We start from the raw sequence: 71,911 nt of genomic DNA, 5'->3' as shown, positions 1-71,911 counted from the left end.
TAATGTCTGTATTCTTTGTCATTTGTAGCCACTGAAGTATCTACCCAGTGTCTCAGTGTCTCCTGGGCACGGACACAACTCTGCATAGATTCGTGGTATTCTGGATTTCCAAAAATATATGTTGCAGTTTTTCAAAACCCTCTGTGGACATCTCATTCTCCAGATTTTCCTTTAAATTTTTTTTTCAACCTCTTGTTTTCCCTATTATTGCTGCCATAGCCACTGCAATGGTAAACAGTTAAAACTGGTTTTCAACAAATACATAGGATTGTTGATGCTAAGTGAGTTCTGAGTCAAGTGAAAGGTAAGTCCTGAGAATGGGGCCTTTCCAGGGAGCTGCCAGCAAGGTCAAGTAGCGATAATTCTCTGGGCATTGGACTTTTGGGGGCTTTCCCCACCTGTTCTTCCCCATCCAGAGGCTGCTAGGATGATGCTTTTCAAAGCACTATGATTATAAGACAGTTTGCTTTCAAGGCTACTGCAGAGCTAGGGAGAGAGCGGTGGAAATAAGGCAAGTTCAAACAACACAAAGCTTACTGTTTTTACAGAGATTTAGTTGTTTTTCTTTTTCTTTTAAGATTTATTATTTGGGGGGCGCCTGGGTGGCTCAGTCGTTAAGCGTCTGCCTTCGGCTCAGGTCATGGTCCCAGGGTCCTGGGATCGAGCCCCGCATCAGGCTGCCTGCTCTGCGGGAAGCCTGCTTCTCCTTCTCCCACTCCCCCTGCTTGTGTTCCCTCTCTCACTGTGTCTCTCTCCGTCAAATAAATAAATAAAATCTTTAAAAAAAAAAGATTTATTATTTGGAGCACCTGGGTAGATCAGATGGTTGAGTGTCTGCCTTCGGATTAGTTCATGATCTCAGGGTCCTGGGATCGAGCCCCAAGTCAGGCTCCCTGCTCAGTGGGGAGTCTGCTTCTCCCTCTCTTTCTGCCCCTCCACCCTTTATCTAAAATTTAGATAAAATTTTAGATTTTATCTAAAATCTATTATTTATTTGAGAGAGAGCGAGCACAAGCGGGGGGGGGGTGGCAGAGGGAGAGAGAGAGAATCTCAAGCAGACTCCCACTGAGCCCAAGCCAGAAGCCTGACTTGGGGTTCAAGATCATGACCTGAGCTGAAATCAAGAATCTGAGGCTTAACCGACTGAGCCATCCAGGCGCCCCTCAGCTTTTTCCTTGAATCAATGCTCCTTTATTTCCACAGTTAATTTTTTTTTTAAGATTTTATTCATTTTGGGGCACCTGGGTGGCTCAGTTGGTTAAGCATCTGTCTTCAGCTCAGGTCATGATCCCAGGGTCCTGGGATTGAACCCCCGCATCTAGCTCCCTGCTCAGTGGGAGCCTACTTTTCCCTCTCCTTCTGCTGCTCCCCCTGCTTGGGCTTTCTCTTGAGCTCTCTCCCACTAACTGTTGAATGGATAAATAAAATCTTAAAAAAAAAAAAGCAACTGCAAACACAAGAAAACCTAGAAGTGACCACACATGCCCAGGGAAAGGCTCTGAAAAGACTTGAGAAGACTTTTAGTTTTACCTCAGGCTGATCCTCCCACAGACAGCCTACAACAATCAACAAACAATAACAATAAACAAAAACCAAATAACAAAAAACAGGAAACCCTGGGGACAGGGAAGAATCTGATATCCAGAGTTACCCCATTATTAGATTCAAATGCCCAGTATTCAACAACAACAACAAAAAATCACATGGCATACAAAAAACAGTAAATATGGCCCATTCAATGAAAAAACAAAGCAATAACAAATGTCACTCATAAAGATCTAAATAATGGCACATATACTAGAAAAAGACTTTAAAATAACTGTTTTTAGGGCGCCTGGGTGGCTCAGTTGGTTAAGCGACTGCCTTCGGCTCAGGTCATGATCCTGGAGTCCCGGGATCGAGTCCTACATCGGGCTCCCTGCTCGGCAGGGAGTCTGCTTCTCCCTCTGACCCTCCTCCCTCTCATGCTCTCTATCTCTCATTCTCTCTGTCTCAAATAAATAAATAATAAAAAAAATCTTTAAAATAACTGTTTTTAAAGACGCTCAAAGAACTAAAGAAGGATGTGGAGAAAGTTAAGAAAGCATTGTGTGAACAAAATGAAAATATCAGTAGAGAAATAGAAAATCTAAAAAGAAACCAAAAACAACTGATTTGCATTTGCTTACTACTTAGTGATGTTTAGGATCATTTAATGTGCTTATTGTCCATTTGCATATCTTTTTTAGAGAAATGTCTATTCAAGCTCTTTGCCCATATTAAAATCTGATTTTTTGTTGTTGTTGAATTGTGGGAACTAGTATTTCAAATCAGGGGGAAAAGATGGATTATTCAATAATGGAGGGCAACTGGGTAACATTCTACAAAAAATTTAAAAATTGTCACAACTTTCCATGTTTGTTTCTTAAAGGGAAATAAAATATTTGGATAAAAATGCAGACCTTTGATGCACCATAACCAGTCCCTCCACCCATCAAGGCAGTCACTAGCATAAATTTATTGTTTCTCTTTTTATTAAAAAATAAGTTTATATACTAAGTTGGTATAAACAATTTATAATTGTTTTGTGTGTTTTATATATTCTAAAATTTTATTTTTTCACTTAACATTATATTCTCAAGATTCATAGAGTCTAGCATAGTTTATTCCTTTTCATTGCTATATAGTATTTCATTATTCCCGAGTTCCATATTTCATTATGTATTCTCCATTTGAAGGTATTTGGTTGTTTCAAACTGCTTAATACTACAAATGGCTCTCTAATGAATATCCTTATATCTGTCTCCATGCGCACATGGTGAAAGTTTTCTAGAATTTATGCTAACAAAGGAAATTGCTTCATTAATAGGTATATGTATTTTCATTTTTAGTAGAAAATACCAAATTGGTCTCCAGAAGGTTGTATCAATTTACATTCTCATTAGGAGTGTATGAGATCTGGGTGCCTGGGTGGCTCAGTCGGTTAAGTGGCTGCCTTCAGCTCAGGTCATGATCCCTGGGTCCTGGGATCAACCCGGCATCGGGCTCCTTGCTCAGCAGGGAGCCTGCTTCTCCCTCTGCCTGCTGCTCCCCCTGCTTGTGCTCTCTCTCTCGCTCGCTCTCTCTCTGTCAAATGAATAAATAAAATCTTAAAAAAGAAGTGTAAAAAAGGGAATGTATGAGAGTTCCGTATGTTCATATTCTCATCAGCATTTTATATTGTCAGACATAAGATCATTAGCAGGACTGAGGAATAAAAAGTGGTATTTCATTGTTGTTTTAATTTGCATTTCACTGATTATTATAGAGCTTTTCTTCCCATTTGTGTTTTTGGCCATTTGTTATTCCTCTTCTGCTATGTGCTAATCTTTTCCCTGACCCATTTTTCTATTGAGTTTTTGTCCTTTGGTTTTAATTAACTGTAAGAATTCTTCATTCTGTACAAAAGGATTTTTTGTCTATTACAGATTGTTTCAGTTAGAAATTCAATTTTGCTTCAAGCAATAAAACCCTACAGAAAGACAAATGTTTATATTTTTCTTGGATCAGGAGATTTTGCACAGACCATACCGGGCTGGTGCAGGTGTTCATGAAGTTACCAAGGACCAAGGCTCCTCTTCTGTTTCAGTTTTCACCAACTTGGTACATGGCTTTCATCATTGTAGGACAAGATAGTTGCTATACTTCCATCTATTTCAACATTTCAAGAATAAGAAGGTTGAAAGTAAAAGGCAAAGGCTAAAAAGGGCAAAGGGGTGCTCCAGCTAAATCTTTACCCGTTAAAAACCTTCATGGAATCTTGCCATTTGCAACTATGTGGATGGAACTAGAGGGTATTATGCTAAGCAAAATAAGTCAATCAGAGAAAGACATGTATCATATGATCTCATTGATATGAGGAATTCTTAATCTCAGGAAACAAACAGGGTTGCTGGAGTGGTGGGGGGTGGGAGGGATGGGGCGGCTGGGTGATGGACACTGGGGATACACAAATGTATGTGCTATGGTGAGCGCTGTGAATTGTATAAGACTGATGAATCACAGACCTGCACCTCTGAAACAAATAATACAGTATATGTTAAAAGAAAAGAAGATAGTAGGAAGGGAAAAATGAAGGGGTGGAAATCAGAGGGGGAGACGAACCATAAGAGACTATGGACTCTGAGAAACAAACTGAGGGTTCTAGAAAGGAGGGGGTGGGGGGATGGGTTAGCCTGGTGATGGGTATTAAAGAGGGCATGTATTGAATGGAGCACTGGGTGTTATATGCAAACAATGAATCGTGGAACACTACATCAAAATAAATAAACAAACAAACCTTCACGGAAACACTATCGAACAGTGTCTATTATATACATAAACAAGAACAGTGACACATGGCTACCTTTAGCTGTAGGAGAGCCTAGGACGTTGAATTTGGGGCTTTTTATAATTTCCACAGAGACAAGGGAGAAGGGAGATGGATTTGGAGACTATATCACTCAACACGTGTTGACTCTCTCCAAATCTATAACATACTTTAATTTTAAATATGTATCTTCTTTCACACCAAAGTTTTTGATCTGGATGTAGTCAAATGTATTGTGATGTATTGAATGTTTATGTTTACCCTAAATTCATATCCTGAAACTCTTTTCCCCAATGTTATACTATTTGGAGGTGGGAACTTTGGGGAGGTAGTTAGGCTTAGATTAGATGATGAAGCTGGGACTCTTAATAAGATTAGTGCACCGAAAAGAAGAAGAGAAAGAGATCTCTCTTTCTCTCAAGGAGCATATATCACATCTAGCAAAACACATGTGAGAATACAGTAAAAAGAGAGCCACCTACAAGCCGGGTAGGGGGCCCTCACCAAGAACCACACTCTGCTGGTCTGTTGATCTTGGACTTCCCAGACTTCAGAATTATGAGAAATAAGTAATTGTCCACCCAGTTTATAGCATTTAGTTATTGCAGCCTAAGCTAAGAGATGTATCCATATTTTCTTTTTGCAATTCTATTTTTGGGCCTTAAGTAATCCTTTCCTTAACACTTAATCATAAACGAGATCATTGTGCTACACACCTCCAGGGGGCACTAATTAATATAGATTACAACGTGAATTGCGCCCCCTGGAGATGGGTAATGCAGCAGCTCTATTTTTCTTCTAATGACTTTAAAGATGTACTTTACACATTAGATCCTTCATCTCTGTGGAATTTATTATGTGTCTATCCGAGGTAAGGATCTTATTATCTTTGCTTTCTATATAGAGTTTGTTCCATTGCCATTTATGAAATAGTTCATACTTTCTCCAGTAATCTTTAATGCCTGTCTGAGTTCTCTCTTCTGTCCCATTAAACTAAATGGCTTTTCTTCAGTCAGTATCACACACTTATTAATTACTAATGATTCTTAAGTATGCTACTTGGCAGGACCAGTCTTTTATGGTAGAGACTGCTAGTTGTTCACCAAGTTTTCTTCTTCTCTAGAAATTTAGCTAGACTAGAATTTTTCAGTCTTGCTTGAGATTAAGGGGGACCAATGAAATGCTGGTGGAAAGCAGTCTTTGCCACTTCCAGACAGGGTTCCTAAAAATCTCCCTTGAGATTCTCCATGCCTTCCCTCAAATCTCTTCTTCTGGCTGGGTGCAGCAGACCCAGTGGACTCTGAGGTCCTATGGGATAATGGAGCCACAAGGCAGAGGATCCTGCGTTCCTGGAAGACTCAATGGAGCAGAATCGGTCCTCCCCCTTGCTCTTCTGCCACTGACTATTACTGGACTGTGATATGAGTGAGAGAGAAACTTTATTGTGTTAAGCCTCTGAAATACTGCAGCTGTTGATTGTAGCAGTTAGCTCACCCTAACATTCCATCACATTCTTTTGGGAATCATCTTGCCTGTTCTGGGCTTTCTTTAGGGTTTTTTTAGAGTCAGTTTATAAAGTTTATAAAGTTCTTCAGAGTCCTACAGGGATTATAATTGGAATTGTATTTATGGATAATTTGGGAAGAATTTTCATCTTTATAATTTTGGATATGACTATCAGATGTCTGCCGGGAATGGCCAGCAATCCTTGTACCGAAGAATGAAAGATGACTCCAAACTTTGCCATGAAAGAGGAGAAGGCAAGGGGGTCAACACTCAGAGACCAAGACCCTTTGCTCATCTTGGCTCCCGCTTTTATTGGTCCTTCAGGATATCCTTATCACTGTTTCTCAAGCACATGAGAAGTGACAAGGGGTCTTACTGAAACTGAGAGGATTTATGGGAAAGATATGCTAATCTGCGTGTGCTACTAAACACAGCCTAAGGGACAATGCATACATCTCTTAGTTCACAGGTCGGCTGTTTGGGAAGGTAGCGGCATTCAGGCCCACGCCCTTCTCAGAAACCCTCCCTCGCCCCCAGCAGCCTCTGTGTTACATTTTAGCAAGCCAGGTATTATGGCTGATTTCATGCTCGACGTTAACCCCAACATATGTCTATTTATTCAGATTTTTCATGTCCAGATAAATTTTAGTTTTTCTCCGTAAAGATATTATACATCTTCTGTTTCTAGTACTTTGGAATTTATTGCTATTGTGAATATTTTTTCTATTACATTTTCTAATCTGTTGCTGTTGTTTTAAAGGATCATTATTGATTGATCTTATGTTCAATGACCTTGCTGAACACTTTCTTAGTTGTAATAATAGTAGCTTCCCTTAAATTTTCTATGTGGACAACTTATCATCCACAAATAATGAAATATTTACCTTTTCTTTCCCGATTCTTTTTTTTTTTTTTAAGATTTTATTTATTTATTTGACAGAGAGAGAGAGAGACACAGCGAGAGAGGGAACCCAAGCAGGGGGAGTGGGAGAGGGAGAAGCAGGCTTCCCGCCGAGCAGGGAGCCCGATGCGGGGCTCCATCCCAGGACCCTGGGATTATGACCTGAGCCAAAGGCAGATGCTTAACAACTGAGCCACCCAGGCGCCCCTCTTTTCTGATTCTTATATCTCATTCATTTTCTTTAATCTTGTTGCATTAGTTATGACTGTCATACCTTCTAAAAGTTTGTAGTTTTGGGGTGCCTGGGTGGCACAGTTGGTTAAGCGTCTGACTCTTGGTCATAGGCGCCCTATGTTAGATTTTTTAATGTTCACCTTTCTGTATATTTCTGGAATAAACTCTGGTCACTCTAAAAGTAAAAATTAGAATGCGGTATCTGAATGGCTCAGTAGGTTCAGTGTCTGTCTTCTGCTCAGGTCATGATCTCAGGGTCCTGGGATTGAGCCCCACATTGGGCTCCCTGCTCCGCGGGAAGCCTACTTCTCCCTCTCCCTCTGCCCCCCACTCGTGCTCCCTTACTCTCTCTCTCAAAAAAATAAATAAAAGTAAAAATTAGAATAATTGTGGTGAATTTGTATTGGGTCATTATTCTTAGAGAAGCTACAACTCTATCTCCCAGCATTCCCTTCCTTGTATTGTTCTAAATTAGGGTTGACCGTAAGAATTTATGTGAGATTTGGCAGGTAGGAGTGAAGCATCTCTGAAGGGTACCAGGCATGGAGTAGCACCTTGACCTACTTTCCTGAGTCTTAGGTCAGGCATGAGTTCAGCTCCATGAAGACTGGTACCGTTTTGTTCTGAAGGCCATCCAATGTCATTGACTTTAGAGGCAGTGAGAGAGAACATAGAATTCAATTTGTCCTCATTGGTTCCATGTGGCCTTAGGGGTTTCAGTTTGTCTTTGTTCGTCCCTACTTCATGTAAGTTCTTGACTATAACACACACTGATCTATAGCAGTTTCAAGCTCCCCTCCAGATGCAGAGGCAATAGCTTTCCAAAGACTCTTCAGTAGCTCCCACAATTAGATAGTTTAATCCCTGTAATTAATGTCTGATACCATATCCATCATAATGGTTGTGCTTTCCTGATCAAATTGTAGTTCATACAAAAATATATTGTCTTGGGCGCCTGGGTGGCTCAGTTGGTTAAGCGACTGCCTTCGGCTCAGGTCATGATCCTGGAGTCCCCGGATCGAGTCCCGCGCATCGGGCTCCCTGCTCAGCAGGGGGTCTGCTTCTCCCTCTGCCCTCTTCCCTCTCATGCTCTCTGTCTCTCATTCTCTCTCTCTCTCAAATAAATAAATAAAATCTTTAAAAAAAAATTGTCTTTATGGATTTATAAACGGAACACAAACTCCTTTTCATGGCATATATGACCTTTAAGTGAGCCTCAGCCAACTCTGCATCCAATACCTTGTCCCACCTTCCCTCATATGTTCGGTCCCATTACATGAGCAAACTTGCTGCTTATCACATACCATGTGTTTTAGCTTTTTCACCTTTCCTTAGAATGGTTCTCTCTCACCTTCTCTGCTTGTAAATACCATCTCTTCCCAGAAAAACCAGCTCAAATGTTGCTTTCTCTATGATCTTCCTCATCTGTGTCACATAGATTTAATTACTCTCTTGTTCCTGTGGCATGTACAATTTTTTAAAAAGATTTTATTTTTTTTTAAGTTTATTTTTAAGTAGGTTCCATGCCCAACGTGGGGCTTGAACTCATGACCTTGAGATCAAGAGTCACATGCTCTTCTGACTGAGCCAGCCAGGCACCCCTTAAAGATTTTATTTTTTTATTTCTTATTTACTTATTTATTTTTTAATATTTAGGATTTCTTTAATGTGGTGATAGATATGAGGGTTAAGAGCACGCACTCTTTTTTTAAAAAAGATTTTTACTTTGAGAGAGAGTGCGTGCACGAAGCAGGGCAGGGGCAGAGGGAAAGAGAGAGAGAGAGAGACAAGCTGATTCCCTGCTGAGCAGGGAGCCTGACATTGGGCTTGATCCCAGAACCCTGAGATCATGACCTAAACCGAAGGCAGACGCTTAACTGGCTGAGCCAACCAGGGGCCCCAAGGACTTTTGTTTTTTTAAGATTTATTTATTTGGGCGCCTGGGTGGCTCAGATGGTTAAGCGTCTGCCTTCAGCTCAGGTCATGATCCCAGGGTCCTGGGATGGAGTCCCACATCGGGCTCCCGGCTCAGCGGGGAGCCTGCTTCTCCCTCTGACCCTCGCCCCTCTCATGCTGTTTCTCTCTCTCAAATAAATAAATAAAACCTTCAAGAAAAAAAAGAAAATCTCTTCTTTAACTCTCTTAAAAAAAGATTTATTTTTCTTTGTGTATGTTATACTTCATTTAAAATTGACATTTAAAAAATTGTACATGTAGGGGCACCTGACTGACTCAGTTGGTAGAACATGTGACTCTTGATCTCAGGGTTGTAAATTCAAGCCCCATGCTGGATGTAGAGATTACTTAAAAATAAAATCTTTTAATGAGCACCTGGGTAGCTCAGTCGGTTGAGTGTCCGACTCTAGATTTCAGCTCCAGTCATTATCTCATTATCCAGTCCGACTCTTGATTTCAGCTCCAGTCATATATCTCAGGGTTGTGGGATTGAGCCCTGGGTCAAGCTCCTTGATCAACAGGGAGTTGCTGGAGATTCTTTCTCTCTTTCTCTCTGCCCCTCCTCCCCTCAAATAAATAAATCTTTTTTTTTTTAAAGATTTTATTTATTTTTTTAGGCTTCAAATAAATCTTAATTACACATTTCAATAGTTTCACAAATTGAACATACTCATGTAATAAGCATCTAATTCAAGAAATAGTATGTTACTAGAACCCCAAGTTTCCCTCAACCCTTTCCAGACACTGTATCTCCAGCCTGAATTTAAACATGTTGCTTTTGCCTGTTTTTGAAATTTATATAAATGGCATCACACATTATGTTCTCTTTTGAATTTAGATTCTTTTCCCTCAACATTAAGTCTATGAGATACATAGATATTGAATAGGTGTGGTTCATTTGTTCTCACTGCTCTTCAGTAGTATCTATTCTACTGTTCATGGTCACTGAGTTGTTTCCAAATTTGGGCTGTTACCAAATAGTACTGTTATGAACATTTATGTACTTGTTTTTGTGTACATAATATAGCTCTTTTTATATCCTTCAATTTTAACACTTTTGCATTGTGTTGTGATTATTATATTACATGGCTACTTACCACCCTAGACTGAGTTCCCTGAGGGGCTTTGTAACCTCAGTGTTAATTACGTCCCATGGGACATAGTAGGAGTTTAAAAATGCTTGTAAAGGAAAGAGCATCTAAAAGAATAATTTTTTGGTTATTTTAAAATTTACTCCTTTAGGTTTATTAAAACACATAAAGATACTATTTTACCTTTTTTATGGTCATGTGTAAGAAGTGGGCCCATTCATAATTAAAATATCTCTAGAAAGACACAAGCAAGAATGCTTCACTTAGAGCGCCTGGGTGGCTCAGTTGGTTAAACATCTATCTGCCTTTCCGCGGGCCGGGCTCCCTGCTCAGTGGGTAGTCTGCTTCTCCCTCTCCCTCTGCCTTTCGCTCCCTCCTGCTTGGGCTCTCTCTCTGTCAAATAAATAAATAAAATCTTTAAAAGAAAAAAGAATGCTTCACTTATTATGGTGATCATTTAGTAGTATGTACAAATAAACAATCATTATTTTGTACATGAATATAATGTTGTATGTCAATTAAATCTCAGTTAAAAAAACAATGCTTCATATCAGGCACTGTTCTGAAGGTACTGAAAGATATTAACTAGTGTTCCATGAGATATATTTTAGGTAGAATTATAGGTTGTTCACATAAATGGAAGGCAGCTTAGGAACTGAGTCAATCCATCATATTCATCATTGTGTTTCAGTAGGAGTTACCACATATAAATCAGCACAGCTACATGAGAGAGCTACTTTTAAAATACCTTTATCTGAATAATCTCAATTTCCTTTCTCCTTATGCTATTCTCCTTGATTGAAAATCCACACTACCTGCAAATGGAAATTCCACAAAACCACTGACAGAAAATTCCTATTCATCCGTACCTAAAGACCAACATACTATACATTTGCTTATTACATAAACTTATTGAAGAGTTGTCAAAATGAAGACTTAGAAATAAACACCCCAGCCCTTTTATAAGTATGCATGACTGAACAGATTGAAACTGAAATGAATATAATACAGAGAGGAAGCAGCAGATATTAAAACACGTAAATTAAAAAAAAAATAAAACACATACATTCTTCCTAGTTTGAGTAAATTACAAAAACTTAGTTTGTTAACACTTTGGCGTCCTGGAAGAACTCCAAGATCTAAAGCAAGAGGATTTTTTTTTTTTTAATTTTCAGAGTATTTTCTTTTTTCTTTTTAAAGATTTTATTTATTTATTTGACAGAGAGAGAGACAGCTAGAGAGGGAACACAAGCAGGGGTAGTGGGAGAGGGAGAAGCAGGCTCCCCGCGGAGCAGGGAGCCCGACATGGGGCTCGATCCCAGGACCCTGGAATCATGACCTGAGCCGAAGGCAGGCGCTTAACGACTGAGCCACCCAGGCGCGCAGCAAGAGGATTTTTTTGGACTGCTTCTGGCTCTGCTACTTACTAAACTGTGGGACCCTGCGCGAATTAGTTACCGTGAGCCTCCATTTCCTCTTTCGTAAACACCCTATAGCGGTTTTGGAACGTGTGTCATTCTCTTGGCAAATACCTGGCATTCGGGAAAACGGTAGTCTTTAATTATCTAAACGGCGCCTGCCTTCAGATACTGGCCCCCAAAGTAAGTAAGCAAGCAGCAGCAAAAAATTAGACCCCAGTTCTCCGATTCACACCAGGTCTCAGCAGGATACCTCTGAAGGTATCACAGAGGGTCCCTCTTGCTGGAAGCGGATGTGGCATTGTGAATTGGCCCTGGAGTGCTAGGCAGCGGAAAGGGGGGGATTTCCGCCGCAACGGCTCCAGCGTTTGCGGTACAGAGAAACCGAACCGGAACAGGTGGGAAGAACGCGGGCAGCAAAGGGAGGTATCCGGAAGCGCCGCGCAGGGGGTGGGGGGACTACATTTCCCACAAGTCCACGGTGCAGGGCGAGGGGCGGGCGTCGGGGACAATACCCTGCGGGCCTTGCCCCGCAATGCCAAGGTAAATGCCGGCAGTGCGGCTCAGGGGGAAGAGTAGCTTACAGTCTGCGCTTAGATTTCTGCTAATAACCCTCCTAACCCACCCCGAACTGACAAAGAGGCCCTGGCAATTCGGGGATTTCCGGGCCGCAGGACTCCATCCTTAAAACCCCTTTCAATCCCCCCAAGGTGGGCCTGGGGGCTCTTCCGGGTGCCTGAGGTTGCGGGGCGTTATACTAGAAAGGTTAAGGCCCACGGTACCCTTTTCAAGGGTTGACAGTCCGTACTGCGTCCTCAATGCTCCCCCCCCCCCCCCGAGCCCTGCGGCCTATTAAATTGGGCTGAAGCTGGGCTCTGCCCGGCTCCCCAGGGCAAGATGTTAGTGGTGGTGCTGGGGAAGGTGCCCTCGCTCCCTCGGCCCAGTCTGGGGGCAGGCAACCTTCCCACACGCCTTTGGTTACTCTCGGACTTTCTTGGCTCAAGGCGGCTAAAGCTGCCGAAGAATCGCGGCCCAAGCACTGCTCAACACTGATCCAGCATCTCACATTCTTTCATCTACTCTTCAGGGTGCTGTAAAGATTGCCAGAACTCGAATGGCAGAACATGAGGTTCGCACCGAGCCTATCCGGATCTAAAGTCCTTTCTTATGTCCCATCACATTCCTCAACCCTTAACCTAAGAGGACAGGCGCTGTGGATCGCAGGGTCTTTTCTTTGTTTTGTTTTTTGGGTTTTTTTTTTTTTGCCCAGCGGTAACTTTGGGCCCTGGTGCAGGATCCAACCCCGCGTCCCCTGCGCGCTTCCCACTGTCCGGCTGCACTGGCACAGACGCAGCGGTCCGGCCTGTTCAAAAACCGAGAACCCGACCCATTTCACTTCCCTGCCTGGCCTTCTTCTCTGGCCCTACCCAGGCGACCGACAGCAGCGCGCGTCGTCGCCTCGGACGCGGGGCGGGTGGGTGGAGTCGGCTGAGCGGCCGCACCCGCGGCCGCAGCTAGTGGGTCCTTTAGTGGCTCTGGGGCGGGGCTGTGGGGAGGGCGCCGACTGACCGACGGACCCCGCCGGGATGGGGAGTGTGGCTGCTCCGCCAGGGTCCTGCGGGTGGGAGAGAGGCTCCGCGATCACGGGTGTCCGGAGCCCCTCCGTGTTGTGCTAGAGATGCTCTTCCTCTCGGTGAGTTGTTTTTCTGTCGCTGCGGGCCGGCTCCTCGGCCTAGGTCACGCCCCGGGGAGGAGGAAGGAGCTGGGCCACCTCGATCTGTGTGGCCTGGATAGGGCAGGGCAACGGGGCAGTGACCAGCTGCGTGGACCTCCTCCCTTTGGGCATGTTGATCCGCGGCTGCGCTCCATGTTCCAGTTTCATGCAGGCTCTTGGGAAAGCTGGTGCTGCTGCTGCCTGATTCCAGCCGACAGACCTTGGGACCGGGACTGGGGCCGGCGCTGGCGGCTGGAGATGGCCGACCCGAGATCCGTGCACGAAACCAGGTTTGAGGCGGCGGTGAAGGTGATCCAGAGTTTGCCGAAGAATGGTAAGTGCGCTGGGTCCCGGCTGGAGAAGCCTCCTGCGGGGGCCGGAGGCCCCAGTTTCTGAACCTCGCCTCCTTTAATCTTTCTGCTTGTAGTCTTGCTGATTTAACCTCCTTCGTTTCTGCGTTTAAAAAGGAATGTAATTGGAGGGAAGGTAAAGAGTAAAGAGTGTTAATTAATTACCTGCTGATCTTTCAAGATTTTGAGTAGTTTTTATTGCTGAAAACAGAAGTCTGTTACTTAATGACTGCGGATTTGGATATGTTTTAAAAAAAAAAAACTGGGTTGGGGATGCTTGGTGCCGCATACTCATGAAGTGTACTATTTAAGCCTTTCAGAAACTTTCAATGTGAAGGGAGGGAAAGGAAAGAATAACTATATTCATTTGTAAAATGATTTATTTTAATAAATACATATGATTGTGACTTTTTTGTGTGTGCTATTCTCTTACTCTAGTGTTCTCTTTCTTATTCTTATATTGGGCCTTCCTTGCAGCTTAGGAGAAAAGTCATTCCAGTTGTTCCTTTGTATTTAATGTGTCATTTCTCAGGCTACTTTCCAAAATTTTTCTCTTTATCTTTGGCTTTTAGCAATTTGACTTTGATGTGTCCAGGTGTGGTTTTCTTCAAATTTATCCTGTTTAGAGTTTACAGAGCTTTCTGAATTTGTAATTTTATGTGTTTGACCAAAGTTGGGAAGTTTAAAGCCGTTATTCAAGTATTTTTTTCTGTGGAGAGGCTTGGCAAGGGGAACTTTTATCTTTTACTTCCTATCCTTCTTCACTGTATGAATTATTTTTCACAGTAAACTTATATTTTTTAAAAAGATTTTATTTATTTATTTGATAGAGAGAGAGGGAACACAAGCAGGAGGAGTGGGAGGGGGAGAAGCAGGGAGTCCCACGTGGGGCTTGATCCCAGAACCCTGGGATCATGATCTGAGTCCAAGGCAGATGCTTAATGACTGAGCCACCCAGGCACCCCTAAAATTGTTTTTTTTATTATTTATTTATTTATTTTTAAGATTTTATTTATTTGCGAGAGAGAGAATGAGAGACAGAGAACATGAGAGGGAGGAGGGTCAGAGGGAGAAGGAGACTCCCTGCTGAGCAGGGAGCCCGATGTGGGACTCGATCCCGGGACTCCAGGACCATGACCTGAGCCAAAGGCAGTCGCTCAACCAACTGAGCCACCCAGGCGCCCTAAAATTGTATTTTTTAAATGATGCTTTTAAGCACTATTACTGTGCCAGAGTGTAAAACTCACTGAATACTCATGAATACGCCGTTATTGCAGTATTTAATATGTTTTCTATTTTAATCATGAATTGTCTTCGTAATGAATACTCAACACTGTTTAATAAAAATTCATTAAAAGAGATTCAAAAGGTTTTGAAAACAAATATACGTAAAATAGTATTCTTTTCGTAATCTCAAACGTCAAACTAGGGGAGGACATATGAGGGGTTTGTTATTAAGAGAACAGGGGCCCCTGGGTGACTTAGTTGGTTAAGGGTCTGCCTTTGGCTCAGGTCATGATCCCAGTCTCCTGGGATAGAGCCCTGCATCGGGGCTCTCATATAATATGTGTGTGACAGATTATACTTTATCTGGTGTCTTACACACAGAATATATACAATACCTTATCAGTTTTTGCTGTAATCTATTCTAATGTATATATCACTCATAACAAATAATAAATAAACTTAAAAAATAAACTTTTGTATCTTATTTTGATTTACTGAAGATACTATGAAATGAGGCTCTTGGTGTTTTAAATTTAGTTTGTTTTATTTAAGTAGGTAACCATTAAAAAAATAAATAAATAGGTAACCATTTAAAAAATATTTTTTCAAATAAAACTTTATTTCAAAGCTTAAGAAAATACATAACCATTTTAACTGTAATTTCCCCATTTTTTTTTACCTTTTATATAAAGAAGGACCATATTATTGAAATAATATATCTAATAGATGCTCCTAAAGGAGCATCTATTATATATAGATAATTGTTACTGTGATTTTGGAATTAATTATTCATTCTTGGCCAAACTTGAAACACCAGCTCTCAGCTTGTCTATGTTGTAATTTTCACAATGTTTATAAACTACTCGTTTTTGATTACTACATGTTATCTGTTTATTATGCAATCTATAAAGTTGTTTGCTTTTTTTTTTTAAGATTTTATTTATTTGACAGAGAGAGACACAGCGAGAGAGGGAACACAAGCAGGGGGAGTGGGAGAGGGAGAAGCAGGCCTCCCGCGGAGCAGGGAGCCCGATGTGGGGCTCGATCCCAGGACCCCGGGATCATGACCTGAGCCGAAGGCAGACGCTTAACGCTTAACGACTGAGCCACCCAGGCGCCCCACAATCTATAAAGTTTTTAAAATACCTTTTTACAGTTTTAATTTTTATTTTTATAATAATTTTGGTGTAGAATTAACATACAAACACACTGAATGTCAAAAATTTTAAAACACAAGTAAGCAAAAAGGAAAATAAATTAATCTCTATGCTTACTTTCTCCAGAGATATCTTCTTTAACATTTTGATGTGTTTCCTTCTATTCTGCTTTTTATGTATATAAATACTTATTTTGCAAAAATGGATTATATTGGATATGCTATTTTTTTTTAAGATTTTATTTATTTATTTGACAGAGAGAGACACAGCGAGAGAGGGAACACAAGCAGGGGGAGTGGGAGAGGGAGAAGCAGGCCTCCCGCGGAGCAGGGAGCCCTATGTGGGGCTCAATCCCAGGACTCCGGGATCATGACCTGAGCCAAAGGCAGACGCTTAATGACTGAGCCACCCAGGCGACCCGGATACACTATTTTTGAACTACTGTTTTTTTCTCACTTTATAGTAGATTGTGAAATTTTTCTTAAGCCATCGTTTATACTTTCATGCCATATAATTTTTAAGGGCTGTAGTTATAAACTATTCTGTTGTATATATGTATCATAATTATTTAGACAATTATTTATTATAAAACATTTGCATTCCAATTTTCCCTTTTATTAAGTATTGCAACTTATAACACTCATGCATACAATTTGAATTTTTTTTTAAAGATTTTATTTATTTATTTGAGAGAGAGAGAGAGCACGAGCAGGGGGAGGGGGCAGAGGGAGAGGGAGAAGCAGACTTCCTGCTGAGCAGGGAGCCCGACATGGGACTCGATCCCAGGACCCCGGGACCATGACCCAAGCCGAAGGTTGATGGTTAGCTGGCTGAGCCATCCAAGCACCCCACAATTAGAAATTTTTAACATAAAAAAGGTTATAGATATGCTAGGGACATATATGAAGACTGATTTTCAATGAAATTGACGTGTCCAATATTACAGAGGTAGGAAGTGAGAAATGTCTTTTTTTTTTTAAGATTTTATTTATTTGTCAGAGAGCACAATCGGGGAGCGGCAGGCAGAGGGAGAAGCAGACTCCCCGCTGAGCAGGGAGCCCCATATGGGACTCAATCCCAGGACTCGGGGATCATGACCTGAGCTGAAGGCAGAGGCCTAACCTACTGAGCCACCCAGGCGCCCCGAGAAATCTCTTTTATCTTGGATTAATTCTTTTTTTTTTTTTTTTAAAGATTTTATTTACTTGACAGAGAGAGACACAGAGAGAGGGAACACAAGCAGGGGGAGTGGGAGAGGGAGAAGCAGGCTTCCCGCTGAGTAGGGAGCCCGATGCGGGACTTGATCCCAGGATCCCGGGATCATGACCTGAGCTGAAGGCAGACGCTTAATGACTGAGCCACCCAGGTGCCCCGGATTAATTCTTTTTCTACCACAGTACACACTGGTTGATTTTAGCCAAACTTCTTATTCATCAAGAAGTTGAAATTTGGCCAAGAAAATTGAATTTCTTTCTTCTTTTTAAAAATATTTTATTTATTTATTTGAGAGAGACAGAGATAGAGAGAGCAAGAATGGGAAGAAGGGGGAGAAGCAGACTCCCTGCTGAGCAGGGAGCCCAACTGGGGGCTTGATCCCAGGACTCTGGGATTATGACCTAAGCCGAAGGCAGACGCTCAACCAACTGAGCCACCCAGGTGCCCTGAGAAGTTGAATTTCTTAATATAGAAGTTCCGTTAAGCAGAGTGTACATTTAACTTTTTCATTTATGCTAGTCAGTTTGGTTTGTCACAATCTTTGAATAAAAAATACCTTATTATAGTTGCATAATGCAGTTATTCTATATTTTCATATATTGCTTTTTTTAAATGACATTTGCCAGTTATTTTAATAACACCTACAGCATGTTTGTTCACTTATTCTTTTATTTACTGGACTATGTTAGGCATTGTTATTAAAGTGTAAAAATCTGAGATTTTTTTTAATCAAAAGAGTATAGCAACTAACAGAGCCATAACGTTTGTTTCTGTAAGACAAAAATAAAAGATTATCTGAACTATTAATGAAATATTTAGCTAAGCTGATTTATAGCCTTAGATTATCGATTGTATTCTCCAGTGATCTGTATTTAATATGTTTCCAATAGGTTCATTTCAGCCAACAAATGAAATGATGCTCAAATTCTATAGCTTCTATAAGCAGGCAACTGAAGGACCCTGTAAACTTTCAAGGCCTGGATTCTGGGATCCTATTGGAAGATACAAATGGTAATTTCATATAGAGAGCTATGAAAGGAATTTTATTTTAGTGACATAATTATCATATGACTTATTTATGTGGTTATATATTATTCTGAGCAGAAGTGTTCTAACGTACTAGATCCAATTTTTATCTTCCATGTGCTTTTAACACAATTTCATACAAATAGAAAAGTCTTGGGGAAGAGAAGAAAATAAAACCAAAAGGTGTATCAAAGATAAAAAAATATCATTTTCAGTTAGTCTTTCCTTTGATAGAGTTTTTTTCATTCATTGTAAGAGCAACTCCCAAAGTCAGTTAAACAAACAAACAAACTTTTCTGCCTCTTGTACCTACCAAGAAAAATAATGACTTTACTTGCCAAGTGACACTGTTTGCCTTGAGCCTTTAGATGATAACTAGGTGTATGACTAAGGGACTACTGTGCTAACTTTTTATCTAGGCTGTGTCCCTCCTGTCCCACTGTACTTGAATAGAAATTTGATTTTTAATATACTTAAGAGAACCATAAAATAGCCAGAGATACCTCTGTAACATAGACTGTACGTCATGAACAGAGTATGCTAATTGGTGAAGCATGTCTTAAGAGCCACACATTTTGATGGCTTAATTTCTTTTTTTTTAATTCCATTTGTTTATTTGAGAGAGAGAGAGAGAGCACGAGCAGGGTGAGGGGCAGAGAGAGAAGCAGACTCCCTGCTGAGCAGGGAGCCTGATGCAGGGCTCGATCCTAGGTGTCCGGGATCATGACCTGAGCTGAAGGCAGATGCCCAACTGACTGAGCCACACAGGTGCCCAATGGCTAAATTTCTTTACACTGAATTGGAAGTCCTTAAACTCTTTTGAGGATTTCTTAGTACTGTACTTTCCTCTAAGTTCTTTATGAATAGTCATAGATAATAGATTAAATGTAATAGCAGTATGTTACTTAATCTGTTTTAAGAAAATTGATTTACTTTATGATTTTTCCTCAGAAATGACCATTGGTTGATTTAAACTGCTTCTGTAAAAAGAAAGGTTTTCATTTTAGGCAAAAATTTCAAAGGACTGTTCTCATTATCTAGGGGTTTAAAAATGTCCTCTGCCTCACATTTTTGTTTTTTTTAGAAGTAGGAAACCACTTGTCTTTTTTGAGTGTATAAGTTAGACTCTTGTTTAAATTAATGGAAACTTTTAAGCAAAACTTCTGTTCATTGAAAACATGGCTGTGATAGTTCATTTCATGTAGAGCTCTAAAATGTTCATTTATGTCACTGTTCTTTATAATATAAAATTTTTGAAGAGTTCCTAGCAAATATTTTTCAACAGTCTATAGTGTCTGTTCTATAGTGTATATAATATAGTCTCTGTAATCTATAGTCTATAGATGGGCTGTGTATTTACTAGTTTTAAATGCTATTTAAAAATCTTAATTTGACAGTTTATTTACTCTGGTACTTTTCTTTAAGATGGTACATTTAAAGTGATCCTTTGAGGGCATAGTATCTTTGTGTAGGCTTTAAGGAGAGAGCCTGTTTTAAATTAATGACCCTATAGCATTGACTATAAATTGCATTCTGAGCCAATGGAAAACGTGTCTTTTTGTTATTTGGATATTCTCATTTCTAGGGATGCTTGGAGTTCATTGGGTGATATGACCAAAGAGGAAGCCATGATTGCATATGTTGAAGAAATGAAAAAGGTAGGGGGAATAATTCACAGCAGAAAATGAAAGTATTCATGGGGCACCTGGGTGGCTCAGTTGGTTAAGAGTCTGATTCTTTTTTTTTTTTTTTTAAGATTTTGTTTTTATTTATTTATTTGACAGAGAGAGAGAAACAGCATGAGAGGGGATAGGGCCAGAGGGAGAAGCAGGCTCCCCGCCGAGCCAGGAGCCCAATGTGGGACTCGATCCCAGGACTCCAGGATCATGACCCAAGCCGAAGGCAGTCGCTCAACCAACTGAGCCACCTAGGCACCCAAGAGTCTGATTCTTGATCTCAGCTCAGATCTTGATCTCAGGATGAGTTAAAAAAAAAAAGAAAGAAAATGAAAATATTCAGAGCAGCTCTAATTTAATTTGTTATCAAGCAAATTAGCTGCTTTGTTTTAAGGAACAAAGAGATTATAATATATTAGGATATAACATCTAAGTTATTGAATTTATTAGTGCTTTATCTGTCTCCTCAATGTTCATCTTAAGATCAATGTTTTTTCCTTAAGATCACATTGTAGTGATGTGATTTTTTTTTTTTTTTAAATCTTCCCTGTCTTTCTCCGTTGTCAACTTCAGAAAATTTGGAAATAGGAATCTTTTGAAGTACTGAAGTCCCTTTCTCAGGAATCTGGGAAGTACCTGGGCTGTCTTGAAACCACTTCTGCTTTGGAACTTTTTACTTAGGAGAAATAGTTAACAACCCGGCCCCTCAGTGTTCTCATCAAGTTTGACCCACAAATTGAGATATTCCTATCACAGGACTTTTTAGTAACAAGCATTTTTCTGTGAATGCAGAGATCCTTCAGAAGCAGAATAAGATAAGGATTCTTTTAATGTCTCTGGTAATTAATAAGGAGGGCATTCCTTATTAACTAGCTCTTTTAAGTCTGTTCAAGGGATTGTTTTGAGGAGCAAATTTATGAAGAAATCTTGGATTTTAAAGATACTCTTAGTGTCTTTTTATAAAGCACCATTTCTATTTTGGAACTGGATCAGAAATTGTAAAATTTAGGTCTGTTTGATAATCTTAAATAAATTATCTGTGAACATAAAGAAAATCTGTAAAAAGGAATAGTTGCCAGATTGTTTGGCAGTGTTAATTTCTAGAAGTAATTTCTGTTTGGTTGATTGAGATTCATTTGTTTTGTTTTATTTTGTTTTCTTCTATACTGCTCAAAGTTGTGCCCTTTGTTAAATTTTCACAGTTTTTATTAGTGGACCTGGTTTATCTATAACAGAAGGCAGAGTTTAGTCCTTTTGGCTGTTAACTATATCAGTAGCACAATAACAAAGGCGCCTTTCAAAAGCCTTTTTGGTTTGGTAACTCTTCCTTTTCTTTCTTTAAATATCATTCTAATTTTTAGGACACACTTCTATCATGTAAAGTTGAATTGACACATTAGGTAAAATTTACCCATTTTCCCTATACGATTTGATTAATTAATGATGTACTACAGTTTAAAGTGGGAGGGAGATGGATTTAAACTATACTGCTGCCTTTTAGCTGTCTTAAGATACTTCCACTGCACCTGTAGATTTCTGTAACACTTCTCTAGTTAAAAGGATATACCAACTATTTCCATTCAGACTTTTAAAATTTCATTTTTCATATGGTGAATATAATAAAATTTATAGTAAACTTTCAGAGATAAATCTAAGAATGTTAGGATGCCCATCGATTGAAAATTTGATTAGTTTTTGAAAGAATTTTCAGAGATTTGCTTTTGTGGACATCGGCAGATTAAATTGTATGCTTTTATTTTTTTTTATTTTTTAAAGATTTTATTTATTTATTTGACAGAGAGAGACACAGCGAGAGAGGGAACACAAGCAGGGGGAGTGGGAGAGGAAGAAGCAGGCTCCCCACAGAGCAGGGAGCCCGATGCGGGACTCGATCCCAGGACCCTGGGATCATGACCTGAGCTGAAGGCAGTCACTTAACCAACTGAGCCACCCAGGCGCCCTAAATTGTATGCTTTTAAATAATGATGTTTCGGGGCCAGTCAGAGGCACCTGGCTAGCTCAGTTGGTAGGGTATGCAACTCTTGATCTCAGAGTTGTGAGTTCGAGCCCCATGCTGGGTATAGAGATTACTTAAAAAAAAAATATATATGTATTAAATAATGGTGTGGGGTAGTACATTGTCCCAAAGATTTGATTACTGAATTTGGGGCTTTTTAATTTTTAAAAGATTTTATTTATTTATTTGAGAGAGATAGAGAGAGGGAGAGCACAAGCAGGTGGAGTGGCAGGCAGAGGGAGAGGGAGAAGCAGGCTCCCCCTCTGAGGAAGGAGCCCGACGTGGGGCTCGATCCCAGGACCCAGGGATCATGACCTGAGCCGAGGGCAGCCACTCAACCGACTGAGCCACCCAGGCGCCCCCTGAACCAGTTTTTAAATTATATTTGTAAATATAGTCCACTGTGCTATTGTTCTTTAGAATTACTCTTTTAGTATAAATTTCATTCTGTGCTTTTGCCTTCAAATGTTTAAGGAACTTATCAATTTAATTTATATCTTATAATAGATAATGTTTTGTGGAAAATTGCTTTTTGTAATTTATAAACTGTTCAGTGAAAAACACAAAAAGTTGCTGGAATCAAAAATTCTTTTAAAATAATTTAATAGGATTTTAGCTTTGAGAGAACAGAATAATGTGGTTTGTGGGAAATAATTTTTCTTATTTCTTTAACTAAAGTTAATTTTGATTCATTATCAAAAGGAAATATAAAATTTTATTTTCTGTACAAATTTTACAGGCTATCTTTTTTTGTTTTTGTTTTAAAGATTTTTATTTTTAAGAACCTCTACACCTAATGTGGGGCTCAAAATTACAACCCCAAAATCAAGAGTCGCATGTTCTACCGATTGAGCCAGCCAGCCGCCCCCAAATTTTATAGGCTTTCTTAATGAGGATTTCTGGAGAATTCAGCCAGAACTTGAATAATATGCAGTATGTGTGTGGGATTTAAAGAGAGATCGATGTACTCAACTCTGACTGCACATTGAAATCACTAGGGTGATCTTGTTTAAAAAAAAAAAAATGCCCCAGCATAACCCCAGACTAATTATTTCAGTATTTCTAAGAGGATGGGATAATCGCTATACTAGAGGGAAGATTAGAACAGACTCTCATAAAGGATGGAAGCTGAAAGTTACCATGGCTGAGGGTCTGGTCTGTAGCTCTACAAGTCCAGAACATTGGCTTTCTCTTTTTAAGGCTTGACTGATGATAGCCATCTTTTGGAGATTTAGAGAAAAACCAGAATGTGAATTTCTTTTTTCTTTTTTCCCCAGAACACTAATTCCTTAAGTTACAGTGGGTGTTACACTCTTCTAGTGCACAAAAGGCTCAGGATTCAGATATAAGACACTCCTCAAAATGTCAGAGGCACTTGAGAAACTGTAAGATTGTCTACTGAACAGAGCGTAGAACACTTGAGATTTGGATGACATCAAAAGATGTGTTCATCTTTTGGTTCATCTTTTTGATTCAAAAAAACCAAAAAAACTGAGGAATTTAATCTTTGCTTGCTTTACAATACAGCGTATCTGTACCTTTGATAGGATATTTTCATCATACAGAATTGATGTTTCTTACCAAGGAAATGTGCTAGAGAAACCTAGAAAAATTATTGTGCTTTGGATGCTGCTTTTACAGTCCATTCAGCTCACCAAATAGTCTTCATTTGGATAGGTTACTATCCAATTGACTTGATTTAGTTCACCTATATTGTAAATAAAATCTTCTCTGGGGTTAAGGAGTAGTTACCTAGACTGAGATTTGGCTGGCATAGTTCATTCTGTATAATCTCTCAACACACCCCCGCCTTGTTTATTAAATTCCTTGTATGTGCTAGATGCTGGAAATACAGGAGCGATGAAAAACAGAGGAAGGCCTTGTTCCACTGAGCTTACATTGTATTGCGAAAGATAGGCAGTAAGCAAACAATAAAGCAGGGAGAGTGACTGAGGAGTCTGAGGTTGTTCCTAATTTTAAAGATACAAGTGGCCACTTTAAAACTGTGTATAAGTGAAAAATATGCAAAAATGATAGAGGATTTTGGTTGCTTAAAGTAATAAATGTGTTCATCTTAGTAATAAAAGTAATATATGTAAATAAAAAAAATCCAGACATCAAAAAGTATAAAATGAAAAGTGAGTCTTCCCTATTCCTCCATTTTAATTGTTTGAGTGATAATTACTTTTAGTTCTAGATTGATTCGGAAAACACATATATGTATCTATATCTTCTTATTTAAAAAGAGAAAAAAACTAATAATGGTATCATACTACTACTGTTCACTACCTTTTGCCTGTAAAAAAAAAAAATTAAGGGGCGCCTGGGTGGCTCAGTTGGTTAAGCAACTGCCTTCGGCTCAGGTCATGATCCTGGAGTCCCTGGATCGAGTCCCGCATCGGGCTCCCTGCTCGGCAGGGAGTCTGCTTCTCCCTCTGACCCTCCCCCTTCTCATGTACACGCTCTCTCTCATTCTCTCTCTCTCAAATAAATAAATAAAATCTTAAAAATAAATAAATAAATAAATAAAATCTTAAAAAAAAAAATTAAGATGTTTTCCCATCAGCATGCACAAAGCTAACCTTATTCTTTTTAAATATCTACAAAATATGTCCTATATGGAAATATTTTCTTTTATCAGTTACCAGTTGATGGCTGTTTATTTGAATGCCTTTTCAGTTAGTTTACCTTGCTCTTTAAATTTGATGATTCTAAAATGGCCCATAGTTGTGAAGGTGACTGAAAGTGATGACCGTTTCCTACTTTCCTTTTGTGCCCTTTTAGAAACACTACCTTAAAGAACAGACAAAATAATTTTACTCTAACCCCAGAATTTTCTGTTGTATTTAACATTAGTGCCCTTAGTTTTTATTTTTATTTATTTATTTATTTTTTAAAGATTTTATTTATTGATTTGAGAGAGAGAGCACATGAGAGAGGGGAGGGTCAGAGGGAGAAGCAGTCTCCCTGCCGAGCAGGCAGCCTGGTGCGGGACTCGATCCAGGGACTCCAGGATCATGACCTGAGCCGAAGGCAGTCGCTTAACCAGCTGAGCCACCCAGGCACCCTGCCCTTAGTTTTTAATGCACAATATATAGGTTATTGTGTAAAATTTTAAAAGATGCCTATATAAAACAGTCTTCAAAATGAAGACACTTTTAAATCTTTAATATACTTGAAACTTTTCTAGGAGAGTATACACTTTTAAGTATGTAATTAATATAGATACTTGGGGGAATCTATAAATGAACATCAGATCTCAAAAATATTACTAAATAAATTGTAAATATTATATTATTTGGTACTAATGTATATGAGATTAGTAGTTTGTGATTTCATAAGATTTGTTTCTTTTGATTACAGATTCTTGAAACTATGCCTATGACTGAGAAAGTTGAAGAGTTGCTACATGTCATAGGTCCATTTTATGAAATTGTAGAAGACAAAAAGAGTGGCAGAACTTCTGATTTAACCTCAGGTTGGACTGTCTTACCTTGTTTTTAATCCAGCAACTGATATATTATGCATGCATTAATATTTATATGTCTAATTTTTTTTTACTTTCACATGCCAGTCCGACTGGAGAAAATCTCTAAATACTTAGAAGGTAGGAATAATGACATCCATGTAAACATTTTATTTAAAATTTACATGCCAAAAGAATTTTCACAAATTTATATAACTTACAAGCTTGTCACTCAAGAGTTTTCATTCCAAGCAAATATATTGCATAAAGTTCAAAAATATAAATGCTTAAGTTTTAACCCTTCAATTATTAAAACATGACAGGTGGCTCACTAAATATACAGAATTGTAACAGAATTCATGATTTTATTTTGATGGATCATACTTTCTGATTCGCTTTCTGGATTACATTAACAGTGCCATGGCTAAAATGGTTTTCTAGCTAATTTTAACATGGATATGTTTATAGTATGGTTTAATTACATAGTGTAGTAACCTAAAACAAGACATCAGTGAATTGACTTAGCTTGGACTTTTTTTTTTTTTTTTTAGATTCTAATTTCATGTTCTCAGGAAAGAATTGGAAGACTTATCTTTTACATACTAGCAGGAGTTGAATAATAGGCAAATTTGCTGGCACTAACTGTAAACATTTGCTCTTTAAATTTTTTTTTTGTTTTAGAAAGCAGAGTGAAATGAGCCTATAAGAATTATTTCAAATGAAAATTATGTATGTTTTATTTTCCTGGCATCCCTATTTACAAGGTATCTTTTACTAATTGACAGAAATTAGGGGTTTGCGAACAGTTACCTTCCTGTCTGTTATAAGATCTACTACAGTTTGTGTCTGCAGTAGTAACTGATATGCTCACTGAGCATAACGCTCATATAACCACATCCTCCATAGCTGATTTGCCTAAAGGAATCAAATTTTAACAAATAATCTTCCATATAATTCATGCTAGTCAATGCAGAAAAAATATTAAGTATTTCCTCTGGGTGAAGCATGTTTCTAGGATTCAGAGGAGAATAAACCTGGACCCGTTTTTAGTTGTATTTAAGCTGGCCCGGAGGCAAATGTTTAAACAACTAATTATAAAGACAAGGAAGAATGAATAATGATAATAAAGGCTCAGGTCCATAATCCCTAAGCTATAATTTAAAAATTCAAAAAGCTTGATAAACCAGACTTTTTTTTTTTTTTTTTTTTTGGTAACTCATTTGAGAGCAAAACATTTACTTTAGGCAACCAAAAATCCTATATCAGTTTTGCATATTTTTCAGCTTATACATAGTTTTATGTGGCCACTTGTATCTTTAAAATTAAGAACTGAACATGAACTAATTGAGCAGCAGACCCTGACCTGAAATGACATGAGGCTATTTTAAATCTTTATTTTTGTGTGACTATTCATATGTGTTGCTGTCAAAACTTTATTTATTATTGTTTTTTAGTGGGAGCTGCCTTAGACTCTGTTGAAGGTGTTACATAATATATGGTACCTTTGTTATATGACCTTTGCAAAATTAGAAGACTGGATTTTTTAAATCATATCTGGATCCAAGGGTTATAAGGGATGTGGACCTGTACCATAATTTATTTAACCTGTAACATTCTAAGGGAATATTAAGTTTTTTATTTTAATTTCAGTATAGTTAACATACAGTGTTATATTTGTTTCCTCTTCTAATCTTCAAAAAATGCTGCTGAAAGTAACCCTGTACAAATGTCATTTAATATATGGGTGGGTATATCTGTAAGAAATAATATTAGAAATCGAATAGCCAAGGTCAAAGTATATGGGTGTTTCATAGTTTGCAATCTTGACTTTTTTTTTTTTTTTTTAACAGAGAGTGGTATTAAAAGTAGCCACTTAGGCCCAGTAGAACAGATGTATCTGTGTCATATGGGCTTTTTCATAGTATACATACATAGTTTTGAAATCAGGAAGTATGAACTGTCCAACTTTGTCCTTTTTCAGGATTGTTTTGACCATCCTGGATCCTTTGCATTTCCATTTGAATTATAGAATCAGCTTGTCAATTTTTTGCGAAAGGGTCACCTAGGATTCTGATAGGGATTGCAATGAATTAATTGTAGGTCATTTTGAGGAGTATTGTCATCACAACAGTATTGTCTTCCAATCCATTTATTTAGTTTTTTAATTTCTTTCGGCAATGTTTTGTCATTTGCAGTATAAAATTCTTACACCTTTTGTCAAGTGTAGTGCTGAGCATTTTATTCTTTTTGCTGCTATTATAGATTATTTTCTAATTTCATTTTTGGACTGTTCATTGTTAGATTGTAGAAATACAATCTGGTTTTTTTGTTTGTTTCTTTTTTGTTTTGTTTATTGATCTTGTATCCTGCAGTCTCACTGAACCCTTTGTTAGTTCTAATAGGTTTTTTTGGTAGATTCCCTAGGATTTCATGTATACAAGAGCATGTCTTTTGCAAACAGAGGCCATTTTACTTTTTCCTTTTCAATCTGGATGCCTTTTATTTATTTTTCTTGTCTAATCGCCATGGCAAGAACTTCCAGTACCATATTAAATAGAGATGGCAAAAGCAGACTTCTTTGTTTTCTTCCTTATTTTAGGAGAAAAAAACATTCAGTCATTTAACATTAATTATGAGGCTTGTTGTGAATTTTTGTAGATGCCCTTTATCAGATTGAGGAAATTCTCTTGTATTTTTAATTTCTTTAGCATTATTATCATGAAAGTATTTGATTTTTGTCAAATGCTTTATCTGCATCTATTGTGATAATCATGTGGCTTTTGTCCTTTATTCTGTTAGTATGGTGTATTACATTAACTGATTTTTGGATGTTGAGTAGGGCTTGCTAGTAATTCTCTGTGCTTTCTATACCTCTCATCACAGAACTGCTGTGATGCTGCTTTTGCTGCTCTTAAGTAGTTTTGCTACAATCATCCATTTGATGGGGGCTTAAGAGGTTCCCTGTTGCTTAGTTTTGTTGAAGATGTCCATGAGTGGTGGGCATTTTTGTTTCTTTGGTTTTTTTGTTTTGTTTCGTTTTTTTGGTTAGTTTTTTTCTTGTTTTTAGGTTTGTTTTTTTTGTTTTTTGTTTTGTTTCTTTTTTGTTTTTGTTAGTCTTGCTTTTTCTGGTTGTCAGGGAGGGAACGAGGAGATTCATAAACTATGATGCTGCATGGTTCTCTAAAAGAGAATAGAACACAATGGCAATGGTAGAGTTGAGTTCTTACTCTTTTGTTCCTGTTTAAGATGTATGGAGATTTTGAAATTTAATATGTTGTTTGGGATGCAGGGAAGCATCCAAAATGCATTTGAATAAGTGAAAATGAGCCCAAAAGTTTATGGAGAGAGACCACTGTTTTTGGCCAGTAGCCATGTAGGAGGCCTTTATTATCTCAAAGAGTGACGGAAATGTAATTCCCTATATTTCAAAATGAGGTCCAGTAACCAACAGCATTGGCATCACAGGGGAGCTTTACAGAAATGAGGAATCTTACATCACTCCAGACTTACAGATTCAGAATCTGCATTTTAACTGGATCTCAGGTGATTCCTGTGCATGTTAATGTTTGAGAAGTTCCGATGTATTTACCCTCAACATTTGACTGGCCCGTAGGACAATGTAGGTGCCTTTTTAAGTGATTGATCACATTAACTGATGCTTTAAAAAAACGATAAATATAAAATCTTAAAGGTAATAAAAGGATGAAAGAATTTTAAAATGTAGTTCAATTATAATATTGATGAGATTGTTATATTTGTTTTCAGTATGCTAGCATATAGCAAATGTCTCTTCATTTACTGTGTATAAAGAAGATCATTCATCTCTAACTTTACTATTTTGATTGATAATTAACTTAAAAATAACATTCCCTGTCTTGTTTAGAAAGGATTTAAGATAGCTTTGTCATTTTTGTTGTAAACTGATACTTGAAGAAGTTTATGTAATATATGTATACTTATAGTCAAAGAAAAGAATAAGAAAAATTTTAAGTTTTATCCAAATTATTTTATTAGTTATTTGTAAATGACAGTATAATTTGTCAATTACAGCCTTATTGTATGTTATAGCACTAGCGATTAAGTGATCATTTCATATTTTAGATCTTGGTAATGTTCTAACTTCTACTCCAAATGCCAAAACTGTTAATGGTAAAGCTGAAAGCAGTGATAGTGGAGCTGAGTCTGAGGAAGAAGAGGCCCAAGAAGAAGTGAAAGGAGCAGAACAAAGTGATAATGGTAATCTTTGGATGATGAGCTAATAATTTAACATTAAAGTAAATAAAGTATGGGGGCGCCTGGGTGGCTCAGTCGGTGGAGCGTCTGCCTTCAGCTCAGGTCATGATCCTGAGGCCCTGGGATCGAGCCCCACATTGGGCTCCCTGCTCTGCGGGGGCCTGCTTCTCCCTCTCCCTCTGCCAACACCCCCTGCCCCGCCGCATAAGTAAAATCTTTAAAAGGAATAAAATAAAGTAAATAAAATATGGAGCGGTTTGGGCTGATTTGGTGTTGTATGAGAATAGTGTTTATAGTGGGATGTGGGCTAATGACCTTATAACCAAGTTTTTTGTGGGCCAAAAGTACGGGAACAGTCAACTTTGTGCATAGATAGAATAGATGGAATTGAACACTAACAAGAATAGACCACTTCTGTAAATGTAATGCCTGAAACGCTGCATTAGAAATGTATTCATTTTATGGAGCGCCTGGCTGACTCAGTCGGTAGAGCATGCGACTATTAATCTCAGAGTCGTGAGTTCAAGCCCCATGTTGAGCATAGAATTTACTTAAAAAAAGAAATGCATTCATTTTAGGTATTGTTCCAAATATGACTATGCATATGTTACCAAGGAGAGGAGACAGGTTAAACTCTCAGACCTTATCAAGAATAGAATGGAATCCAGAGAATTGGATTGATGAAGAGGGGACTTTGGAGTCATGGGGTACTGCATGGGGGGAGGGAGGGCTTGTTAGTAAGAGTACCAGTGATTCTTGGGAAGACTATTTGAGAAAGGGGAGGCAGGAAGACACAAGCACAACTTAGTTTTGCTTTTACTCTCTAGAAAGATATGACAAATAATACCTTCTTTGAAGGATATTTTTATTGACTATGTGGATCTCTTTGTACTGCTGGGTCTTATAAGGCAATTTGCCTATGCTTGAGAGAGTGTAAAGACCTTGAGAGGTTATCTTTTAAAAGGGGTGCTAGGGAAGCCTGCCTGGCTCAGTTGGTAGAGCATGTGACTCTTGATCTTGGGGTTGTGAGTTTGAGCCTCATGTTGGGTGTGGAGCCTACTTAATAAAATAAAATAGCTTCTAGAAGATTTACAGGGAACTGAAGCAGTTTTGAGTGTGCTCTCAGCATATAATAAACCCCTTTTCAAGGAGTACTTCATCTCTCTGTTCCAAGTAGGAAACTGATCAAAGGAATTATGGTAGGTTGGAGAAATGATTACTTGATATTAGAACATATATACAGAAATTGACCTGCTGTGAACTTTTATGAATCCCCCTACTTTCCTATAAAAGATAAGAAAATGATGAAGAAATCTGCAGACCATAAGAATTTGGAAATCATTGTTGCTAATGGCTATGATAAAGACAACTCTGCTCAGGATACACAGAATGACATTCATGCCGGTTCTTCCTTGAATGGCAGAAGTGCTGAAGAAATAAAGGCTGTAGATGAAAACTTGGAGCAAACTGGAAAAGATGCTGTCTGCATTCATCAAGGTATTGTCCCATAATAATTATCTGTCCAGCCTCTTGCCTATGAATGGAATATTGTTTTCATTATTTTAGGATGTTTAGGAGCAGTTTAGAATTTATTTATTTATTTATTTATTTATTTTAAAAGATTTTATTTTATTTATTTGAAACAGAGAGAGAGAGAGCACAAGAGGGGGTAGGGTGAGAGGGAGAAGCAGACTCCCTGCCGAGCAGGGAGCCCGATGCAGGACTCGATCCCAGGACTCCGGGATCACGACCTGAGCTGAAGGCAGTTGCTTAACCAACTGAGCCACCCAGGAACCCGCAGTTTAGAATTTAAAAACCTCTTATTCAGGGGGCACCTGGGTGGTTCAGGAAGTTGGGTATTCGACTCTTGATCTCGGCTTGGGTCTTGATCTTGGGGTCGTGAGCCTACATTGGGCTTTGTACTGGGCATGGAGCCTACTCAAAAAAAGAAAGAAGGAAGGAAGGGAGGGAGGAAGGGAAGGAGGGAGGGAGGAGAGAGAGAGAAAGGAAGGAAGGAAAGAAGGAAGGAAGGAGTTCCCATAAAAATCTCTTATTCAGGAATACTAAATATAATATTAATATTATAAGGGTGTATAGCTTTGAAAGATAGTGCAATTAGGGGCAACTTTTATATTTTTTTTTTTTTTTTTTTTTTTTAAAGATTTTTTTTTTTTATTTGAGAGAGAGAGAATGAGAGAGAGAGAACACATGAGAGGGGATAGGGTCAGAGGACGAAGCAGACCCCCTGCCGAGCAGGGAGCCCGATGCGGGACTCGATCCCGGGACTCCAGGATCACGACCTGAGCCGAAGGCAGCCGCTTAACCAACTGAGCCACCCAGGCGCCCTAACTTTTATATTTTTATTGAGACTTTTTTTATTGTGTTGTATGGCATTTTAAAATAAAATTTTGAAAAAAATTTTTTTTAAGATTTTATTTATTTATTTGACAGAGAGACACAGCGAAAGAGGGAACACAGTAGAGGGAGTGGGAGAGGGAGAAGCAGGCTCCCCGCGGAGCAGGGAGCCTGATGTGGGGCTCGATGCCAGGACCCTGGGATCATGACCTGAGCCTAAGGCAGATGTTTAACAACTGAACCACTCAGGCGGCCCTAAAATTTTGAAATTTTTAACTTTTATTCCTGATGTTTCTTTTAACCTAAACCTCTGATTATATGATGCTTTTGCTTTCCATTCAGCAAGATAAGTTATAGTCTTTTCATATCTTAGAACTCTAGGGGTGAGCCTATAGTATGTAGTTGATGAATTATGAACATTGCTGCAATTCAGTCAAGAAACCAGGAATAGGGGCGCCTGGGTGGCTCAGTCGTTAAACGTCTGCCTTCGGCTCAGGTCATGATCCCAGGGTCCTGGGATCGAGCCCGACGTGGTGCTCCTTGCTCAGCGGGAAGCCTGCTTCTCCCTCTCCCACTCCCCCTGCTTGTGTTCCCTCTCTCCTTTCTGTCTCTCTGTCAAATAAATAAATAAATAAAATCTTAAAAAAAAAACAAAACACAAAACCAGGAAATAAACTTATTTAATATAACAACTGAACTTGCATAGTTGCATACCAATTTAGGCCTCCTAGCTGGTAGTCAGTTTTCTCTTACAAGGTTATTAAGTTTTGTACAGTTTGATATGGACAGTGTCTTTGTGTAATTACATGATAAACTATAATCTTTTCAAATAAAAATTATCAACTAAATTTAAAGTTTTGGTAGGTTAGAAGAAAAAATATGGCTTAATAAATCAAATTTGTCTCCAGTATGAAAATAATATAGAACTGATAAATTTTGAGAATGGAATAAATGCATTTTTCTTCAATTAGAGAATAATTCTTCCATCATTTGTTCATTTTTAGATATAAATGATGATCATGTTGAAGATGTTTCAGGAATTCAGCATTTGACAAGTGATTCAGACAGTGAAGTTTACTGTGATTCCATGGAGCAATTTGGACAAGAAGAGGTAAAAATGACATTTTTTAATTGGTAAATTTTCAAAGTGATATATCAGAATTCAGTGCATAACTTCTTTTATTTATTTTTTAATTTTTTATTTTATTATTATTTTTTTAAGAGAGCACGCATGTGGGAGGTGGGGGGAGGGGCAGAGAGAGAGGGAGGGAGAGAACCTCAAGCAGACTCTGCACCCAGTGCAAGCCTGATGTGGCGCTCAATCTCACAACCCTCAGATTATGACCTGAGTCAAAATCAAGAGTCGGACACTTAATGAACTGAACCACCCAGGCATCCTGCATAACTTCTTTTAATAGCAGATGTACATGTTGTTCATCACTTTGAAAATATACCTATAAAATATTTATTTATTTTTTTTTAAGATTTTATTTATTTATTTGATAGAGAGGGAGAGAAGGAACACAAGCAGGGGGAAGCAGCAGAGGGAGAGGGAGAAGCAGGCTTCCCGCAGAGCAGGGAGCCCGATGTAGGGCTCGATCCCTGGACCCCGGGATCATGACCTGAGCTGAAGGCAGACGCTTAATGACTGAGGCACACAGGCGCCCCCCTATAAAATATTTAAACATTTGTATTTAAAATTATTTTTGTGATTTTAAAAATATATAATATTCTTGAATATTAAAAAATATTTAAACATTATAATTTATAATATATTTATATTTGTAAATATTCTGAGGGAGGTGGGATGGGGGAGACAGAGGGTAAACTCTTAAAGCTAGTCCCTATGTTTGAAACATTGATTGACAGTCAAGAAAAGTGGATAATTTTCAAATAAATCTGTACTTCACACTGACTTTTATTTATTTATTTATTTATTTTTTTATTTTTTTTTCACACTGACTTTTTTCTTAAAGTATAACTAACATACAATATTATATTAGTTTTAGGTGTACAACATGTTGATTCAATGATTCTGTACATTACTTACTCGGTGCTCACCACGATAAGTGTAGTTACCATACAACTCTATTACAATATTGTTGACTATATTTCTTATGCTATACTTTCCACCTCTGAGACTTATTTATTTATTTATTTTTAAAAAGATTTTATTTATTTATTTGACAGAGAGAGACACAGCGAGAGAGGGAACACAAGCAGGGGGAGTGGGAGAGGGAGAAGCAGGCTTCCCGCGGAGCAGGGAGCCTGATGTAGGGCTCGATCCCAGGACCTTGGGATCATGACCTGAGCCGAAGGCGGATGCTTAACGACTGAGCCACTCAGGCGCCCCGAGACTTACTTATTTTACAGCTGGATGTTTGTAGCTGTTAATCCCCTTTATCTATTTCACCCATCCCTGCCACATCCACCTCCCCTCTAGCAACCACCAGTTAGTTTTCTGTATTTAAGAGTTGTTTGGCTTTTGTTTGCTTTTCAGATTCCACACATAAATGAAATCATACAGTATTTGTCTTTCTCTGTCTGGCTTATTTCACTTAGCCTAATACCCTCTAGGTCCATCCATGTTGTTGAGAATGGCCAAATTTCATTCTTTTTTTATGGCCAACTTACTTAGTTCATATCATTTCGTCCAGGAAGCCTCCACTCAACCCCAGTATGGCACCCCTCGCGTGAGTTCCTGTAGCAAGCACCCATTGTCTATCTTTTTCATAACACTTATCGAACTATGTTGTAGTGATCTTACTTCTTTCACTCCCTTACCAAGACTAGAAGCCTCTTGCAGAGATTTTTAACTCTTTCTTCATATTATCCTTAGAGTTTAGCATAGTAACTAGAATAAGAGTAGACATTTTTAACTGTCTGAACCACTCAGGTGTTCCCAAGATTAGACATTTTTAAAAAAATCTCTTGGATGAATGACTGACCCATGAGAACAATTCATTGCCAAAACTACTCAATTCTTTGCTCATGGATAAATCATTTCTATCCCATTTCTTCCCTACATATAGGAAAAAGCAGTAGATGAATAACTTTTTAGAAAAATATTTTCTATCATAACATGACAAAAGTTTTATAAGAACAGTAGTTCTTCTATTATCATAAAAACTTATGTTTATAGCTTTTAACTAAGTATTGTTTTAAATTTGTAGTCTTTAGACAGCTTTACATCAAACACTGGACCATTTCGAGATTACCTGGATGGTGATCCCAATCAGCCCTTGGAATATTCTGCTTTTCCTGAAGAAGGATCTCCTGGAAAAGGCAACATTGGGGAAATGCAGGTGGTAGCAGTTGAAGGAAAAGGTGAAGTAAAGCATGGAGGAGAAGATGGCCGGAGTAACAGTGGAGCACCACACCGTGAGAGACGGGGTGGAGAAAATGAGGACTTCTCTAACGTCAGAAGAGGGAGAGGTGTGTATTCTTTTTTGTTCTCACTGACTCTTTATAAACTAATTAGTAAAACAGGAAAGTTTCAGATAGGAGAGACATTAGAACTATCCATCTACAAAGGAAATGTTAAAAATTATCTTTACATAACATCTGACCATTTTTCTTTATGCCTGGTTCTCTCCTTTGTTCTACAAGGCATAGTAGTTTGATCTCTGAAGGTACCGGTTGGGGGGTGGGGAACATCCCTATTTCTCCATCTTTTATGCAGTTTTTTGAGGTAGCCAAATTTATGTTCTGTCACCCCCCTTCCCCTGAGCAATTCCTTACTGGTTCCTCTAGCTGCGTTTCTGCTTTTATTTGCTACTATAGGTAAAAATTTGAATTCTGTCTTTTCCACATTTCCTTACTTAAATCAAAAGATATCTCTTAAAGCTGACAAATCAAGTAGTAGAGATAAAGAACATTTAACAATACAAAGGTGAACATTAAGAAAAGTACCGTGATCAGGTAACAGAATAGAGTTGAATGGGGAAGAAAAGTAAGTATATATTAATTTATAATTGTTCATAGTTAGGAATGAATAGGTACTGTCAAAAAAGAGAATTAATGGAAAGATAAATACCATATGATCTCATATGTAGAGTCTAAGAAAAAAGACTAAGCGTATAGATAGAGAATAGATAGATTGATAATTGCCAGAGGCAGAGGTGCGGGGGATGTGAAATGGGACAAGGGTCAAAGATAAAAACTTCCACTTATAAAATAAGTAAGTCATGGGGATATGATGTACAGCATGGTGACGATTGCTAATCATACTGTATTGGGTATTTGAAAATTGCTAAGATAGTAAATCTTAAAAGATACCACAAGGAAAAAAAATCTGTAACTGTATGGTGACGGATATTAATTGGACTTATTGTGGTGATTATTTTGCAATATATACAAATATTAAATCATGATGTTATACACTTAAAAAAAGGAAAATCCCTATATAATTTCATGAGGTCATAAAAAGTTAAAGGATTATCTATGTGTCTGGTTGAAAAAAATCTGCATAAAACAAATGAAGACGGGGAGAAAAGAGAGAATTAAAGGTATTTTTTTTTTTTAAGATTTTATTTATTTATTTGACAGAGAGAGAGACAGCGAGAGAGGGAATACAAGTGAGGGAGAGGGAGAAGCAGGCTTCCCGCTGAGCAGGGAGCCCGATGTGGGGCTCGATCCCAGGACCCTGAGATTATGACCTGAGCTGAAGGCAGACGCTTGACGACTGAGTCACCCAGGTGTCCCAAGAATTAATGGTATTAAGAAAATTATTGTTTAGGGCTCCTGGGTGGCTCAGTTGGTTAAGTGTCTGCTTTCAGCTCAGGTCATGATCCCAGGGTCCTGGGATGGAGTCCTGTGCTGGGCTTCCTGCTCAGCGGGGAGTCTGCTCCCTCTCTCTCTGCCCCTCCCCTCTGCTCGTGCTCTCTCTCTCTCAAATATATAAATAAAATATTAAAAAAAAGAAAGAAAATTATTGTTCAAACACTAGCCATTTGAACACGTACCGAATGGTAAGTATTTAACGAAGAAGAGAAAGATCACAACCTATTACTAGAGCCTTGGATTCAGGCCCCTTTCTTTAAGCAATTTACCAAAATTGTATGTATGAAAAGCTTCCAATTTATAACCTGACTTCAGCCCACCTATAAAACACCACAACTCCTGGCAATCACAGGGGTCCCTAAAAGTGCCAGACCCTGAAGTTAAGCTTCACGAGCTTCACAGAAAATCTGCTTCAGCATTGAATAAGTATTATTGAGCTGTTCTTGGTCAGGCACTGTTCTGGGTTCCTGGGGTTACTGTAGAGAACGAGATAGTCCCTCCTTCCCCAGAGCTCATGTTCTAGTAAAGGGGAGCTGACAGTGAATAAGTAAATAATTCAGATTGGTTGCAAATGGTGATAAGTGCTCTGAAAAAAAAAAAAATGAATCATTGGATTGCGTGACAGGAGGTGGGGATTACCATCACATGGGAATGGTCTGATTAATCCTGTCTTTGTGAGGCTGGTTTGAAAGTTGACTGTGACGTAGGATATGATAAAGTGAGCAGAGATGGGACTAATTCTCTAGGGCCTTCTGTACCCTCCGACAGGCCCTCACAGAATATCTCAGGCTCTTAGGGATGCAGGAAAAAACTAGGCCTCCAACCAGATTTCCCACTCTTTTCCCCCCTTGCAAATTCCATACCAATAGCTGAAGTGGTCCTTTCCTGACAGCTGAAGAACCACTTCAAAACTTATTTCCTTTCAATACAAGAGTAAAGTCTTCTTGAAATGGCATAAGCACCTCAGTGTTCTCTTTGGGGTTTTACCTAGTAAACAGCCCCAGTTCCGTTTCTCTAACAAGACCACTTCTTTTTTTTTTTTAATCTTTTTTTTTAAAGATTTTATTTATTTATTTGACAGAGAGACAGAAAGGAGAGAGGGAACACAAGCAGGGGGAGTGGGAGAGGGAGAAGCAGGCTTCCCGCTGAGCAAGGAGCACCACGTCGGGCTCGATCCCAGGACCCTGGGATCATGACCTGAACTGAAGGCAGACGCCTAACAACTGAGCCACCCAGGTGCCCCATTAGTAAGGAATTTTTGAGAATGCAGCCCAAGTATGTAAATTATGTGTGAATTACATGCATTTCATCATGTGCTAGTGTAATAAGTACATTATAAAACCTTAGCAAGAAAAACATTGAGTATATTAATACAAATAGAAGCTTATATATCTACTTCTTTGCTCTCTGTGTTTTGTGTACTTCCTGATTGCTTCCACTCCACTTTGGAGATTTAGAACTCAAAGAAATAATAGAGGAAAATGAGTAAAACGCACTGTTGCTACTTTTATAAGAATTATTTAAAACTACCTTATTTTGCTGTCTTAAAATAGGGCATAGAATGCCACACATGAGCGAAGGATCCAAGGGTCGGCAAGTAGGAAGCGGAGGTGATGGGGAGCGCTGGGGCTCTGATAGAGGGTCAAGAGGCAGCCTCAATGAACAGATTGCTCTCGTCCTCATGCGCCTGCAGGAGGACATGCAGAACGTCCTTCAGAGACTTCATAAACTGGAAACACTAACGGCTTCGCAGGTGAGCTTTCGAATTTGTCTTCCTCCACTGCTGATCCTGTAAAACAGTATATAAGTGTAATCTGTGTTGATCAGATTTATACAAATCAATTTAATGTAATGATTTTTAAAAAAATAAAAAGGACTTAGGAGTGCTTGGCTGGCATAGTCAATAGAACAGGCAACGCTTGATCTCTGTATTGTGAGTTCAAGCCCCATGTAGGGCAGAGAGATTACTTTTTAAAAATAAAGTAATTTAAAAAAATTAAATTAAAAGGCTCTACCTTTGGAAATATTGTTTACTTAAGAAAAGACTTACCCAGGGGTGCCTGGCTGGCTCAGTCGGTAGAGCATGTGTCTCTTGATCTCAAGGTTGCAAGTTCGGTCCCCATGTTGGGTGTAGAGATTACTTTAAAACAAAACAAAACAAAAATCTTGAAAAAAAAAGACTGACCCAAAAGCGAACTGCCACTTAATAAAAAAAGTTTTTTAGTGTAAAATTACCAGTACCATGTTGGAGGTAGAAGTAGGGTAGCTTAGTATTAGAAGGATTAGTGCTGTTAAGGGGCGCCTGGCTGGCTCAGTCAGTGGAGTGTTGGTCTCTTGATGTTGGGGTTGAGGGTTGAGGGTTCAGGCCCCATGTTGGGTGTAGAGATTACTTGAAAGTAAAATCTTTTTTTTAAGATTTTTTATTTGAGAGCGAGAGAGAGAAGGGGAGGGAGAGGGAGAAGCAGACTCCCTGCTGAGCAAGGAGTGCAATGTGGGACTCAATCCCAGGACCCCGGGATCATGACCTGAGCCAAAGGCAGACACTTAACCAACTGAGCCACCCAGGTGCTCCTATTCTGTGACTTTTTTAAAGAGTATTTTGTTTTTGTCCTGGTGTGCTAGAGTCCTCAGAGAGAATCTGCTGGTCTTGATTCACTGGCGAGGGCAGTCAGTGCCCCCGGTAGTGCCCAGATCAGAAACATGCCCTCCCAGCTCCTAGATGGTGTAGACTGGCAGGCATCTTTCTTCACACTAGGGAGTTGGTGTCTGCTGTGGTGTGTATTAAAGTTAAAAAAAAAAGAGTATTTTGTTTACAGTTAATGTTTTTAATGGTATTGAAATTCTGCTAAAAATTCTTTTGATTTTTTTCTTGTAAAGAAAAAACTTGTAAAGTTTTTTTTTTTTTTTAAAAGATTTTATTTATTTATCTGACAGAGAGAGAGAGAGAGCAAGTAGGCAGAGAGACAGGCAGAGGGAGAGGGAGAAGCAGGCTGCCCGCTGAGCAGGGAGCCCTATGCGGGGCTCGATCCCAGGACCCTGGGATCATGACCTGAGCCGAAGGCAGACGCTTAACCGGCTGAGCCACCCAGGCGCCCCTAAAACTTGTAAAGGTTTTTATTCTTAGCTTACATAAAGCAAATCAAAAAAGATTCTGACATGTTAAAGACTTTTTCCTTAAAATTTGCATAATTCATTTGGATGACTAAAAGAAATAAACTGATGATAGAATAGTAGTAGATTGCAGAAATAAAGGAAACTTAGTTCAGTACCTCTAGTTCAGCAGAGGAAGAAGGTGAGATTGGGGCAGAGCCTGCTCTATACCTAAACTTTCCAGATTTCTCATGCAATGCACTTTCCATCACAGTAAGCTGCCTGAGGCTCATGAACTCAATAAATATTTGTTGAATGGCCACACACCAGATACTTTTCTGGGCAGTGGACGCATAAAGGAAAGGGGAGATAGCGCTGTGTAGCAGAGCTTGGAACAAACTACCTGAATTCAAATCCTATCTCTGCCACTTACTGTGTGGTCTTCAGTCAGGTTACTTTACTTCTCCATGCCTCAGTTTCCTTATCTATAAAATGGAAATACTAGTAATGCCTATCACATAGGATTGTTCAGAGAATTTTTTTTTTTTTAAAGATTTTATTTATTTATTTGACAGAAAGAGACATGGGGAGAGAGGGAACACAAGCAGGGGGAGTGGGAGAGGGAGAAGCAGGCTTCCCGCCGAGCGGGGAGCCTGATGTGGGGCTCGATCCCAGGACCCCGGGATCATGACCTGAGCTGAAGGCAGACGCTTAACGGCTGAGCCACCCAGGCACCCCAGGATTGTTCAGAGAATTAAGTAAAATGCATAGTACAGTGCCTGGAACACTCATGTGACATCTACATACTGTCACATGACATGATGATGGTGACGATAATAGCAATGATAGTAAGCCAGCTTGGTTTCCTCCCTCAGGAAGTTCACAGCCTTAGAGAGGACCTCACTTAAATAATTCTCTGTCTTCATATTTTCTTTGCAATGGTTGCAACTGTATGGGATTTTTCCTTTCAAAAATCTTTTCCAAAAAATTCAGTAGGGACGCCTGGGTGGCTCAGTCGTTAAGCGTCTGCCTTCGACTCAGGTCATGATCCCAGGGTCCTGGGATCAAGCCCCACTTTGGGCTCCCTGCTCTGCGGGAAGCCTGCTTCTCCCTCTCCCATTCCCCCTGCTTGTGTTCCCTCTCTCGCTGTGTCTCTCTCTGTCAAATAAATAAATAAATAAAATCTTTAAAAAAAAATTCAGGGTGCCTGAGTGGCTCAGTCGTTAAGCGTCTGCCTTCAGCTCAGGTCATGATCCCAGAGTCGCTGTGTCTCTCTCCGTCAAATAAATAAATAAAATCTTAAAAAAAAAAAATTCAGTAATCCTTATTTTAATCTAGCTGTAGAATGGTAAATAGAACTTCTAAATATGTAAAAACCACTGATACCAACAAAAATTCATTGCTCGACTAAACTTTAGTCAGACTCCCGAACTTTCTCTTAGGCCCATCTCTCCACTTCTCCCTTGTAAAATCCAGTTTTATCAAGAACCCTGCTCCGTCCGTTTAACCAGCCAGGCTCCTCATCCTCCACCAAACCCAGGTGATGTCTGACATCATCCTGGTTCGTCTTCAGCAAGAATCCTGTTAGGTCGGTTTAGCCAGAATCTTCCTTACCCCTGATGTTTCCTGTTAGGAATTTTCCATCCATGGATCCCAGCCCTACTCCTTGATAACGAAATTCCCCCTCGCCCGTGCTGCGATGGGAGTTGAGCCCCGTCCATCTTCCCCTACTGTAGAAGTCCCTATGCCCATAGTGATAGCCCCTCCTCCATTGAAGAAAGTCTTCCTTACTGTGCTTTCACACGTGTCACTGATTTTTTTTTAACAACACGTATGGATAAATATCATTAAACCAAAAAATCACAATGCTACTTATACAGCTAGTGCCAGTGCTGCTTAGATGGAAGCAAGGGTCCTTGGGACTCTTCATTTGCCTTTCCAGACCCTTTATTACTTAGAAAAAAAAATCCGCTAATAGTTAACTTTTTTTTTTTAAGATTTTATTTATTTGCGAGAGAGAGAATGAGAGACAGAGAGCATGAGAGGGAGGAGGGTCAGAGGGAGAAGCAGACTCCCTGCCGAGCAGGGAGCCCGATGCGGGACTCGATCCAGGGACTCCAGGATCATGACCTGAGCCGAAGGCAGTCACCCAACCAACTGAGCCACCCAGGAGCCCTAATAGTTAACATTTAATAGTTCTGACTCTACCTTAGTATTTGTTAGTAGTTGCTGCTTTAATGAGAATAGTGTCATCACATTGGGATTTGGTCACCTTGAATTCCGTTCAAAATCACGCGGACTAATGTGACCTTAGTTAAGTCAGCATATACCAGGGAGCCCAATTTTGTAAATCTATCCTGTATTCTGAAGAAAGTGCCCTAAGGTAAATCTCCTGATTAAATATTATTATGCCTTGGGGCGTCTAAGTAGTTCAGTCGGTTGAACGTCTGACTCTTGGTTTTGGCTCAGGTCATGATCTCAGGGTCGTGAGATCGAACCCCACATTGGGCTCCGCATTGGGCTCTGTGCTCAGCAGCAGTCTGCTCAAGATTCTCTCTCTCTCTCCCCCTCTCTCTCTCTCTCCGCCTCTCTGCCTCTGGCCCTCCCTGGTGCATGCTTGCGTGCGCACACTCTCTCTTTCAAATAAAAAAGTAAATCTTTAAAATATATCGTTATGCCTGCAAGGTACAATTACAAATAATATCATAAAGATCATTACCTTGTCTAGATTCTTTCAGCACTTGCAATTTGATTATACTCTTCTTTAACACCTTAATGGTCTGTGAGGACGAGTGCAACATCTGGAGGCAACTAATTTAGTTTTACCTGTAAGGTATAGTCATCCTGGGGACTGGGGTCCTTGAGATCATATTACTTATAACAAGGAAATTTAAAGCCTGCCTCCTCCTTACCACTTCCTGCTGTTGGTTCAGTATACAGGCCTCTGTGCTGTGCCTTGAATTTGCCCGCAGGCTCCCTCCCACCCTTGGTCTTTGCACTTGCTGTTCCTTCTGTACGGAAGATTGTTCTCCTCAACCCCCCACCCCACCCCACCTTAGCCACAGAGCATAATTTTCTTTGTTTAGGTCTTTGCTGCAGTGTCAGCAAAGCCTTCTCTGACCACCCTATTTAAAATTGCAAGACTTGGGCACCTGGGTGGCTCAGATGGTTAGGCGTCTGCCTTCGGCTCAGGTCATGATCCCAGGGTCCTGGGATCGAGCCCCGCATCGGGCTTCCTGCTCCTTGGGAGCCTGCTTCTCCCTCTGCCTCTCTCTCTCTCTGTCTGTCTCTCATGAATAAATAAATAAAATCTGTAAAAAAAAATGTATAAATTAAAAATAAATAAATAAATAAATAAATAAATAAATAAATAAAATTGCAAGACTCTCCGCCTCCAACATGTCTCATCTCCTCTCTCTGTTTTTCTTTTTCTTTTTTTCCTCCCTCCTGTTTTATTTTTCTTTATGGCGTTTATCACTACCTGATATACTATATATTTTACTAATTTATTCATTATTATTTGTATCTCTCCATTACAGTATAAGCTTCATTAGGGCAGCACTTTTTGTCATTTTGTTCCCTGTTGCATCTCTAACACCCAGAGTAGTAACTGGTACATAATAGATGCTGAGTAAATATTTACTGAATTAATGAATGAATCAATGAATGATCTTATTAATTTTCATACCATTTCTATGAAGTTATAATAAATGGAGAAACTAGAGTAATAAGTTTCCAACAATTAGTATAAGGAAACTTGTTTTCTGGATGAGCCAAGTTGGAATATAAATTTCCTAAATTAATTTGAAATTTTTCTGCTTAGTTTATACATCTCATTGAAGAACTGACAGTATTCCTCTCCTCAGGAAAGGTAACTATGTGAGGTGAGGAATGTGTTAATTAACTTGATTATGGTAATCATTTCACAATATATATATGTATCAAATTGTCACATATATATATTAATTATATCTCAAATTATGTCTTAATAAAGCTGGAAAAAAATTTAAAAATAAAACTACAGGGCTCCTGGGTTGAGCAACTGCCTTCGGCTCAGGTCATGATGCCGGAGTCCCGGGATCGAGCCCCGCATCGGGCTCCCTGCTCGGCGGGGAGTCTGCTTCTCCCTCTCCCACTCCCCCCTCTCATGTGCTCTCTCTCTCTCTCATTCTCGCTCTCTCAAATAAATAGGTAAATCTTTAAAAAAATAAAAATAAAAATAAAACTACAACACTGACAGTTCATTTCTCATATTTATCATACCTCTTGTGCTATAACTTTTCATAAATTTTCAAAACAGATCTTTGGATATGATTTATAATTTTAATAATAATCAAGGCTGCAGTTGTCAGATGTGTTTGTAAATTGGTAATTTTTTTGGAAATTAAAGAATAAGAAAAGTTGGGCGCCTGGGTGGCTCAGTTGGTTAAGCGGCTGCCTTCGGCTCAGGTCATGATCCCAGGGTCCTGGGATCGAGCCCCGCATCGGGCTCCCTCCTCGGCGGGAAGCCTGCTTCTCCCTCTCCCACTCCCCCTGCTTGCGTTCCTGCTCTCGCTGTCTCTGTCTCTGGCAAATAAATAAATAAAATCTTAGGGAAAAAAAAAAAAAAGAATAAGAAAAGTTGATTAGGTAATTTAATAACAGTATAAAAGAAGTAAGGTTTAGATTAGTTTGAGGTTTTATTTTGATAATTTTATATAATTTGAACTATAAAATATAAAATGTCAAAGGTATTTATTTGGCTAGCAATTTTAGGGACCTTGTTATTTGGCCAGTATGGGTTTTAGGACAATTGAAGCATGGTTAGCAGAATAAACTAATATTTTAGCCTTAAAAAAAAAAAAAGATAGGAAATAGAAAAATTACTATTTTTTTCTCATTTTGTCCAAGCTAAATCACTTTTATTTGTATTTATAGGCAAAATCATCAACATTACAGACCAGTAATCAGCCTCCCTCACAGGTAAGAAATTCTTAAGTCTAAGTCCCAGGGTTTCAGATAACTTAAAATAATTTAGGTATACAAGGTTCTTAAAGTATTCCAAATGAAATCTACCCTGTAGAGCTTTGAAGTTAAAATATACTTGTTATATGTTTAAGTCTAAAGTACTCCTGGAAGTCTACTTACAGAATTATGCTCTGAGGTACAGAATACCTCCCTTCTGTTTAGCAGGCCTGAGATTTGTTACTAAGTTTTATATTTTCAAAATTATGAAATAGTATGTTTTTATGTTTATACATGCAATGTGTAATAGACTGGTGACCATCTTATTTTATTTTCTCAGAGACCATCTTGGTGGCCCTTCGAGATGTCTCCTGGTGCATTAACTTTTGCTATCATATGGCCTTTTATTGCCCAGTGGTTGGTGCATTTATATTATCAAAGAAGGAGAAGGTAATTTAGTTTTATGATTGACAATAGTATGCAGAGTCTTATAATCTATAGTAGACAGAGCTTTCAATAGCAGTGAAGAGGATAGCTCTGTTTTATAGATGTATTGTCATACTGGGACATTCTGTACCAATCCTGAGACTGAACTATCTTGGAAATGATATCTAGTGGATTTCTAGGTACCTGTTAGACTTAAAAAAATTGAAGTCTGATGGTTATTTTGGGCCCTTTGCTAACATTAAACAACTATAGACAATAGGTAGGGAAACAAATAATGCCTGCATACTCTTTGAAGTAGACATTGACATTTCAGAAGATTTTTAGCCTGGTGGTTGACTATCTCTAGAAATAGAGATTTTTCTAATTTGAGGGCCAATATTCCAGTTTGGGATGCCAGGAGATACGTCAAATAGGTCTGAGAATAATAGATTGGGATCCTTGAAAGGGCTCTGAGATTGTCTAGGTTAGGAATAACCTGAGGCTCAATCTCTTGGGTTCATTAAAGCATTTTTTTTTTAGACACTACGTAAACTGAATTACTTCGCATGGCTGGGCATATAGACCATCGTTTACCCCACTCATGGCCTCACTTATTATGTTTTTGGTGTTTTCATCCCCATGTCCCATTAAATAACAGATGGGGAGAAGAAATAGGATATTTGATAATTTTAAGTGCTGTCTTAAATATGTGCAATAGAGACACATTTTTAAAAATCTACAAGTTTGGGCGCCTGGGTGGCTCAGTCGTTCAGCGTCTGCCTTCGGCTCAGGTCATGATCCCAGGGTCCTGGGATCAAGTCCCCCATCGGGCTCCCTACCCGGCAGGGAGTCTGCTTCTCCCTCTCCCGCTCCCCCTGCTTGTGTTCCTGCTCTCGCTATGTCTCTCTCTGTCAAATAAATGAATAAAATCTTAAAAAAAAAAAATCTACAAGTTTAAGTAATTATGGGTATGTTCTTCTACCAAAGAACCCAAGTCCCTAATTAACTGTATTTGCTATCAAAAGCAGAAATGAGACATTCGCCCTTCTCTTCTCTGAAAGGGATAAACAGCACACTAGTTAATGTAAGTGCTCCAGTGATAATACCTGATGGCAGAGAAACCGAAGTGCATCGGGATTTGGGTGAATCCTTTCAGTCTTCCTGCTTTCTGCTTATGTTAAGACAGTTTGACTTACGTTTGTAAGAGAACTAAGTAAGTTCCATGGTACATTCATGTTCTTGGAATACGCCCACTCACTTGAAAAAACTTGAGTTAGGAGTTCAGAAACAAAAACTGCTCTCACAGTGTTATTTACCTCTTTTCTAAGTCATTTGTATAGATGTCATTTCAGCTGTGTGGAAGGTGGGTGTCAGGGTTCGATAAACCTTAGTTTAAGTCCTTTCTTTTCTTCTTTTGACACATTTTACATTTCTCCCATGATGGTTGGGTTTAGTGGTACACGGTGGTTTTTTGTTTTTGTTTTTTTTTTTCAGATTTTATTTATTTGAGAGAAAGAGAGTGAGCGAGAGAGAGAGCATGGAGGGGAGCGGGCAGAGGGAGAGGGAGAAGCAGGCTCTCCACTGAGCAAGGAGCCTGACATGGGGCTCGATGCCAGGACCCCGAGATCGTGACCTGTGCTGAAGGCAGACACTTAACCGACTGAGCCACCCAGGTGCCCCTCACACAGTGTTTTAAATTTTAATTTCCCTAATAAATGGAGGGAAAAAGGACCCAGCCTTTTTTCACTATTTAATAAGAATGCTAGATTCAAGTAGCAGGACACAGTGGCACTAAAGTTAGGTGTTGACATAATTTGCAATGTATTTCAAAGTTCCTTTTCATGTTTCCTTTGTTGAAAGGTGAGGATTGGAGAGTAGAGAGATTTGGCACAAGACAAAAGCCCTAACGCCTCCTTGAGTTAATAATTTATGTTATGCTTAAGTTTGCAGCAGCTTGTCACTTTATTAAAGATGGAAAAAACAATGACTTTGCTTCAGCAGTCACCCAAAATTGCAATTTTTCTAAAAAGTTTTTTGTGTTTTTTTAAAAGATTTATTTATTTATTTATTTGACAGAGAGAGAAAGACACAGTGAGAGAGGGAATGCAAGCAGGGGGAGTGGGAGAGGAAGAAGCAGACTTCCCTTAGAGCAGGGAGCCCGATGCGGGGCTCGATCCCAGGACCCTGGGATCATGACCTGAGCTGAAGGCAGGCGCTTAATGACTGAGCCACCCAGGTGCCCCCTAAAAGTATTTTTTTAAGATATTCCTTCCTGGTAGACATCTATGCCATTTCTCCTAAGTATCCCTTTCAATTGCTTACAGATGCCTCTGAATGGAGAAACTCTTACCTATTTTTTTTTTTAAAGATTTTATTTATTTATTTGATAGAGATAGAGAGAGGGAGAGCACAAGCAGGTGGAGTGTCAAGCAGAGGGAGAGGGAGAAGCAGGCTCCGCGCTGAGGAAGGAGCCTGACGTGGGGCTCGATCCCAGGACCCTGGGATCATGACCTGAGCCGAAGGCAGCCGCTTAACCGACTGAACCACCGAGGCGCCCCACTCTTAACCTATTTTTTTTTTTTTTGATGTAGTGTTCCATGATTCATTATTTGCATATAACACCCAGTGCTCCATGTAGAACGTGCCCTCTTTTTTTTTTTTTTTTTTTTTAAAGATTTTCTTTATTTATTTGAGACAGAGAGCACATGAGAGGGGGGAGGGTCAGAGGGAGAAGCAGACTCCCTGCCGAGCAGGGAGCCCGATGCGGGACTCGATCCAGGGACTCCGGGATCATGACCTGAGCCGAAGGCAGTCGCTTAACCAACTGAGCCACCCAGGCGCCCCATGAACGTGCCCTCTTTAATACCCATCACCAGGCTAACCCATCCTCCCACCCCCCTCCCCTCTAGAACCCTCAGTTTGTTTTTCAGAGTCCATTGTCTCTCATGGTTCATCTCCCCCTCCAGTTTCCCCCCTTCATTCTTCCCCTCCTGCTATCTTAACCTATTTTTAATATTCTACTTTGTTATTGTTGAATCTTCATCAAGTTTTCAGTATGTTAAGTGTTTAGTCCTTCCAAATTACCAATTATTTAGACTGCGCAACTGCATTTTGTTTTAAAGATTATTTATTTATTTATTTATTTGACAGAGAGAGAGAGACAGCGAGAGGGAACACAAGCACGGGGAGTGGGAGAGGGAGAAGCAGGCTTCTCGCCAAGCAGGGAGCCCAATGTGGGGCTCGATCCCAGGACCCCGGGATCATGACCTTAGCCGAAGGCAGACGCTTAATGACTGAGCCACCCAGGTGCCCCCGCAACTGCATTTTGATGAGATAGTGGGGTTTTTTTTTTAAAGATTTATTTACTTATTTGTGAGAGAGAGCACACGGAGAGGAGGGGCAGAGGCAGAAGGAGAGAGAGAAAATCCCAAGCAGATTCCCCGCTGAGCGTGGAGTCTGACATGGGGCTTGATCCCAGGCCCTGACCTGAGATCATGAAACTGAGCCAAAATCAAGAGTTGGATGCTCAACCGACTGAGCCACCCAGGTGCCCTGGATGAGATAGTGTTTTATGTATTATTTGTGTATATATGTAACAAATTAACTGGGGTTGGAGATAGAGCCATATTTGATATGGAAATACGTTTCGGCCTTGAGGGGACTTAGACATCTTTTCATCTGGAAGTGTGTAGCAGTTTTTAATCTGACAGTTATATAGGAATGAAAACTAGAGAGCAGTGTGTATGGTTTGGAGGAGATGGGTTCTGTGTTAGAGATGAGGAGAAAGATCCAGAAATCCAGTTAGAGTGGGAAAGGTGTGGAAAGGAGTGGGTATGCCCCCCCCGCCAGTGCAGAAGAATCTAAATTCAAAAGTAAATTACTCGCGGGGCGCCTGGGTGGCTCAGTCGGTGAAGCGTCTGCCTTCGGCTCAGGTCATGATCTCAGGGTCCTGGGATCGAGCCCCACATCGGGCTCCCTGCTCAGTGGGGAGCCTGCTTCTCCCTCCCCCTTTGCCTGCCGCTCCACCTGCTTGTGCTCTCTCTCTCTGTCAAGTAAATAAATAAAATATAAAAAAAACATTGTATTATCACTCTGCAGTAGGTCAGAAAAAAACCAAAAAACAAAAACATTTTTTCTGAATGTGGTATGAAGAGCAGCACCTGCAGACTTCTTGTTCAAAAATTGGCCCTGCACAGCCTCCTGTGGTTCTACCTCTACCCAGTTACCCAACCTGACCATTCTAGTCAAATTATCCAGGAGTAAAATTCTAAAAGCAGCCCTATTAAGTCCAAAAGACTACCCTTAAGCTATTACTTTGAAGGGAAGGATGTTTGCAACCGCTTTTCTTTTCTTTTCTTTTTTTTTTTTTTAAAGATTTTATTTGTTTATTTGACAGAGAGAGATGCAACCGCTTTTCTTGATCATTCTGCCCAGGTTCATAAATATGCGTGTAGTTTTCTTGCGTCACTGAGCTTTCAGTAGCGAGGTTCTAGAAACTAGGTAGGTGTGGGGAGGATTTCTGCAGGAACACTCTTCAGGTGGAGCCTGGGGCAGATGGTCCTGCCTCAGAAAGTCCAGGCTTCTGAGGAGGGGAAAGAAACCATCAGTACAGCCGAGCAGATCCTTGAGCAGGCAAGGTGAAAGGCATCATGTTTCCCTCTACCCTTAATCTATTGTTTTCTGTAACTTTTCTTCTCTTATCACACCATACCCTACATTTTGCAAGTTAATTTAAAAAGAAAAAAGGAGAAAAAGATCTCAGGAAGAGCCTTGAAAAACATTCTAAAATTCTGAAAATACTGATGGGGATTTATGTCTATTTACCTATTACAGGAGAAGATTGACGATTAGAGAGTTGTATGCTTTTTTGTAAATCTGCAAAGGATTTTGTGTAGGAATCTACATCACGTGGGTTGTTAGTAAGTGTTGATAACTGTTCATGTACCTTCCAGCTAACATTTCTGCTAAAACCTCACTCAGGCTGTTAGTCTTTAGAACCAACCTGCAATTGTGGGACGCCTTGGTGGCTCAGTCAGTTAAGCATCTGTCTTCAGCTCAGGTCATGATCTTGGGGTCCTGGGATCCAGCCCCAGGCCCACTTTGGGCTCCCTGCTCAGTGGGGAGTCTGCTTCTCCCTCTCCCTCTGCTCCTCTCTCTCTCTCTCAGATTAATAAATAAAACCTTTAAAAAAAAAATGTACCACCCACAATTCTGTTCCGGCTCCAGGGACCTTTTTTTTTTCTTCATGCCTTAAGGGCTGTCCTTATGTTACATAATATGAAAAATGATCTGCTTATTTAAAATGTCACTCCTGCCAAGGAAGTGTACATAAGGGGCGCCTGGTTGGCTCAGTCGTTAAGCGTCTGCCTTCGGCTCAGGTCATGATCTCAGGGTCCTGGGATCGAGCCCCGCGTCGGGCTCCCTGCTCAGTGGGAGCCTGCTTCTCCCTCTCCCCCTACCCCTGCTTGCATTCCCTCTCTCACTGTGTCTCTCTCTGTCAAATAAATAAATAAAAATCTTTCAAAAAAAAAAAGGACGTGTACGTAAGAGCCTTTCTACAGAAGATAAAGGCTGATGGTATTATCTAAAATACCACTCCTGCCAAGGAGGTTGCATAAGAGCATTTCTACAGAGGTGAGGAATGAATCTGTGATGAGAACGTTCCAGACATTTTGGCATCTTGAGTTCTGGGGAGGGAATAGAGATTTTACTGCTGTGGGACCTTTCCCAGATCTCAGATCATACGCGAATTGTGTTTTGTGCTAACAAGCCCATCCCCTTCTCTGATCACTCATTCACTCTGCTATCACTAAAATTGTTACATTATACCTTTCCAAATTGTTAGTTTATATGTCTCCCCCTCACACCCAAGCTAACCTGAGAGCTCTTTTGAGAGCTGAGAGCCTGCCTCATTTATGTTTGAATCCCCAGTGCTTGGCACAGTGCCTGGAAAGTAACAGACACAAAATATATGTTGATTTTTTTTTTTTAAGATTTTATTTATTTAGTTGACAGAAAAGAGCGCATAAGCAGGGGGAGCGGCAGGCAGAGGGAGAGGGAGAAGCAGTCTCCCCTCTGAGCAGAGAGCCCGACCCCAGGACCCTGGGATCATAGCCTGAGCTGAAGTCAGACACTTAACCAACTGAGCCACCCAGGTACCCCAATATATGATGATTAAATGAGTAGTCTAGGTTATATATCTATCAACCTTTTGTAATCTTACTCAGCTTTTTTTTGTTTCAGAACTTCTCCAAGTTATAAAATAATTCCCAAAATTCTGAATTGCATTAAGCCAACTAGAAAAGGATGAGAAGTAATTTCTTAAGAACTGTTGGTAATTGGGGCGCCTGGGTGGCTCAGTCGTTGAGCGTCTGCCTTCGGCTCAGGTCATGATCCCGGGGTCCTGGGATCAAGCCCCACATCGGGCTCCCTGCTCCACAGAAAGCCTGCTTCTCCCTTTCCCACTCCCCCTGCTTGTGTTCCCTCTCTCGCTGTGTCTCTGTCAAATAAATAAATAAAATCTTTAAAAAAAAAAAAAACTGTTGGTAATTTTATGGTTTGATTCTGAATGTGAATATTATTGTTATGTTATCCAAAGAATTCTCTGGTATGGATGTGTTTTGTATTCAGGTTGCATTTATATTCATAGGAAATTGGTTTTTACTTTGTTTTTAAAGAAAACTGAACTGAAGAAAATGATATTTTCCCCAAGAAGACTACTGGGCCTGAATGACCTCAGAATGAAATGGAATGTGGAACTCACAAGAAATCTTAGTTTGTGATGATTACATTTCTTTTTGTCATCCAATAGTTTGGTTTGTGTACATATATACATATATATATATTTTGCACTACACAAATGATAACATTTTAAGGACTAATATTGCTGATACTTGAATAATTAATCTCAACTAGGTTATAAGTAGCATACATAGATTTGCCCTACCCTTGAACTTGAAGGACATTAAATTATTAATTATTGTTTGGTAACATGTTTACCTGATTATCTCCCATAGAGAACTATAAGCTGCTTTTCCAAGGTACAGTTGTGATAATGAGATGAGATTTGTAACTGGATATTTTTAATTTTCTAAATTAACTATGAGAAAGAATGCAAACCAGGAGTGAATTTCAAATGAGATTAAATCAACTTTTTGTCTTAGTCACTGAATTGCCAGGCCAAGGACTAGAAAACTGCTGGAAGAATCTTCTCCACATCCACTCTGTGGGCTGCCCCTAATCCCTCCTGGGCATTCACAGCGCTGACTTTAGTGTTTAGGCGTCCTTATTACAAAGTAGAGCCCTACGTCCGAGGCTTACTTTTTACAAACGAACACAGACTAGACATAACCTGCTGACAGGAATGATGAAGAATCGGCTTCAAGTAGGTCTGAGCCTGTAGATCATTGGTAAGATTTTATTCAGTCGTATACATTTATTCCTTTGTAATCGCTTTTCTTTAACTGAGGATATCTTGTTTCTGCTTCATAGGGTGCTTTGAAATGTAAAATGAAAACTTATTTATACTGTTTTTACAAAGGTCAAAAAGGAAACACATGAAAATCACTTTTCTGCAACTGGTAAACTACACAGACTGGACTCTTAACCTCTTAGTGCCTCCGTTTTTCCTTCGGGGTATGAGATTTGAGATACACCTATTTCACAGGGGTAATGGAAGGATTTGCAAGCTAGCAGGCCATGTGCTTCCATATGAGTAAGGCACACCCAACTAATGTAAACTTAAATGTCCCCCATTAGACTAAAAAGAAGACTGTAATTTAGATCCTTGAAGGCTTTGTTTGGAATTATTCTTCCTGTATACCTTCCAAAACTCCACTTATTTAGATGTACCTTGTACTGTAAAGATTTCTCTCATTCAAAGGCATAGTAGCAAATAATTTTTAAGCATTCTTGGTATGTATGATGTTGGGTTAAGCATCATGTGTTCAGAGTGTTTTCAGTAAGAAAGTAATCCATCCCTAGGATAGAGAGTGGTTCTTTGTTTGCTTGAAGAAACAAGTATAAGAATATAATTTGCTTTCCCCAGACTCTTTTTTCCTTTTTTTTTCATGTAACTTGGTGTTTTTTATTTTTAAATCACATCTTGATTAAAATGTGTCTATCCACAGGGATTACTAATATTTGCCTTTTAAAAACTGTTCTCTAGTTATTTGGGGGAAAAATGAAGCAAGTAACTGAATTATATGTAAAAATAAGGTTTAAACCTGTAGATCAGGGATTATTTTCAAAAATTAGATATCAATTTGGTATCAGAAAATGGTGGCTTTTCTCTTTAGTAAATCAATTAACTAAATGCCAATTAAGAATGTAAGCAGTTGTGATTCATTACAGGCACTGGGAGGTGACTGACTCCTAGGGATAACCATTTGTATCCTATTCCAAAGTCTCATTTTATAGTTTGAAAAGCACTTTGCACACAGTTCTTGTATATACAAGTAAAGATGTAATTATAGGATATAGTGTTACTGCTTTGTTTAACGAGAACCTCATTTAAAATTTTAAATTGACAGCTGGTATTTTTTTAATGATCTACTTCTTTTCTGTTTCTTTATTGTAAAACTACGTTAAAAATAAAAGGTTAATGAGAAATGCTATGGTTTTTATTACTTGTTACTGGTAGAAGTACATTGATTATAAAGGATTAAATGAGCAGAAATAATGGGAATTCATAGAACGTAATCATGCCTCTTTCGGAGTAAAGCCATGCTATTACATACAATTTCATAAAAGTCCCAAAGTGGGATAAAGTAGAGCTCCTTTAGTCATTTGGTTAAGAATGTTATTGATCCAGTCAAAATCTTAGTTTCCATTCTTTCACCAAATAGCTAGCTTCCCCCAGCTACTCAGTGCACCCTTAATCAGCCAAGACATTTTAAATACACACAGTTGGTCTTAGGTGGAACATGGTGAGAGAATTTGTGTGTTTTGTTGTTTTGTTTTGTTTTTTCCTAAAGATTTTATTTATTCATTTGAGAGAGAAAGAGAGAGCGCGCACACAAGCGGAGAGTGGAGGGAGAGGGAGAAGCAGGCTCCCAGCTGAGCAGGGAGCCCGATGCGGGACTCGATCCCAGACCCTGGGATCATGACCTGAGCCGAAGGCAGATGCTTGACCGACTGAGCCACCGAGGCCTCCCAGGCTTTGTGTTTTTTTTTTTTTTTTTTAAAGATTTTATTTATTTGACAGAGAGAGACACAGCGACTCTGGGATCATGACCTGAGCGGAAGGCAGACGCTTAACGACTGAGCCACCCAGGCGCCCCTGTGTTTTTAATACAAACATATAACTTGTAACTTCTACAGGTGGTGATAAAAAGTGATGTTAGCTATTTGTATCATTTAAGATCCCAGTGTTCTGCTGCATGTCATAAAAACTTAACTGCAGTGACTTGACCAAATAAGTTTGGGTTTTTTTTTCTTATATACAGGAAGTACGCAGGGACGCCTTCATCAGTCTTACACAATTCACAGTGCTCACCATTCAATGCCCCCTTCTTTAGGTCTGTTTCTGTACTTGTTTTTCCTTTCTGCTTCTCAATCCTTGTTTGCCCTGATTTTCTCTCCATTAATCCTCTTTTGAAGTGGTACTACATTGTATAAACTGGAAAGTGATAAATGTCCTTTCCTTTTAAAAAACAATTAAATGGAACTTCTAAATACATACATAATACGAGGGGTAGCCATTGCTCTGTTATTCTGCCTAGCATCCTTTCCTCTTCCTCCTGATAAAAGCACCGCTCCCCTCTCTGTCCCTCCCCGTTTGGAGAGAGCTCTCCCTCCTGCACTCTCATTAGGTGATTTGGGGGAGGCTGAGGAATGGAACACCCAGCTATCCCAGCCCTGCCCCCCGCCCCCAAGCCACAGTGGTGGGCCTGTGACTCAAAACTGGCCAGTGTACATCCTGTTCTGCTGACCACAGCGACAGTCTTAGGGATGGGCATATGACCGTAAGTAGGGCAAGTGGTGTTATTCTCTGGATTTATTTCAGGTAATCAGGAGAGAGTATTTTGCCTTTTCCAGAATGTTAGATAGTTTGAGTCATAGAGTATGAAGCCTTTTTGGATTGGCTTCTTGCACTTAGCAATATGCATTTAAGGTTCCTTCATGTAATTTTGGAGCTTCACACCTAATTTCTTTATATTTTTTTATGACTGTGTTTCCATAGAGTTTTATAAAACAAGCAGGAGCGGGGGCAGATTTGGCCCATGGGCTATAGTTTGCTGACTTCTCATCTAGATAGCTTATTTCTTTTTAGCACTGAATCATATTTGATTGTATGGATGTACCACAGTTTATTTATCCTTCCAGCTATTGAAGAACATCTTGGTTGCTTCCACATTTTATCAGTTATGAATAAAACTGCTGTAAACAACTGTGTGCTGGTTTTGTGTGGTCATACTCATTTGGGTAAATACCAAGGAGCATGATTGCTGGATCACATGGTAAAGGTATGTTAGGGTTTTTTGGGGGGGCGGAGTGGAGAGAGAGCATGAGCGGGGTGGGGAGGGGCAGAGAGAGGAGAGAGAGAATCCCAAGCACGCTCCATGGCCAACACAGTGCCCAGTGTGGGGCTTGATCCCACAACCCTGAGACCACGACCTGAGCCAAAATCAAGAGTTAGTAGATGCTCAACCGACTGAGCCACCCAGGTGCCCCAGTATGTTTAGTTTTATAAGAAAGTGCCAAAACGTCTTCCAGAGTGGCTGTACTATTTTGTATTCCCACCAGTGATGAACAAGAGTTCTCGTCTCATGTCTTTGCCAGCATTTGGTGGTGTCAGTGTTTGGGATTTGAGCTGTTCTGATGGGCGTGCAGTGGCATCTCAAGGTTTCATTCTCTTTCTCTTTGAATTACAGCCTGTAAGGTTAATACTGTAGAGATCTGGGCCATCTATCCTGCAACTTGGAGGAGGCTGAGATAATAAGGCCAACATCTGGACCTAAGAACTTAGACCCCAGTCAGATACAGTGAATTCAAGTGAACTCTGAAAACACTACCCCTCTCTTTATACAATTTGTTTACATGGATTAATAAATATCCCTTGTTACTTAAGGTAGTTCCAGTTAGGTTTCTGACACTTGCAGCCTGAGACCTGACTACTATAGACACCTCTTGATTCTCCGAACGGAGGTGGTGTGCAGGCTTTGGAGCTGGACTATCTAGGTTAGGATTGCGTGCAGTTATGGGAAAATCACTTAAGACTTGTGTTTCAGTTTCCTTGTGTATAAAACTTGGATAATAATGTCATAGGGTTAATACATGTAGTATACAGAGAATAGTGCTCAGGATCCAGTAAGTACTTAGTAACTGATAGCTATTGTGATGGCAATATCATTTTGATTATTTCACTATCAGTCCTTTTACAGAAGTAGGACTCGAAGACATAAAATCCAATTCCCTTTCACAGGTTTTGAAAGTGCTATAAAAAAGATAGATACTGGAAATGACAGTGCAAGGGTACAGACTTTTATTTATTTATTTATTTTTTAAACAAGAGCCAGTCTCCTCCACTTATCCTCTGGATATTATCCCTTTCCTCAAGGATTTTTACCATATTTTTCTTCCCCGGAAGCAACTACTTTCATCACTTTTGGTTGATTTCTGGGGGGATACTTACCTCCAAGGTCCTAAATAATATGTTTGAACTGCTATTCTTTGATCCTTGTGTTAGGAATTGTTTACTTCCCACTGCCGCAATTGAAGATCTCATTCTTTTTCCTTCCTTTACATTCATTGCTCACATGTATCCTTTTCATTTCCCCACCTTTGAAATACTGCTTGTCAAAACTGAAGGGTCTAAGATTTTATGCTACCTGGAAGCTAGCAAGTTTGCCTGGCACAGTTTTATGGATGCTAGTAGAACGAAGGAGGGTTTATTTTTTTTATTCTTTATTTTTTTTTAAAGATTTTATTTATTTATTAGAGAGAAAGCACAAGAAGGGGGAGTGGGAGAGGGAGAAGCAGACTCCCCGCTGAGCGGGGAGCCGGATGCGGGACTCGATCCCGGGACTCCGGGATCATGACCTGAGCTGAAGGCAGTCACTTAACCAACTGAGCCACCCAGGCGCCCCGAAGGAGGGTTTATTATACATAGCAATATGAACAGTGAGAATATTGGCATTTTGGTACTGGTGCTCCCAGCCCCAAGCCCCACAGGGTGACACAGGAGGCCATATGGGCACCTGCACATGCAGTGGGGGTGCCTCACGGGAGAGGAGCCCTGACTTTAGGGAATGCGAATCTTTTATAACGGGTAGTAAGTGGGCCTGAACTTTACTCCGGATGGAGACCTTATCTTTATTATATTAGTAACTCTCCTGCATTTACTGCAAAAGGAGATACAATCTCTGTCTTCCAAGGCTGTTCACCATACAAACATCCTTGAAAATACAGTACAGAATAAAGGGCAGTCAGTGCCTTATTCACAGGACATGAGAAATACAAGAGCCATGGAGAATTTTTGTATTCTCACCCATTTGTATTACAATACATTTGTATTATAATTATAGTTAGATAGGTATTTAGGGTTCACATTATTAGGACCATGTACACATTATTCACAGGTGAGCAAATTATTAAACTATGATCATTTTCCCTTTCTTGCACAGCTTTTTGTTATTGCTGGAGTTAATAGTCTTATTTTTATTTTAAGTGGGTTCCATGCGCAACGTGGGGCTTGAACTCACCACCCTAAGATCAAGAGTCACATACTCTACTGACTGAGCCAGCCAGGTGCCCCAGTGGTCTTAGTGTTTCATTTGTTTAGTTTTCTTTATACTTATCAATAATTCAATCCCCAATTCTTCCCCAGTTGTCTAAATAACCTTCAGGTACTGTACTCTATCAATTTAATGTGTATCCTATCAATTTCGTAGAGCTGAAAGGCTGCGCCCTATGCCCAGCGTACAGCTCTTATCCCGCCTAACACTTGACCATCATCTTTGAGGGGTCATTTTACCTCTCTCCTCTGTTGGATAGTTGGCTTCCCCTCTTCCATGTATTCTCTTGGTTTACCATTCCATTTTGATGGAGCATGATTTCCAGTATCTTCCTGAGAAAAGGTTCACAAGAGGTAAATATTTTGAAACTCTCTCTGTGTGAAAATGTCTTTATTCTTCTGTTTCTGAACTTTGAAGACCTGGCTTGGTTTCCTTTTTTTTTTTTTTTTTAAGATTTTATTTATTTGACAGAGAGAGAGCACAAGTAGGCAGAGTAGCAGGCAGAGGGAGGGGGAGAAGCAGGCTCTCCGCCGAGCAGGGAGCCCGATGTGGGGCTCGATCCCAGGACCCTGGGATCATGGCCTGAGCCGAAGGCAGACGCTTAACGACTGAGCCACCCAGGCGCCCCAGGAGTATTCTTTTCTTTATACTATACTATATGCAATATCCTTTAAAATCTCTCTGGGGATACTAATGATAATACTTTTGAAGTTTTCTCTGTGTGTGTAGACTCTGTTGCACTCATTACTTTTTCTCCAAATTGTTTTGGTCTATATATTTAAAAAGACTTTCCTCAGGTATCCAGTAATCTTGGTCGTTTGCTCATATTTGTGAGTAAGAGACTAAAAAGCTGATTGGAGGCTCTCAGTGGGGCTTAGATACAGTAGCCTTCACTGAAGGGCTTTCTGTATAAGCCATTTAAAATTGGGGAACGTCCATGTCACATCTTTGGATTTCTTTTTTTTTTTTTTTTTTTTAAGTAAGCTCTATATCTTAAGTGGGGTTCGAACTCATGACCTGGAAGATCAAGAATCACATGCTCTGCTGACTGAGCCAGCCAGGTGCCCCATCTTTGGATATTTTTAAAGATCCCTTGAGCTGGTTAAATTCCTGAGAACACTCTACTAATCTCTTGCCTAGAGGGTTAGATCCTTTCTATCTACATTCTGGGAGTTGACTGAGGGTTGGGGTTAGAGGGCTGGGGGTCTTTTTTTTTTTTTTAAGATTTTATTTATTTATTTGTCAGCGAGAGAGAGAGCACAAGCAGGGGGAGCAGCAGAGGGAGAAGCAGGCTTCCCGCCGAGCAGGGAGCCCGATGCGGGGCTCGATCCCAGGACCGTGGGATCATGACCTGAGCTGAAGGCAGACGCTCAATGACTGAGCCATCCAGGCATCCCATGGGCTGGGGTGTCTTGGCATTTGGTGTACCTGTTCATTTAAAGCCCATTTTAGTGCTATTATTGTATTAGACAGAGACCCAACAGAAATGGCAAATTCATTTGGATATGTTGAGGGCAGTATAACAAAGAGCCTATTTATACAGGAATGGGCAGGGCATAAGGAAACCACAAGGAATAGTTTAGTACTATATCAGTTTGCTAGGGCTGCCACAACAAAGTACCGTAGACCTGGTGGCTAAAACAACCTAGTAGTAAAGCAAATTTATTTTCTCACAGTCTGGAGTCTACAAGTCCAAGATCAGCATATTGACAGGGTTGATTTCTTTTGAGGTTGCTCTCCTTGGCTTATAGATGCCCATCTTTCCCCTGCAACTTCACACAATCTAACCTCTGTATTTGTGTCCTACTCTAGTTTTCTTTTTCTAAAGATTTTATTTATTTATTCAACAGAGAGAGCAAGAGAGTACAAGCAGGGGGAACGGGAGAGGGAGAAACAGGCATCCCGCTGAGCAGGGAGCCCGATGCAGGGCTCAAGCCCAGGACCCCAAGATCACGAGCCGAAGGCAGACGCCCAACCATCTGAGCCACCCAGGCGCCCCCTACTCTACTTTTCTTATAAGGACGCAGTCATTATATGAGTTATATGAGGCCACCCTAATGGCCTCATTTAACTTAACTACCTCTTTAAAGACTCTATCTCCAAATACACTTACAGTCTGAGGTCCTGAAGGTTAGGACTTCAACATATGAATTTTGGGATGACACAGTTCAGATTCGTAACAAGTACCTTCGGAGGTAATAACAGTAGGTCTCCAGTGATAAGGGGAAGGAGCATTATCAGATGCCACAGACAGATTGGTACTGTGGAGACAATTACTTTACAAGAGCTGAAAACTGGTCGAGAGGCAACGAGCCTACCTGGACCTACAGGGAAGAAAGTGTGGGAATCAATCTTCCAACCTCAGTCTCTTCCTTCCCTTGGTGATACTCCCCAGTAGCCAAATCTAACTGGAAGCCAGAGTATAGGGGCGTCTGTTGATGTAGTCAACACTAGTCATCTTCCCAGGACACACAGCAGGCTGGAAAAGGGTGGAAGGGGATCTGGAGGGGCAAATGAAAGACCTACAGCACCATCAGTACCCCTGCTTTCGTGTGTGCTTGGTATCCTCTCTGTTTGCCTATAAAGAGGAAAAACCTACACTATTTGGCAAGAGGAACGGAGGCATATTCAGAAAGGTGTGTGCAGTTGGGGAGGGGATCTAGGATTCTGCTTCTGATATGGAATTCAAGGAATTATTTTAACCACTCCTTTTGACCCTTACTTTGGGATGTTTCTGGTACCTACGCCTGACTGAACCTATTTGAGGACTTTTGTAGTGTAAATTGAATTTACTTTTGGCTATCTCCAAGACCCGCTGAGGATTTTGTTTCCTAAGTTTTTACTACTCACCCATTTATTTTTAAAATTTTTTTAATTTAAATTCCTGTTAGCTAACATACAGCGTAATACTAGTTTCTGGTGCACAATGTAGTGATTCAACATTTTGGTACATCACCTGGTGCTCATCACAGCAAGTGCACTCCTTAATCTCCATCACCTATTTCACCCATCCCCCACCCACCTCCTTTCTGCTAATCATCTGTGTGTTCTCTATAGTTAAGAGTCTGTGTCTTGGGCGCCTGGGTGGCTCAGTTGGTTGGGCGACTGCTTTCGGCTCAGGTCATGATCCTGGAGTCCCGGGATCGAGTCCCACATCGGGCTCCCTGCTCGGCAGGGAGTCTGCTTCTCCCTCTGACCCTCCTCCCTCTCATGCTCTCTGTCTCTCATTCTCTGTCTCAAATAAATAAATAAAATCTTTAAAAAAAAAAAAAAGAGTCTGTGTCTTGGTCTCTTCATCTCCCTTTCCCCTTTGCTTCTTTGTTTTGTTTCTTAAATTCCACATATGAGTGAAATCATATGGTATTTGTCTTTGACTGAGTTATTTCGCTTAGCATAATACTCTCCAGTTCTATCCACATCATTGCAAATGCCAAAATCTCATTCTTTTTTATGGCTGAGTAATGTTCCCCCCCCTCTCTCTCTCTCTATATATATAAATCTAAATGAAATGTAAGTAACATGCCTGTTAGAATTAAAAGCAACAGGGGGTGCCTGGGTGGCTCAGTCAGTTGGGTGTCTGCCTTTGGCTCAAGTCATGATCCCTACCTGGGATTGAGCCCCTCATCCGGCTCCCTGCTCAGTGAGGAGTCTGCTCCCTCTCTCTCCTTGCTGCTCCCCCTGCTTGTACTCTCTCTCTGTCTCAAATAAATAAAATCTTTTAAAAATAAAAATAAAATATAAAGAATTGAAAGCAACAATCATAAGGATACCCACTGGGCTTGAGAAAAGAATAAAAGACATCAGTGTGATTCTTACTGTAGAGAAAAGTTAAAAAAGAATCAGAGATGAAGAGTGCCATAAACGAAATTAGAAACATTGTTCTAGAAGGCTGGGTAATGGTCCTCTCTCATATATATATATATAGAGAGAGAGAGAGAGAGAGAGGAATATCACCACATCTTTCTCCATTCATCAATCAGTGGACACTTGGGCTGTTTTCATAATTTGGTTATTGTAATTAATGCTGCCATAAACATAGGGGTGCAATAGCCCTTTGAATTAGTATTTTTGTATTCTTTGGGTAAATACCTAATAGTGCAATTCCTGAATCATAGGATAGTTCTATTTTTAACGTTTTGAGGAACCTCTATACTGTTCTTCAGAGTGGTTGTACCAGATTGCATTCCCACCAACAGTGTAAGTGGGTTCCCCTTTCTCCACATCCTCACCAACACCTGTTGTTTTTTGTGTTGTTGATTTTAGCCATTCTGGCAGGTGTGAGATGGTATCTCATTGTAGTTTTGATTTGTATTTCCCTGATGATGAGTGATGTTGAGCATCTTTTTATGTCTGTTGGCCATCTGGATGTCTTCTTTGGAAAAATGTCTATTCAGGTCTTCTGCCCATTTTTAATTTGGATTATTTGTTTTTTGGGTATTCAGTTGTATCAGTTCTTTATATATTTTGAATACTAACCCTTTATTGGATATGTCATTTGCAAATATCTTTTCCCATTTGGTAGGTTGCCTTTTAGTTTTGTTGATTGGTTTCTTCACTGTGCAGGTTTTATTTTGATGTAGTCCCATTAGTTTATTATTGTTTTTGTTTCCCTTGCCTTTGGAGACATATCTGGAAAGAGGAAAGGGGATACTGCCTGTGTTCTCTTTTAGGATTTGTATAGTTTCAGGTCTCACAGTTAGGTCTTTATTCCACTTTGAATTCATTTTTGTCTATGGTGTAAGAAAGTGGTCCAGTTTCATTCTTTTGCATGGTGCTGTCCAGATTTCCCAACACCATTTATTGAAGAGGCTTTTTCCCACTGGATATACTTTCCTGCCTTGTTAGAGATTAACCATATAGTTGTGGGTTCATTTTTGTGTTTTCTCTTCTGTTCCATTGATCTATGTGTCTATTTTTGTGCCAGTACCAGTACATGTTTTGATTGTAATATAACTTGAAGTCCAGAATTGTGATGCCTCCCACTTTGTTTTTCCCTTTCAACATTGCTTTGGCTATTTGGGGTCTTTTGTAGTACCATACAAATTTTAAGATTGTTTGTTTTAGCTCGGTGAAAAATGCTTTTAATATTTTGATAGGGATTGTATAAATGTGTAGATTGCTTTGGGTAGTGTAGACATTTTATCAATATTTGTTCTTCCAATCCGTGAACATGGAATGTCTTTCCATTTCTTTGTGTCATCTTCAATTTAATCAGTGTTTTATTGTTTTCAGAGTACAGGTCTTTCACCTCTTTGGTTAGGTTTATTACTAGGTATCTTATTGTCTTTGGTGCAATTATAAATGAGATTGATTTCTTAATTTTTCTTTCTGTTGCTTCATTATTGGTGTATAGAAATCACCTGGGTGGCTCAGTCAGTTAAGCATCTGCCTTCAGCTCAGGTCATGATCCCGGGGTCCTGGGATTGAGCCCCACGTCTGGCTCCCTGCTCAGCGGGGAGCCTGCTTTTCCCTCTCCCTCTGCCACTGCCCCCGCTTGTGCTCTCTCTCAAATAAAATCTTTCAAAAAAAAAAAAAGATTCATTTTTATTGCTTTTATGTTTCCTGCCTTTATACTGTCATTTTTGGTCTCTCCTTTCCAATCAAAAAGTACCCTTTAATATTTCTTGCATGGCTGTTTTAGTGGCCACAAACTCCTTTAGTTTTTGTCTGGAAACTATCTCTCATTGTATTCTGAATGATAGCCTTGCTGGATAGAGTATTCTTGGCTGCAGATTTTTTCCATTCAGCACTTGGAATATATCACACCACTCCCTTCTGGCTTGCCAAGTTTTTGTTGAAAAACCTCTTGTTAGCCTTATGGGTTTTTCCTTGTAAGTTAATGACTTTTTTTGTTGCTTTTAAGATTTTTTATATTTTGCAAATTTAATTACAATATTTCTTGGTGTGGGCCTCCTTTTGTTGATTTGATGGGAGTTCTCTTTGCCTCCTAGATCTGGATGTCTGTTTTCTTCTCCAGATTAAGGAATTTTTCAGCTATTATTTCTTCAAATATATTTTCTGCCCCCTTTTCTCTTTTTCTTCTGGGGATCCTATAATGCAAATATTATTACATTTGGTGGAGTCACTGAGTTCCCCAACTCTATTCTCATTTGCATGATTCTCTCTCTTTTGTTCAGCTTCATTGCTTTCCACTGCTTTGTCTTCTAGGTCATTAATTCATTCCTCTGCTTCTTCCAGCCTTCTAGAACGATGTTTCTTTCTTTTTTTTTTTTTAAAGATTTTATTTATTTGAGAGAGAGAATGAGACAGAGAGCATGAGAGAGGGGAGGGTCAGAGGGAGAAGCAGACTCCCTGCTGAGCAGGGAGCCCGATGCGGGACTCGATCCCGGGACTCCAGGATTATGACCTAAGCCGAAGGCAGACGCTTAACCAACTGAGCCACCCAGGCGCCCCTAGAACGATGTTTCTAATCTCATTTATGGCACTCTTCATCTCTGATTCTTTTTTAACTTTTCTCTACAGTAAGGATCACACTGATGTCTTTTATTATATTCTCAAGCCCAGTGGGTATCCTTATGATTGTTGCTTTTTTATTTTTATTTTTAAAGATTTTATTTATTTATTTATTTGAGAGAGAGAGAGAGAGAAACAGCATGAGAGGGGAGAGGGTCAGAGGGAGAAACAGGCTCCCCGCTGAGCCGGGAGCCCGATGTGGGACTCGATACCAGGACTCCGGGACCATGACCTGAGCCGAAGGCAGTTGCTTAACCAACTGAGCCACCCAGGCGCCCGTTTATTTTTATTTTTAAAAGATTTTATTTGGGCGCCTGGGTGGCTCAGTCGTTGGGCATCTGCCTTCGGCTCAGGTCATGATCCAAGGGTCCTGGGATCGAGCCCCACGTTGGGCTCCCTACTCGGCGGGGGGCCTGCTTCTCCCTCTCCCACTCCCCCTGCTTGTGTTCCCTCTCTTGCTGTGTCTTTGTCAAATAAATAAATAAAATCTTTAAAAAAAAATTAAAGATTTTATTTATTTGAGACAGAGAGAGAGAGAGAGTACAAGCAGGGGGAGCAGCAAGGAGAGAGAGGGAGTAGACTCCTCGCTGAGCAGGGAGCCGGATGAGGGGCTCGATCCCAGGTAGGGATCATGACTTGAGCTGAAGGCAGACACCCAACTGACTGAGCCACCCAGGCACCCCCTGTTGCTTTTAATTCTAACAGGCATATTACTTACATTTCATTTAGATCTTTGGCTGTGGCCTTACCTTGTTTTCATTTGGGATAAATTCCTCTGACTTCTCATTTTGTCTAAGTCGCTGCCTTCTTGTCTATGTTCCAATTATGTTTTGTGCTCCTGACAGTAATGGCCTTTTGAAGATGTCCTGTAGTGCCCACAGCCTGGTGCTTCAGTGAGTGCCTCCGGTGTGTGTTGTGTGCATTCTGCTGTTGTGTTCTGACTGCTCTGTCCTTGAGGCCCGTCATCTGCAAAGGCTCTTTGCCTGTGTTTGGTACCTGGCTTGAATGTGGTGAGTTTTAACTAGGTGTGCTTTGGTCTGCTTGTGACACGAGTCCCGTCACCACCTCCACTGGAACTGAGGCCCTGCAAAACTCTCTGGTTGGGAGATGTGGTATGGGCTGGGCTTTGTGCTGGTCTTCTGGGGGAGGGTCCCCCCACAGTGGGACTGAGGCAAGCCTGAGAAGGGTGGTTCCACTGGAGTGCAGGGGAATGGTGCTTGGTGTAAGCAAGTTAGGTAGCCAATATTAGTGCCACAGTGCTTCCTACAGGTGGCTCCCTGTTTATGCTGAGGGGTAGGGGAGGGAAATGGCACTAGCTGGTACCTCTGTCCCTGGAGAAATGTCTCCATGAACTCTGCCTCTCAGGGGCAGCTCCAAGAAGAGGGAGTAATCTCCCCACCATGTGCCCCAGCACTCTAGATCGCCTTTCCAAGCTGTCTGCCCCCAGGGTTGTCTGCCTTCTCTCTAGGAGCAGCATAGTGCCTATGGGCTCTATCCCAATCAATCCTGTTGAACTTTAAAACTCCAGGCTTTAAGTCCTCCTAGTTGCAAGAACTCATGAAATTCAGCCCCTCTTGTTTTCTGAGCCAGGTGGCTATGGGGAAACGTCCTTGTGCAATCCAGTGTGCTCCTCTCTCTCGCCCTTTTCTGTGACCATACCTCCTTCCCCTCCACAACAACCAGGATCCATTTTCTCTCCTAAACCATGTCTCCATACTTCCTACCTTCTTCGATGTGGCTTCTTCTCTCCCTTTAGTTGTAGAGTTTGTTCTGTTAGTCCTCAGGTCTATTTCTGGGGTATTTAGGATGATATGATTGTTATGTACTTCTATTCATGGGACAAGGCAAGACTAGGGTCCTCCTACTTTGTCACCATCTTCATCTCTGACTACTCACCCATCTATTTACCACTGGGTAACAAATTATTATAGTGAAGTTGAATCTTAGTGTGTATATATATTTAATAGAAGGATGTTGACAGATAATATACTTGAAGTGTTACATTTATTAAGCAAAAATAAGTTATTATTTATTTTTAAGGATCAGGTTGTTTCTTGTAATGTTGCACATGTTTTAAACAAATTCTTTTAAGATGTAAACCATCATGTTTTATTAAAATTGAATAAGCCATTAAAATTGCTACAGCATATCACACCTAAGCTCTCCAGTACAATGTTAAGCAAATATGTATTGTAGAGAAAGCACCAGAAGTAGTCAAGGCAGCAAGACTGTTTCAAAGTAAGGTTAGCTAAAGCCTGTCTCCTTTTTATTCCTTATTCCCTAAAGGAGTTACACTACCGAGTGAAGGAATTTCCCAGCTGCAGTTTTGAGGCCATAAGTGCAAGCTTAAATGATTGCTCTCGAGACTTCAGCTTTTGCAGGCAATCATGTCCAAATAAATTACAATAAAACCGTATGATTTTGTTATTTTAACATCAAACTGAATGGTGGACTGAAATCAACACGTGAAAGAAAGGCTCAAAGCTTGTTCCTCTTCTAAAAGAGTAGTGTCATTCTAGTTTTATTGATGCATGAATTTTCATAAAGTGCGGTAACAAAATAAAGTGAAAGAAGTTTTGAAGATCTATATACAACTCTGAAATTAAGATAAGTTACTGTGTTCTTGAGAGAATTTTAACTTTGTGGAAGCTGTAACATACATTAAAAACTCATTGATCCAAGTAACATAATGATTCTTTTTCCCCCTTAGATCAATCTCTTATGAAGGAGTATATAATTATGATAGCTTATAAGTCAAGATTAGATTAAAAGGAAATTTATGTGCTATAGACTAAATCCAGATACAGTCAGGTGCTGAGCATTATTTCTGGCTTCAAAATAGGATGTATCTGTTTCGTCATCTGGTTGGGGTATGAAAGGCATAGTTTGATGCTGCAGATTTTCCCAGTCCACATCACTGAAGAGAGGATGACGTTTCAGCTCTTAGAAAAAATATAAAACAAAATAGAGCATTATAACACTGTTACCTAAGTAAGTACTGTTTTACAGGAAGTAAGGGAAGATCTCAGATATATCTTGCCCTGTTTTGCTTCACACATATGTGTTTAATGTCTGTCTCTCTGGGCAACCATGTACTTCATAATGGCACACATTATGTCATTTTGTATAACAGTTGACATATGACAGGTGCTTGGCCTGTATTCATCAAATGAGTGAATGAATGGTTTTCCTTAACAGAAGCCTATATTATCTCATGCCTCCATCTTCTCACACAATCCCTGACTTGATGGGACAAGAGCTTGGCCTGCTTCCTGCTCCCAGACACAGCTTCCACACCATTGATCTTCATGATTAATGCTCCACTTCTCATTCCAAGTCCTTGCTACCTGTTTCTTTCTCTGCAATCCTTATCACCACCTATTACCTTAGGTAACTCTGGTAAAAACATCATCCTCCACTACCTTAATTTCTTTCCTATGCCCCATCCTTATCCTTCATGGTGATTTCAACATATACACTGATGACATTTGTGACATATTCTCTTCATGGTTCTTTGACTTCTTTGATTTCATTGATTGTATCTTGACTACATGCCCTTTTAGCAGCATGAATATATCTGGAGTCTTTATTGCTTCACTTACAAGATCTCAACTTTGCTCATCTCTTTTTTTTTTTTTAAAGATTTTATTTATTTATTTGAGAGAGAGAGAATGAGAGAGAGCGAGTACATGAGAGGGGGGAGGGTCAGAGGGAGAAGCAGACCCCCCGCCGAGCAGGGAGCCCGATGTGGGACTCGATCCCGGGACTCCAGGATCACGACCTGAGCCGAAGGCAGTCACTTAACCAACTGAGCCACCCAGGCGCCCTGCTCATCTCTTTAACTACATTTGCAGTACCTGCCTTCTTTCCTAATTCCTTCTACCTACTAAAATGAAAACATGTGGGATGCCTGGGTGGCTCAGTCAGTTAAGCATCTGCCTTCAGCTCAGGTCATGACCCCAGGGGCCTGGGATCGAGTCCCCCATCAGGCTCCCTGCTCAGCGGGGAGTCTGCTTCTCCCTCTGCTGCTCCCCCTGTTTGTGCTCTCTGTCTCTCTCTCTATCTGACAAATAAATAAATAAAATATTTAAACAAAAATATAAATAAAATAAAACAAAAACATGTTCTTTTGATCACACTGTGATATTTAGTTGCTAGACACAACCTCCCCTATCCTCAACCCTTCACTTTATAAGACAAATATAAAGATGTCGGCAAAAAAATTAGGTGACAATCAAGGCATTAAGCAGTTCAAAAAACCAGCAACCAAATTTAAGGAAAATATTGGGAGAAGACTACACAGACAGGAAAGAATTATGTGTCTATATTGGGAGTGATGGCTTGGGAAGTCAGTATATCTACAAGCTGGTTTTCCCCTAAACTAAAAGACTGGTAGGAAAACAATAAAATAGCAAAAAGAATCTGTCTCTTAATTGTTCAAAATAAATGTCTGAGCATGGATTAGAGTTACTTATAGCAGTAACTCTTAAACTGGTATCTGGCTGTGATGTGACGCTTTATGACTCTCTCATCATAACTATTTATTTAAACTGAACTCACAAAAGAATTCTAAGCCAGTTTAAGATTAACTCTACAAACAGTTGTTGCAACAACTGTTTTTAACTGAAGACCTCTCCTGTCATCTGCTTCACTATGTAAACTGTTCATTAAACAAACGAACAAAAATCTGAGGTCATTGGTGAGAATGGTGTTCTATCTCTGTTTATTTTGTCCTTTGGGAAGCAAAATTACCCCAGTTGAGAACTCCTAAAGTAATTTTTAAAGCTGGGCTTTCAAATGTCTGCACCCTCACTTTACATAGGATTTTCCTCAAATCCCACTTTTCACAAAGGTCTTCCTGACCACTCCAGCTAGAAAATCTCTTGTCAAACTTTGTATCCACTCACTTGCTTTATCTTTCTTCTCAGTACTCACTGCTAGATGCATTATGTCATGGTTGTATCTCATTACCTGTGTCTTTCCCCTAGAGAGTAAGTTGTACAGCACATGGATTTTAGTCTGGTTCGTCCCTAGGATACCTCCAGCACCCATTGCCTGGCACCTAGAAGTCACTCTACAGGATTTGTTAAATAAGGAAATAAACTGTTGATCTTATTAGAGGGAATACCTAGAAGCTGACACAAGTGACATATTACTGAAGTTCATTTTTCTCAATACCTTAGACCACATGGAAATGCATTTGGGGACATAACTGCTTCTTTGTCTCTATGTATACTTTGTTAGAAAAGGGATTTTAGCCAGTTGACATTAAACCTAATTTGAATCTAAATTAAAGTTAATGAGTTTTCTAGTTTCAAAATTGGAGTTTAATATACTCCTGCACTGGAAAAAACCATTGACTGGATCACAAAGATACCAGATTTGTCTTATTTGAGACACCTGATACATTTGTCAGTCAACAGTGGTATCAGAAATGAAGCAGTAAGAAATTATAGAAGAGAGTTTTGATAAAAAAAAAAAAATTTCCTGTATTGGTTGATGAGTAACTTTATTAGGCTTTGAAAAAACCCAAGACACTGACAAGATAAGATTGCTTTAAGGTACCTGTTTGAGATTAATAAAATTCAGCGAGTGAGTATCCCAACGTGATGCACTGAATTTTAATGCAGAATAAGGACAAATATATCAATGCATATCTAGCAGGCAAAAATAAACTGAAGAAATTTTTAACCAATTTAGCAGTCAGATTATCTATAGTATTGTCCTAGAACTTAGTATCATTATTACCATTCATCTTAAACAAATCAAGCTAGGAGTTTATTAACACAAAACCTTACCTTTCATACCAGCTCTCTTTGCATTATCAAGAGTTAAAAGTATTTCTACTGCATTTTGAGCATTATCAGATAACTTTTCTTCACCTTCAGGCCAAGGGATATCTACAAATACAAATAGCTTGTTAATCATTGTTCAAATAATACACAGAGATAAATGCATCTGTCTTAATAGAAAAAGAATCACCTCTTTTCAGAATATTTTGGAATACTTGTTGTGGTGTTTCATCATTAAAAGGAGGAATTCCTGTTAGAAACTCAAACAAGCAAACTCCAAGTGCCCACCAGTCTACTGCAGGACCTGGAATTTAAAAGGGAGTAGTTGAACTTGCAAGCATTTTGTGCAAATGTTTCATCAACTAAAACGTTAATACATGGATATTTGGGCACAGTCAAGGCATTCATTTCCTAAGGATTTCTTCTAGTTCCATAAGGTACAAAAACCCAAATTATCTTCATTTCAGTAACATGGCAATTATTTTCCTTCTATTCTCCAAGAAGTTTAGATTAGCAATTAACACAGCTAGTCAAAGAAAAGTTAAAGCTATCTTTCTTTTGTCACTCACTAAAAACCTCTCATATTCTGGATATTTACTTGTTCTAAATCCTAAAACACTAAGAAGAAATACATTTAACCTACAGATTACTCTCTAAAATAGAGTACTTGTCAATTTCAAATGGGGGAGGGAAACAATAACATTTAGATGGTTTTGTACTCCACTTGCTCACATGGGTATGAGATGAAATAGCAACATTTATACTAATTGGAGGACAGCCTGGTTAACAAAGGAAAGCCTTACAGTGTTTTAATGTCCTCTTACTCCTTTTAAAAACAGAGAAGGACAAATTAGTTTAACAAAAAATATTCACTTAAACTATGGCTTGAGGTAATTAGGAGGTAAGTCTTTTTTTTTTTTTTTTAAAGATTTTATTTATTTATTTGACAGAGAGAGACACAGCGAGAGAGGAAACACAAGCAGGGGGAGTGGGAGAGGGAGAAGCAGGCTCCCCACTGAGCAGGGAGCCTGATGCAGGGCTTGATCCCAGAACGCTGGGATCATGACCTGAGCTGAAGGCAGACGCTTAATGACTGAGCCACCCAGGAGCCCCAGGAGGTAAGTCTTAATGAATACGTAAAACTGATTTCTAAAGATCTTTACTGGAAGCATCATCTATATACAAAGATGTTTCAAACAATTATTTTAAACATGACCTTATAATCTGGTTTATAGTTTTGTTAGTTCTACGAAAAAATATTTCTGAAGGAAAGGTTAATTTTAGTCAAAAATGATTAACTTCAATATAAATTTAAAATAGGAATTCTAGTCTAGTACTAAATGTGCTTGAAAATTACTCTTTAAAATCAATTTCATGGGATGCCTGGGTGGCTCAATCAGTTAAATGTCTGCTTTTGGCTCAGGTCATGATCCCAGAGTCCTGGGATCGAGCCCCATGTCGGGCTCCCTGCTCAGTAGGGACTCTGCTTCTCCCTCTCCTGTTTCCCCTCTCCCCTGCTCGTGCTCTCTTTCTCGCTTGCTTGCTCTCTCTCAAGTGAATAAAAAAAAACTAATAAAAAAACTGCTATAAAATCAATTTCACAAAATTCATTATTGTGGTTAAGCAACTGCCACCATTCCATTTTAAAAGAAGTAGGAAAGCACTGTAGAATCTGCCATTAGGAAAATAATCGCATGCATTTAGAGTGCCTCTTCACTGCAAGCCACATAATCCCATCTTCCGTAAGGAACAAAGAATGTAAACAGTCTATAGACTTCTATTTCTATAATAATCACT

General features: G+C 39.7%; 2 protein-coding genes and 1 non-coding gene across 9 annotated transcripts in view; 2 read left to right on the top strand and 1 right to left on the bottom strand.

Moving 5' to 3' along the window:
- Positions 1 to 13,033: 13,033 nt before the first annotated feature.
- On the top strand, positions 13,034 to 53,712 carry ACBD5 (acyl-CoA binding domain containing 5). Of its 3 annotated transcripts, XM_021687127.2 has the most exons (14): positions 13,034 to 13,126; positions 13,310 to 13,481; positions 17,987 to 18,107; positions 19,708 to 19,780; positions 25,179 to 25,293; positions 25,390 to 25,422; positions 29,383 to 29,517; positions 30,808 to 31,011; positions 32,874 to 32,980; positions 35,043 to 35,304; positions 38,205 to 38,404; positions 44,659 to 44,703; positions 45,026 to 45,135; positions 51,789 to 53,712. In XM_021687127.2, the coding sequence occupies exons 1-14, from the start codon at positions 13,112 to 13,114 to the stop codon at positions 51,799 to 51,801; spliced, it is 1,605 nt and encodes a 534-aa protein (XP_021542802.1). In that variant the 5' UTR covers positions 13,034 to 13,111; the 3' UTR covers positions 51,802 to 53,712. The 3 variants fall into 3 exon arrangements, with proteins under 3 accessions (XP_021542802.1, XP_021542801.1, XP_021542799.1); XM_021687126.2 differs by lacking the exon at positions 25,390 to 25,422 and having other exon boundaries at positions 29,437 to 29,517; XM_021687124.2 differs by lacking the exon at positions 25,390 to 25,422.
- Positions 39,227 to 39,355, top strand: LOC123325013. The gene has a single exon (XR_006540181.1). It is a non-coding gene; the product is annotated as a small nucleolar RNA SNORA3/SNORA45 family (small nucleolar RNA).
- Positions 53,713 to 67,106: 13,394 nt separating the features above from the next.
- The window catches only part of MASTL (microtubule associated serine/threonine kinase like), a 37,634-nt gene continuing 32,829 nt past the window's right edge, over positions 67,107 to 71,911 (bottom strand). For 4 of the 5 annotated variants that reach the window (XM_021687149.1, XM_021687147.1, XM_021687150.1 and 1 more), the window contains 3 exons: positions 70,305 to 70,418; positions 70,121 to 70,222; positions 67,107 to 67,264 (listed from right to left, as the gene is read on the bottom strand). In XM_021687149.1, coding sequence (XP_021542824.1) covers positions 67,107 to 67,264; positions 70,121 to 70,222; positions 70,305 to 70,418 — 374 coding nt within the window. The remainder of the gene's footprint in view (positions 67,265 to 70,120; positions 70,223 to 70,304; positions 70,419 to 71,911) is intronic. The other variant, XM_021687151.1, reaches the window with a different exon arrangement.

Source organism: Neomonachus schauinslandi, chromosome 5 (genome assembly GCF_002201575.2).
Source record: "Neomonachus schauinslandi chromosome 5, ASM220157v2, whole genome shotgun sequence".
In the NCBI taxonomy this organism is placed as follows: Eukaryota; Metazoa; Chordata; class Mammalia; order Carnivora; family Phocidae; genus Neomonachus; species Neomonachus schauinslandi.
The sequence above is the reverse complement of the archived record's forward strand: the minus strand, read 5'-3'. Positions and strand labels throughout refer to the sequence as shown.

Excerpts from the sequence above, each read along its gene's own strand:
- ACBD5 (XM_021687127.2), top strand. Across the intron at positions 31,012-32,873 it reads TGCTGTCTGCATTCATCAAG|ATATAAATGATGATCATGTT; the intron begins GTATTGTCCCAT and ends GTTCATTTTTAG. Across the intron at positions 44,704-45,025 it reads GTAATCAGCCTCCCTCACAG|AGACCATCTTGGTGGCCCTT; the intron begins GTAAGAAATTCT and ends TTATTTTCTCAG.